The sequence below is a fragment of the Chinchilla lanigera genome, unplaced genomic scaffold, assembly GCF_000276665.1.
Source record: "Chinchilla lanigera isolate Chin_1 unplaced genomic scaffold, ChiLan1.0 scaffold00063, whole genome shotgun sequence".
Classification (NCBI taxonomy): Eukaryota; Metazoa; Chordata; class Mammalia; order Rodentia; family Chinchillidae; genus Chinchilla; species Chinchilla lanigera.
This window is the reverse complement of record NW_004955464.1, coordinates 11,495,898-11,566,223: the sequence shown is the minus strand read 5'-3', so window position 1 is coordinate 11,566,223 and position 70,326 is coordinate 11,495,898. Positions and strand designations below refer to the sequence as shown.

The following is a 70,326-nucleotide window of genomic DNA, read 5'->3' as shown; positions in this document are numbered from 1 at the left end:
ATTATATCAGCAGCCACTCCTATATTCCTTTCTTTCCTGTTCACCAGTACTTATGATTCTGAGAGATAAGAACAAGTCTGCAATCCAGATAGATATCTTGAGACTGTCATTTGAATAAAATTGTCTCTATTAGTGAATAATAGTTTTCTATATAAATAATAGACATCCTTTTGATCTATTGTTTGGAATTTATTCTGTTCCTCACATGAATCAGTTTGGGCTGATGCCAGCTTATTTCTCTTACTCCTGTAGGTTCAGCTGAGGCACAGTTAGCCTGGGCTTCTAATCTTTCCTAGTTTATATAGGTGCTCACTGGGTAGTGATAGCTGTTTAAATGACCCTTCTATAAGTATAGTTATTACTAATGTTATGTGCTTCATTTTATATCTGAACTCTTTGGATCTCAGAAATCTTTTTCTGTCTTAGCTGTATCTAGTGTCACACTGTAGGTGTATTTATACCAACATCTCTTTGTTGCTATGGATCTTACAACTTCTTCTGCATTTTAAGTCTTGCCTAATAATTGCACTCTATTTAACAGTTATCCTGTTCTAAAGAAGAGCTGACCCGCATAAGCATAAACAGAGAAGACAGGGCAAAAGAGGAGAGGCCTGGACCCTAGGCCTCAAGATACCCATGTTGTTTCGACTATGGCAAGTTTGGAAAAAATCATCAGAAGGTCTATTAAAATAGGATAACAATGTTTTGAGAAGGTGTTGTAGATTCCTTTGGCCACTGTATTTGTTGATTTCTTGAAATTTAAATGTATGAGAAAGGGGTTTAAGGAAAAACAAAAAGTTGGCATTTTATTTTTGTAAGTCTTGTGAATGGACATAGTTTGTGGTTTGGGAGTGTGGAAACTGCTGAGCGAATCTGGTGTCCTCTCAGCCTTCTCATCCTTACAGGTAAGAGCTAGAGCCTCCCCTTTAAGGGAACCTGGGGACGTGGGTTAGATGCACTCCTTGTTGCAAAGTTCAGGTAATTACTTTAGAGTCCCACTTTTATTATTTTAAATGAACCACCAAACCACTGACAGGTGAGTAAGAAATATTGTTTAGCAGGAGGCCAGGAGAGTCCTGGCAGGGCTCCACCCCAAGCTACTGTTTCTCAGGTGGCTAAGGGAGCCCTGAGGGGCTCCACCCTTCTTCCTAAGGAGGTGGTGGGCCATGGTATTGAGAGTCCAAAGACTGAGGGAGCCCCCCTGGGGAGGTTCCACTTTTCTAGGAAGGCACTGATGCCACTGCCGGAGCTTTGAGCAGAGATATCTGTTTAGTAAGTACTGGAGTATCACAAGAGATGCTTTGTGAACTCACAGGTCCAGCTCCCTCTGCAGCGAATGCCCTCTGAGGAATCCCAGACCTAATCTTCTTTCTCCATAGGCATCAAGACATACCATGGGAAACATCTTGAGCAACACCCCACAGAACCCAATGTCCTTACCTGTACGCCGTAGCCTTCAACAGTAGGAAAGCTTTGACTCTGCCAATCTGTTGCAATACATTTTGGGTTCAGTACAAACTAGGGAATCACAAGGGATGGGTAAAGGATGGCAATTGAAATTGTAATACTATTTTGCACTTAGTTCATTTCTGTGAGAAACATAGAAAGTGGAGTGAAGTCTTTTATATTCAGGCTTTTGTGACTTTTTATCTTTGCAAAAGCCCAGGAACTAGTATGTAGAGGGACCTCTAAGGAAGTTGATGTCATTGGTGATCCTGCCCTCAGATTCCCATCTGTCTCCCAGGGAAACCTGTGTGTTTCCCACATGTTTAGTGAAAACAACCACACTCGGGCGGACTATTCAATCTCCTCTTACAGTCTTCAGGCATATGCACCTAGGAACTCCACCAGAGGCTACAACCCAATATTTTCAAGAGACCCTGGTAGATTTGTGGATGGGACTTCAGAGCCCTAAGACCCAATTACTGGACATGGCCTTTCTGTGTTCAACAGTTGGGATTTAGAGGAAGGTAAAAAGAGAAAGACAGGAAAAATTAAAGGTGTTACAGTTGGCAATGCTTTTAACACACCTAAGTCATCTGAGGGAAAACCTAAGGGCAATCAAAAAATGGTCCTGCTTTAACTACAAGAAGACTGGGCACTGGGCATATGACTGTGCCCAGCCACCCCGGGGCCCTGCTCCATGTGGGAGGGGGCTAATGTGTCTAATGCATGGCACTGGAAGATTGACCATCCCGAGTCCCAGAGAGGGGCCAAACCAGCTTCTGCTTTGATGAAGCCTGAAGGGGTCTAGGGCAAACTACAGTGCACAGACTTAGGCAAGGGCTTTCCAAACAGAACCCAAATTACACAAGCAACAACACCAAGAACCAACAAATGGGATTCTATAAAAGTAAAGTTTCTGTACAGCAAAGCAAACAAGCAACAGAATGAAGAGTCAGTCTACACAATGGAAAAAGTTGTTGCCAACTATTCCTCAGACAGAGGAATAATACCTAAATGATATAAAGAACTGAAAAAAGTTAGACTCCCCCAAAGTAAAAAAAACGTAAAAAGCGGGCAACTGAAATAAATAGACACTGCTCAGAAGAAGTACAAATAGCTAATAAATAAATATGTGAAAAAATGCACACATCTCTGGCTACTAGAGAAATGCAAGTTAAAACAATGCTGAGATTCCACCATTCCAGAGAGAATGGCTGTCATCAAGAAATCAGATAATAACGAATGCTGGAGCGGCTGCATGGGAAAAGGAACCCTTCTACATCGTTGGTGGGAATGCAAACTACTACAGCCACTATGGAAATCAGTATGGAGATGCCTCAGAAATTACAAATAAAAATTCCACTTGACCCATTACAAATAGAAATTCCCATTCTCCTTCTAGATATCTTCCCAAAAGAGTTAAAGACATCATATTACAGTGATTCATGCATATCCATGTTTATAGTAGCACAACTCAAAATAGTTCAATCTTGGATGTGACCTGTATGTCTACAAATGGATGAATGGATTAAAAAAATGTGGTATTTATACACAATGGAGTACTACTCTGCCATAAAGAAGGATAAATTTGAGTCACTTGTAGAAAAATAGATTCACCTTGAGACCATAATGTTAAGTGAAATAAATCAGACACTCAAGCTTATACATATTACATGGTTTCTCTTATATGAGAAACCTAGAGTATACCTAAATGAAAGAGCAACTTAAAAGATAGATAATAGGAAATAGGGAGGTAGATCTTCTGCAAAGGGGAAGATGACAAAGAGACAGAGGGAGGGGAAATGAAGCAGAGGGGAAAGGAATGATAGAAAGAATTAAGAGGTGTTATGTTCATGTACCAATCCCCCCAATGGTGGAGGTAATCATTATGTACTGCAAACAAGTACTAACAAAAATATTTTTTTAGAAGAAAGAAAATACAAAGTGGATGGACCTGTCAGGAAACTGCTAAGTCCATGTGGAGCTCCCAAAAGAAAGGTAAGGAGATTTAATCTTCATCTTTTAAGTTTCAGGAAGCCATGGAGGGGATCTTAAGCAGACGATCAAGGGTAGTTAGTGGTGGGTTCCAGGAAGAGCCTTCCATCTTTATATGTGTGGTGACTTTAACTCTTGAGGATAGAGCCTGCTTAAGACCTAAAGAGGAGCAGGAGCAACTAACACACCAGTCCTTTTAGGCGGTGACAAACCTGGACAGGGAGGTAGCAGAAGACACAGTCCCCGTCTGTTTATGTGGAAAGGGCTTGAATCTCAACTAGAGAGAGGATGAGCAGGATACGTCACTTCTATCCTCAGAGACACTGCATACCTCCCGCTGCCAGGAACATGGCCCAGAACTAGAGGTCTATTTATTATACACACAATGCTCTCTGCTTTCTGGCTAAAGCTTAGCAGTCACCAGCACTTATAGGGCAAAAGACAGGCTGGCCCTATAGGGAGAGTTACAGACTGAGAAGCGGACAACTCCTCATTCCTATCTCACTAGCTACCCACACTCAGCCACCTCGACAGAGTGATTGTCAGAAGCTAAAATGTGCCTCTCTGAAATGTCCAATCACTGGTGTTAGTCTGGCCATCAAGGGTCAAAAAGAAGACTTCTACTGTTGAAAAAAAAAAAAGCCATGAAGATAACTTTCAATATGTTATAGGCAAAACCCCCCTTGCATCTATTGGTGGCTGCTAATCTCATCTCTAGTTACTAGCTGCCTGAGTTTTAAGTAAATGATGAAAATTTACAGCTCAAAAGAAAATCACCCTTGGAAAACCTTTATTACAACTTGCACTAGAGGCCATAGAGAAGGCAATAGGACCTGAGTGGTGCCTTTCTTGAGTGGTTTCTCTGGCCAGTAAATCTTGTAGAAAACTAGAGTGTTTGCTTAAATATCAAAACAGTACAGGACACCTAAGTTAACACAACCCTGGGAGGTGACCATCCATATGCAGTTGCAGGCATAAAACTAGTCAGAAGATTTTGAGTGATAACTGCTTGGTTTATTCTATTAGTGTGTAGACTTGGTCATGAAACTAATTGAGAGTGTTTTAATTAGTGACTTGCTTTGTACCTGCTTGTAGAAACTGAGGTATAATATAGAAAGTCATTTTAACTGTATTGGTTCTGCCTATCCAGGAAGAGGGGATAGCTGTTTTCTGATGTCCCTTTCAGATTCCTTTTTAAGAGTAGTTTTCATTGTAGAGGTCTTTCATTTTTTTTGTCTTTTTAGGACAGGGTCTTGTGCTATGCAATTCAGGCTGGCCTTGAGCTCATTTTGTACCCCAGGCTGGCCTCAAACTTGCAGTGATCCTCCTGCCTCAGCCTCCTGAGTGCTGGGATTACAGGTGTGTGTAACAACACCTAGCTCATTTCTTTTAATTCCTAAGTATTTAATTTTTCTTGATGCTACTGTGAATGGTATTGTTTTCCTCATTTCTTTCTCAGTGAGTTCTTTACTGTTCTGGGACATTACTGGTTTTTGTGTGTTGGTTTTGTATCCTCCTGCACTACAGAATTTGGTTATTCTAAGAGTCTTTGGTAGAATTTTTTGGGTCTTCTATGTAGAGGATTATTTCATCTGCAAAATGATAATTTGATTTCTTTCTTTCCTTTACATATTCTTTCTGTTTCTTCTTCTTGCCGGATTCTTCTGGCTAGTGTTTCAAGTATATGTTGAACAGGAGTGGTGACAGTGGACATCCTTGACTGGTTCCTGATTTTAAAGGGAAAACTTTCACCCTTTCCCCATTTAATATGATGTTGCCAGTAGATGTGTCATAAATGACTTTTGTCAGATTGAGAAAAGGTCCTTCAATACTTATTTTCTTTATTATGTAGGGATGTTGGACTTCATCAAAGGGTATTTGTGCATCATTTGAGATGATTATGTGATTTTCCCCTTACTTCAGTTTATGTGACGTATTACACTTACCGATGTGTGTGTATTGAACCACTCTTGCATCCCTGGGATGAAGCGTACCTGGCCATGATGAATGATGATTTGCTGCATTCTGTTTGCCAGGATCTTGTTGAGGATTTTTGCAGCTATGTTCATTAATGAGATTGGCCTGTACTTCTCTTTTTTGCTTGGGTTCTTGTCTGTTTTTGGAATAAGGGTAATGCTAGTTTCCAGGAATTACTTTAGGAGTACATCATGCCCTTTTATTTCATTAAAGAGCATTAGGGGTATTGGCATCAGGTCTTCCCTGACATTCTTGTTCCCTTCGGGTTTGCTGCTTCACAGTATCTCAGATATGTGCTTCTCTTGAAAACTATGCTCCTCACTTCCACCATAGGCAGATGATCGCTTGATCCCCCTCTTATGGAAGTTGTTCCTAAACTAATCACACCTGTATGAATACCTCTGAGAGCTCCTCTTTGAACCCACTACTTACTAGGTGAGCCCTACTTCTTAAAATATTCCAGGTTAATCCTATTTGTCATTTTTCAGGTTAATTCCACTCAGTTTCCCCAAATCTAATTCCCTAAATATGTTTCAGCCACACATCACCAAACCTTTCCTACATTTCTGGGCTTTCACTAGTGTATCATGTAGAAATCCTGTGGTTTCAGGCAGCAGGAAACTCAACTCAAGTTGGATCTAATGTTAAGGGGTTTTATTGAATCATACAATTACAAGGTTCAAAGGTAATCTGAGCTGTAGGAGGTGGTGCAGTGAGCTGTTCGTTATCATGGAAAGCTCTGAAAGATTTGCCATGACTGGTCTAGGAGTTCAAACAATACAAATAGTTGCTATAGTCTGGGTAAGGTTTAAGTGGATTCCCCACAGGCTCATGTGTTAGAAGATTGGTTCCCAGCATGGTGATGTTAAGAGGTGGTAGTGCCTTTAATAGATGGGCCCCAATGGGGAGTAATTAAGCCATTGAGGGCACTGCTTTTAAAACGAAGGAATTGGTATAGTTCTCGTGAGACCTTGATTAGTTCTTATGAGAGAGTTGTTGTAAAGGAGCAAGCCTGACTCCTGAACCTTCCTCAGGCTTCCTATCTGGCCATATAACCTCGCCCTCCAGCAGGTGCTCCTGTCAATGCAACACCATCCACCATGAGGTCTTCACCAGAGACAACCCAAAGCCAATGCCCATGAACTTCCCAAGCTGTGAACTAAACAAAGCTCTTTTATCTACAAATTATCCAGCTTCAGCTGTAGAAAATGGGCAAATACATGGGTATTCACTTTGTGTATGTATATTTCTCAGCTCTATTGTTTTGGTGTGGAGTACATTCTTGAGCAGCTCTTCTCACGCCAATAGTTCACAAGATTATATTCTTCCAGGTTCAGGTCCAACATTAAAGAGACTTTACTTCCATATAGTTTAAGTTAAGACTGGAAACTGGATTTCTTTAGGTCTGATTAGCTGACTTTTTTTCCATCCTGGAAACAATAAATTACTGTGGGAAAGGTGAGTACAGACCATCTTAATCACACTACCAAGGTGGCCAGGGGTGGGTAGCTAGCAGGATCAGGACCTGAAAGTTTTCTCCTGCCCAGCCTGTGATTTAGGTCACTTTTGCCCTAGAAATGTGGATACCAAATTATAGTCAGGTAGTAGACAGTAGGGTGTGACAAGGAGGCTCTCTTACCTAAATACAGGCCCTTTCTTGACTTGAGGGTGAGGTTAATCCTGCTGCAATATACTGAAGGCAGTAAATTCATGATGCTATTCTGGTTAAGAGGGAGAAGTAGGAAATATATGCTGGGGAGTCATTCAATCAATGTCCACTCCACCCACGTACTGACCTCTGGGCTAACCATTTTCATTTCCACAAGAAAGCTCACACACTTCTTGCTAGGAGCCACAGCTCCCTTGTGAGGTTGGAATTCCCTCAAGGTCTTTCCTAAGTACTGCCTCATCACACTGCCAGGCTGGAACCATGCTGATAAATGAATTCATTGTAAAGTATGGGACTCTGAAGAGATAGCTTATGATTTTTTTTATTTTAAAGAGTAAAAGAAGAATAACATTATTATGGGGGGGCTTACCAAATTACAGAGAAAGTGGTAGGAAATTATCAATGGTTATTGTTTTACATATTGTTATCTACAAAATAGTTTCTCAGGAAAACACATAGACAAATAATAGTGAGTTACAGACAAAAGAGGTAGGAGATTATCAATAGTTGTACTATACTTTGGTATCTTCAAAGTGGCTTCTAAAGAAAATAAATAGAGCTATACATGAGAGACCTATTGAATAATCATTAACTATTCTCAATGGTTGTTGTAGGAAACACATAATAATAGACATGCATCCATTTATGAAATAGGATAGGAACAATACAAACATTACAGAGTTATGGACAGATTAGTAGGAAAATATCAGTGGCTGCTGTAGTACATGGTGGTATCTTCAAAGTGGTTTATCAGGAAGACAGTGATATGCAAGAAGGGTCTAACAAGTAGTTACAGCCTAAGGGTTGTCAAAAATAGCATATTACCTCCTTACCAGTGACTCCTGTCGCTGAGGTGTGATGGCTGGAAGGAAGGCCAAGATTGAAACAAAGGATCGAGGGACTTGCACCTGTGTCTAGCAACAGGCTGTTTTCTTGTTCCTCCAAAGTCATGATTATCCAGGGCTCCTCCATGGAGATGACAGTCTGGCCAGAGGGAGAAGGCAGAGTATGCCCCTGAAGATAGCTTATGATATTCCCTTATGCTCTGATCTGAGTGGCTTGCATTTGAAGTGGGGCACACCATGTGTTGGTCCAGTAAAATGAAGCACAAACATGGGATTTCAGGATAGGTGACACACTGATGTAGCAGACATGTCTGGAGTTTGTTCACTGTACCCACTTCTTGCTTTCTCTGCCTGTGGGGAGGACTCTCTAACATTGGTCTCCTTCTGCTAGAAGGCAGAAAGAGGCCATGTTGACACCTTGTCATCTCTGAGTCGGCTCCTGCCACCTTAGTTCTGTGATCTGACTTTCAGTTCCATCTATGTCCTGATTTTCTCCCTGCCATACTCAGTCTTTTCTTTTCTCTCCCTGGTGAGAGGCTACCTTCCACAGACCGACTTTCCCAGCTTCCCTTCTCATGTTTTACTGATGGGAGACACCAGTAGATTAGAAGGTGGGAGAGGGAATGGTTTGGGATACTTTTTCTCTGTTCCTTCACTGTCTCAGCATCACACTTGGTGACAGATGTGTCCCCTGTAAATACATCTTTCCTCACTCTCAGAACATTATTCTTCCCCTTGATCTTCAGTCTGGGAGTGTTGATGGACTTCCTGCTGGATACCACATCTTAACTTGTTCTGTACCTTGACTCTGCCTTCCTTCTGAAAGGAGTCCTGTGTCCATGTCTCTTCACCTGAAACACCTGCTGTGAATAAGTCTTGCTGGGCCCCTGACTGATACAACCCAACACTGGAAGAGGAAACAGCAGACACTCTCCTGGAAAGGCAGGCCCCTGGCTAAGCTTGTTCTTCAACAGAACTCAGAGCTGAGGCCTTGGGGCTGGCCACTGCCTTGCTGTGCAACTCTAGCCCTTTCCTTACCTCCCTCTGGGCTAAAGTGGCTTGCACTATCCAAGAAGGATTGGATTTGATGATCTTGTATCGTCATCCTGAAGGGATCTTCTATCATCATCAAGGGAGTACATATTCTGTGTTCCGACGTGTCAAAACTGTACTATGGTTTAGGGGCACAGTTGACCCTTTTCTCACCCAGGGCCTTCTGTATGGGGCTAGAATATCATCTCTAAAAGTGACTCACAAAAAAGGACTCAAATCATCACAAATCTGGCAAAAGTTCAAGTTCCTCCCGAGGGGCCACACTGAAGGGAAGAGTGGAAATATCGTATGAGAAAGAACAAGCTAGCTGAGCCTTAGTTTCATTGTCTGGGAAATAAGTGTAAAGAGCGATCTCATTATACCTGGACTCTGGGAGGCCAAGGTCATGGGTTCAGACTCCAATACTGGAAAAAAAAAGTCCTTGACAAATACAAGGAAAAGTCAGTTGTTATTATGCCAGTGATTATCCCAGGAATTTCTGTCTCTTTGTCCCTCCAAGGAACCGGGTGAGATGACATTTCTGGTTTCTTCAAACTAACAAACTTCTCTTCAAGCAAGTTTTGGGAAGAAGTCTGGTATGCTCCCTCCTCTGTTGATTAGTTTTGAGGTTGTTGTCTCCTTCCTTTGGAACTCAGCCTGGCCTGGGCTGCTACTGGCCGCAGGGTGTGGCTGGGGGTGGGAAATGGCAGGGTGCCTGGGTCTAGAGTATAAAGGAACCTAAGGGCAGCTGGAGGCTGGGCAGAGTCAGCACTGCAACTCTAGCCATGGCACCCACCTTCCTCTCCCTGAGCTTCTCCAGCCTGAGCCTGTGGGCTTCTGGAGTGATCTTGGTAATAGGCTTCCTCAAGCTTCTTCGCCTGCTGCTGAGGAGACACAAGCTGGCCAGGGCCATGGACAACTTCCCAGGGCCCCCTACCCACTGGCTCTTTGGGCATGCTCTCGAGGTATGTGGGGAAGGGTGGAGAAAGGAGATGGCCTTCCTTCCTTCAGAGAATCAGGCCTAATCCACTGGGGGTTGTCAAGGGACACCATCAGCCTGGGCAGTGGCCCATGTCCTGGGAGCTATGGTTCCTCTCAGCTTTCTTTCTGGGACTGCTTTCTCACTCCAACCTGTTAAGCTGGTTTCAGAAGCAGTGAGCATGTCAACATGTTAGGTGCCCAAACAGGCCAGAGCCCTTCCCATCATTCTGAGGCCCAAAGTTCAGACAAGATTGTACCAAAGGTTCCATGACAGCGCAGGGGAAAACCCAAAGCCCTGGTAGTCCCATAGGACTAGGAAATCACGTTTCCTCTCTGTAGTGTAATATTTCCATTTCTCAGGCAGAAAATAAAAGGGAAGGCAGAGATAAGTGCTGTCACACAGACCTCCCAGTGCCTAAATGGCTGGTATCCCCAAAGGGGGAGGTTTCTTTTGCCATGCCCTGGGTGGCTCTGGAACCATGGCACTTTCCTGGGTTCAGATCCTGGCTTGTCTTCCTGTTAGGGACCATCTTGACATTCACTCTCAGGAATGTCTTCAGTCATGGGGACCTAGATCAGTAGTTTCTTACCACAGGGCAAGGAATTAGAGTCAACTAGGAGAAATAGATTCCTGGGCCGCCAGCACCTGGAAATTCTAATTTGTCAGAATAGGACTAGGAGCCTGAGTTTTAAAACCTCCCCACAGTTTTTAATCCAAAGCCTGGTTTGGGAACCCAGGTGTAGACCCCAGCAACTAAGGCTCACAGAGTCTTAGTTCCTTTCCTATTCCTGAATCCACTTTTCTCATTCTCAGTCTGGGGAATTGCCTCTCTTCTGTGATTGACATAGGACATGGGACTGACTTTTAGGCTTATTCTTGCTCCAAGGAATAATCCTTGGTGGATGGTGAATCTATAAGCATCCTAGGGATATTCAGGAAAAGACAGGTGAGTTGGGGAGTGAATCAAATGCTGCCTGGGCTCTCCAGAAGCTCACTGTCTGGAGGGGAAAACATATATCAGAGCCTTCCCTGCTCCCAGGCTGGATGAAGTGGCTCGAAGGATTCCACATCATCTTTACATCTCAGCACTTGTCCATCTTCTATAAGTCTGTGACCTCTGGAGGATGGAGATATGGTTTGATTCATCCCTGTGCCCTCAAGGTCCAGCATAAAGCCTGGCACAGATCACACATTGCCAAAAGAACCAACAAGGAATGCTGGAGAGTAGGGACGGTCTCCACAGAGGATAGAGTGACAGAGAAGATAAATGGAGCGGTCAGGAGGTTTGGGGAGAGTCTACCTGGTATGGTAGGAGGATTATAGCTTGATTGAAGTCTGACCCTAAGGAGCATGAGAAGCATTTGGGAGACTTTCAATTCCCTTCTTGTACCCGCTCCACTTCTACCTGCCTCAATCAGAGTTGGTTTTGCCCTCAGCCAGTGGGCTTCCCTAGGGCAGGGGTCTTGATCTCTCTACAATTCCATGCTGGAGTAGATTGCTTTCTTCCCTCCAGTGGCCCCTGCATCTCTACTTTGGAACTGTATGATGAGACTAAAACATAGCCTCACCTTGGCCTCTTGACTCCAACACAACTATCTGAAGTGCTTTTGCTTGGCACCAGGAAGGTATGCAAAACTGAGAAGGGTGGCTGCTCTTAAGCACCAGAAATATTGCCCGGGGAACCTTCACAAACAAAACATTACTGCACTCCTCCTGGGCTTGGCACTTGTACCAAAAGGTTGGGTCCACACCTGAACCTGAGAAATGGGGAGGGAAGTGTGGGGATTACTGTCATTAATATAAATATGAGGAAGTTGGGATTTAGAGAAGGCAAAGTCTTTGCTTAAATCCATACAATGATTTACTTATTTATTTATTTATTTCTGGTACCGGGAATCCAACTCACGACCTTGTGCTTGCCAGGCAGGTGCTGTACCGCTGAGCTAAATCCCCAGCCCCCATACAATGATTTAGTAATTGAGTCAAGACTGGGCCCAGAACACCTGCATTTTAATTCAGGGCACGATCGGGCCATGGTAAGCCACTACAAATTTGATTCCTAGGCCCAGTGAGGATGGGAATTGGAAGGGAAGGAGAAAGGTTGGTGGGTAAAGGTCCTCAGGGTGTGGAAGAGCTGTTCATCAGGATTATTTTCTCCCTTCTTGGTCTTCCATTAGCCTGGAAACCTTGGTAGTATCTACCTGTCATTCTACTCAGCTTGTAGAATGTGTGCCCTTGAGGAAGGGGCATGTCCTTTCTTGCAGTGTTCTCCTCCTTCCACTCTGGGGCTGAGGGAGACTGTGCACATACAAGGTGCTCAATGTTGGCCTAAGGTTGGGACAGGGAAATTTGATCTGTTTCTGTCTCTGTCCCTGTTTTTCTCTGTGTCTCTGTGTCTGTGTCTGTCTCTGTCTCTCTTTCTGTCTCTCTGTCTCTCTGTCTCTCTCTGGATCTGAGAAAGAGATGGATAACATAGCAAAGTTTACAAATTTGGGACCTAGAGAAGAGTGTCTTTAGCCTGGTAATCAGGAATAAGTTCAGGGAGATGATGCTGAAATGATCCCCAAGAGGTCAGGAAGTAGCAACCTGTAGAAGTGCAGAAGCAAAAGCAAAAGAGGCTCCCCGTGTACAGGTACAAAGGCTGGAAAGAGTACTATCTGTTTAGGACTTCAATTTGATTTTTGAGATATAGTTTATTCCTGTGTCAATTGCTCAACTCTTTCGGAATGGTAAGAGGGAGGACGGAATGGAGAAGATGAAGGTGGACGTAGATAGGGAACTTCACGTAGATCTTTCTGGTCATGCTGACAGCCTTTGCACTATTATGAGGGCAAGTATGAAAAGATTGAAACAGTGGAGCAATGAGGTCAGACTTGTGCTTGAGAAAGATAACACTGACTTGGAGTGGTGAACACATTGACAGAGGGCACACAGGAAGTGAGGTGGAAAGTAAATAGGAGCAGGGGCCCAGGGTGGAGCCAACCCAGGCAGATGTGGATTAGTCAGTGGGATGGAGAGGAATGGAGAATAGCTTAGGTTGGGTCTGTTGTGATGGTAGCATAGGTTGGGGCTGTTGTGATGGGCATAGAAGGCCTCTGCTGCAGATGTGAGGATGTCATTGAGGTTCCTTTCACTCACTAGCAAAAGGGGACAAAGATTTTCCTTGGAAATTTGTTTACCTGGGGCATCAATACAGCTAGATCAAAGCATAATTTGGCAATGCCACCTAAAAAAGAAAAGGACCCCTTGAGCCATGGGATGGGAATTGGAGGATTATAACCAAGAGGGATGGATTTCTATGTGGAAGTTCAGATGTGCTGATTTGAGGCTCAGGAGGAGGACGAGGCTGAAGCCTGTTAGAATCTTTCAATGTCTGGGTGTTGGGCACTCAATTTGTAGAGCTTCATGGTGGGAGCTTCTTTCTGGGAACTGCTACATCTGGTTTTCTTAGGTCTGCTTTGTTGATTTCAAAGTAAAAGTCCTTGGGTCTGCAGCAGGGAGAGCCGGCCTTCACAGGCACCCTCTTTTTGCTAGCTAGCATTGCGATGAATGATGGTGTTATTCCTAGGGACAGAAGGAGGCCAGATTTGGTGGGAAAATGTGATGTGTGTGAACACATGTGTGTGCATTTGAGGTTCAAAATGCTGGGTCTCAGGGGCCTGCAGGATGTCATGCCTTGATGTCTGGGGGTTTTGATGATGCTTCTGTGCCTTGGGAGAAAGATCAGCTGGGATGAGCTGTCTGGTGAGGAATCACTGGCACGCAGGTTGCAAAGGAAGCCAGAGGAGAAGAGGAAGGATGGGAGAAGGCCAGGAGCAGGACTCAGGGGAGCCTCATCCTGGAGGATGAGGTGCTAAGAGGGCCATCAGGAGAAGGGGAGGTGATCCAGGAGAGAGCAACAAAAAGAGAGTCACTTAAGGCACAGCAGCGGAGAGTCCTCCAAGCTTAACAACAGGACGGCTCAGCAGGGGTCGTGAGGAGGTGGGGGCTGGAGTGTGAGGAACACTTTGAGAAGTTAGGTGTCTTTCTTTTTCTTTCTTTCTGTCTTTTTTTTCTTTTAAAGACAGGATCTCAGCCAGGCAAGAGGGCACAAACCTGTAATCCCAGCACTACATAGTGTGGACCTTAAACTCATGATGATCCTTGTGCCTCAGCCCCCAAAGTGCTAGGACAACAGGTGTGTGACACTGTGCCTGGCTGAGAATTTAGGTTTTGAAAGGAGGAGGAAAGTAGAGTGCTAGGTGAGCTAGGAGGAAGCAGGACCAAGGGAGGTTTGTCCCCTACCCCTCGTGTCTTTTTTTTTAGTTGGGAAAGACTTGAACATGTTTAAATCTGGGTGGGGAAGAATTCAGCAAACAGAGTGAGACAGTGATGATGCAGGAGGGTGGCGGATTGGTGGAAGGAGGACTCCAAAGGGGTTGGGCTTGGATGAGCCCCCAGACACTCTCTTCCGGAACAGGCAGACAGGTGAAAAGGTTGGGTGCCGGTGAGGTGGTTTTTCAGGTTTGGTGGTTGACTTTTAGGGCTCCTATTGACGGCTTCTTTTCTCTGTGAAACAGAGAAAGACTCAGGGGAAGTGGGTGGGGGTGACAGGAGTTGTGAGAAGAGAAGTATTTTTGAGGAACAGACTCTGGTCAATGTTACCAGCCTTTCTAGAAGGTGTTTCTGCTGATCTTTGCTCAAATGACATCTCAGGGAGGTCTTCCCTGACCTACCTGACCCCCATCTGTAGTAGCAGCCCTGTCCCTTAGTTTGCTTTACTTTTCTTCCTGGAGTTATTATTACCTGAAATCCTATTATTAGTGTATTCGCTTCTTATTTGTTTCCTTTCTCCTCACTTGCTATTTACGTTTGGAGGGTAGGCGGGTCTTGTTTACCATGGTTTCCTTTGGAACTAGCAACACCTGGTGAGAGACAGAGCTCAGTAATGTGTTGGGTGAGTGAATAAATCCTTTGGCAGCCCAGCTGGTGGCAGCAAGGTCACTCATATACGCTGAGGACCAATGACTACATCTCTGCAGACTCAGTTATTTCTTGGCCTTCTTGCTTTCCTGTCTTCTTAGGTGTTTGGATGTTCTCCTGCACTCTGGTTCTGACTAGGTCTCTCCAGGGGCAGTTTACCATTGGGTCTTGATGACAGGAGAGGTGAGGGATCCAGAACACAAGCTTTGGAATTGAAAGCACTGGGCATGACGCCAATTGTATGACTTTGAGGAAGGCCTATTATTATGGCTTGTATCTAGATGTCCCCCCAAAGCCTCATGTGGTCATTGGTGGGGTCTTTCAGAGGTAGCTGAATCTAGAGTATGTGATGCTGGGATCAGTGGTGTGTGATCACCAACCTAGTCCACTGACTGGTTGTCATCATTCTGGGAGTGGATAATGGGAAGATCCTCTCTGGGTGTGAGTGCTACCCACCCTAAGGGCAGGTAGCCTAGGCAGAATATAAGGGCGAGGAAGAGGGCTACTTGAGTGGCATGTCACTTGCTGCGTTTTGCTTCCTGCCTTCCATGCCACAAATTTTTTTTCTCCTCTGTGATGCTTCTCTGCCATGTCACCCTGCCTTGGAGCCCGCCAACTATGAACTGAAACCTCTACAAACTGGGAGCTAAATAAACTTTTCCTCCTTTAACTTAGGTTGTCAGGTATTTTGTCTCAGCAATAAGAAAGGTAACTAAGACACCCTTCATCACTTCTTAGCTGAAATACTGTGGCAGGGGGAGTCACAGTGGCCCAAACTGATCTCACTCAAAGTCCTTTTGCTCCTAATGAGCTGGAGGTTCTTTCTGCAACTTGTGTATTCACATATATTCATATGTACATTTGTCTGTGAAAGGGGGAATGGAGGATGAAGTCACCTGTTTGTCACCAGAATGGGCTACAGCCACTTTTCTCGTTCTTGAGGCATTATACCTTAGAACTCCTCTGTTCTGTCTCTGCTCTACCCTATAGCTGAATTACTGATGTCTTTGTGCAAATTGAATCTCAATGGTTATTTCAGAAATGTTGCCTTTTTTGGCTTTTGGTTGATTTTTCTTGGCAGGTGCATTAGTTCTTTAGTTTTATTTAAAATCTTGACATGGACTTGAGCTCAAGCATGTGCTGAACCCTGGTGATCTTGGTGTGTGGAAGGAGCACCCTCAGCGGGAAGAAAATCGGGACTAAGGCACTCAGGATGTCCATCTTGGAGCAGAGCAGGTCCAGGCAGGTCTCTGTAGGACTTCCCTGGACAGTGGGAGCCTGAGTGACCTCAGAAGATCATGGGGAAGGCTCCAGGGAGGTGGCTTTCAGTCCAGTGACTGAGAAATCTTGTTAACAATTTGGAGAGCTCAAAGTGGCTGTTTTGAAAAGCAATACATTTCCTGTTGTTCAAGTTGTCTGAACTTGGGAGGTTGTGATTTTCATATAGTAGCAGTACTGGGCCAGACAATAACTGGTATCAGGAATCTGAGAGCGATATGATTCTCCTCCAGGGGCTTCAGTGTGTTGAGGAAGAGGAAAATCCCTGTCCTCACCCCTCTGCAAGCATTTGTTTTGCTAAATGCCTACCCCCATTTTGCAAGCAAGTTTGTTTTTGTTCTCAAGCAGCTATGAGCAGCTTGTTCCTTGGACACTGGCCAACTGAGCTTCAGGTCAGCTGGCCAGCTAGAAGAACCTCAGTCAGGACCTCTGACTCATGTGGGATAGTTCCCTTTGGTCCTTGGGTTGTACTATTCCCACTTACAAAAAGAGCTCATGATTTGTTCAGACAATGTTGATGTCTTTTTCTGATTTGATTCTTGGAGAAAATTTTAGCCTCCTGGGGAGCAGAGGAGAGGAATGACTTGTGTGTTCTCTTTCAATCCCTCTTATTTATTCCTGGAAGAGTCAACAGGGAATGCTAGTGAGAGGGCGGGGCTTGGGGCTGGAGAGCCAAGTTCAGTGAATTATCTTTATACTCTGCATCTTTTCTGCTTCTTTCCTTCTGGAGAAAAACAAGCTGGCCCAGACCGCCTAGTAAGTGTTCCAGCTAGAGCACGTGAGGCTAAGTCTGAAGCATCCTGTTATGTAGCCCATAGAAGCTGACCTACAGCCATATTATACCCTTTTGGAGGCACTGCAGCTGCAGGAGAGTGGTCAATGAATGCTGGGAGCTATTCTCACTCTCGTTAGGTCCCTGGGGCAGCCAGGAACACATAGAAGAAAATGGGACGCACAGGAGAAAGAGGCTAAGAAAGGCTTAGAAAGGTCCCAGGACACATTTGTAGAACAGTTCCCAAAGCCCTGCCTACGGCAACCTGCAAGTGTACAAAGTCAGGGTTAATGTGAAGTCAGGGTCTCCCTGGAAGGGAGGCTGCAGAAGGGCACAGCATGGCCGGTAAGGAGGGAAGTGGGACTCAGACGAGTGAGATGAGCCATAGCTTCTTTCCAACTTCAAGATTCTAGAGTCTGGCTTTTCTGGGATTTAAGCCATTGTCTACCATGGCATGTTATGCTCCACAGGGAGAGAAGGGGAGGGAGCATGGTGATCAGAAAGTTGGTAAGGAAAATCCAGGAGACAGATGGAAAAAATAGGAGAGACATAAGGGAGGGGAACATTGCCAGGGATATCAGCTAAAAAGGAGGCAGGGACATCAGAAGTTTCTCTTTACCTGTGAGTGGAGATGATTTTTATTCCTGTGTGCTCTTTCTGACATTGTGGGCTCAGGCTGATGAAAAATCTTACAACCACTTTGGGTTGAATTTTGGAGGGATGAATCTGTCTATGGGGAGATTGTTCCAAAGTGTACAAGGGGTCCAGAGAAAGAGGATCCCCCAGAGAAGGCACAACTAGTAGGTGTGCTACCAGGTTTTGGATGCTGGCCTCTCCTTCTGGAGGTGGTTCTAAGTTCTTTCTTCCCTGAGCAAAGAATTGGTTAAGACAAGCACAAATGGTAGCAAAGTTTTATTAAAGGTAGGAGAAGAAACAGGCTCTGCAGCGTGAGTTTGGGCCAAGTCAAAGAAGAAAAGAAGTGCACCCTACAGTGTGAGGGTGGCCACCATGCCAGAGTGAACACAGTGGCAAAACCTCAGTGTGGAGCATCCTTTTTGTATCATCCACTCCTCAGGCTGATGTCAGGTCTGGGCCATTGGATTGAAGTCCTCATGAGAAGTTCTCATGAGAAGTCCACGAGCAGGGCTTTGGGAACTGTTCTACAAATGTGTCCTGGGACCTTTCTCAGCCAATTTTAGCCGTGCCCTACCTTGCTGTCTCAGCTGGAGACCAAAGAAAGCCTAATCCCGAAGGCTCCTGAGGCTAGTGATCGGGGGCAGACAGGGATCCCTGGACATAAGTAATAGATGTGGGGCTGCAGAGGTCACTGTGCCAGAGATGTTTAGGAGAGCGGGTGCAGGCAGAGGGAGCGAGGGAGTCCCTGGAGCCTGTCTTGGCAGCATCCTCCTTCTCCCTGGCCAGGGACCTGGGGCCTGGCTGGGGACTCTGGGTTCCTGAAGGGTCTTGACTTTCTGATTTCAGATCCAGCAGACGGGAAGCCTGGACAAGGTGGTGTCCTGGGCCAAGCAGTTTCCTTATGCCTCCCCACTCTGGATGGGACCGTTTGTTGGCTTCCTGAACATCTATGAGCCTGACTATGCCAAAGCTGTGTACAGCCGAGGCGGTGAGATATCTCCGGGAGAGGGTGGGGCTTCCTGAGGGCAAAGGGCTCGGACATGATGTGGGGAGGACGCCTGGGCTTGTGTCCTAAGTGGGTAGGAGATGGTCAAGGGCACCACCTCATTCATCAGCGAACCACCTCTGAAAAGCCCTTATTTGACCCACTTCTTCTTCTGCAGACCCTAAGGCCGCAGATGTGTACGACTTCTTCCTCCAGTGGATTGGTGAGTGAACACCTGCTTTCCCTGCCCTTCCCTTCCCTTCCCTTCCCACCCTCAGTACAGGGTGACCAGGTCCTGGCCTGCCCAGCCACACTCAGTTGGCCCTAAGCCCCTGGCTGGCAGGGGAAGAGAAACATGGTACTATACCTTTCTTGTTGGGGCTGCCACCGTCCCTTCTTTCCAGACAAGGGTAAGGCTCAGGAGAATGTGTGGACGTGAAGAATGCTTCCTACAGGAGTTGGCCCTAGTCTTGATCCTACAGGAGATTTCAGAAAGTGGTGCTGTCTAGGGCAAGGGCCTGAGACAGCGACTGAGGCTGCAGCTGTCTGGGTGGCTGGAGGGCAGACCTCCCCTGGGAGGCGAGGCTGGGCAGGGAATGGCTGCCCTGGTTGTCAGGATGAGGCCTGTGGATTGATGTTAAGATGAGCGGGAGTCATTGAATATTCTTGAGCCAAGATCAGATGGTTTTCCAAAGCCCTTCCTTTCCTCATACTCCCCAAGAATCTTCAGCAGCTTCCTGATATCTAAGAAAGTGAAGGAAAGAGTAAGAAAACAGTCCCAAGGCTACTTCCACATGGAATAAACCAGGGAGGTCTTTTTGTGGACTTCAGTGACTCTTACTGTGTTCAGCTACCAAAGGGAGGATAATAGAAAAGACAGAAACCAACAAGGCTTAGGAAATTTGGAGGCAGTTTTGAAGAGAGGCCTGCATTTCCATGGCTGGGTGTGTGTGGAAGGAGAAGGAGGATAGACTGCTTGAGGACACAAAGGCCCGACTTGGTACATTATTCCTCAAGTCCTGAAGCTGTGGTCACAGTCTCAGCAACTTAAGAGTCAAGGCCCAGCGGGCTTCCCTTCTGCCTGACTGTCCCAGGAAGCTGTGTCTCCTCTGTCTGAGTCCAGTGTCATCCAATGCTAGTTCCTGGAGCCCAAGCTTTGTGATGCAGTCGAGGCAAAATGGAGTCGTCTTGCCCTGAAGAAGAAGCTTGCTCAGCAGAGAATGGCTGCCTGGGGTTCTGGCGGCCTGGGGGTGGAAGTGCATGGGCAATACTGAGTGTGGTGGGCAGCCCAACCCTGGAGGCCTCCAGGCTCAGGGAGGAGAGGTCCCAGCTGCTGGGGGTGGAGCAGGGCTGCCTGGACTCATGATCCTTCTTGCTTCCATCCCTTCCCAGGGAAAGGCCTGCTCGTTCTTGACGGGACCAAGTGGTTCCAGCACCGCAAGCTTCTCACACCCGGCTTCCATTATGATGTGCTAAAGCCCTACGTGGCTGTGTTTGCAAGCTCTACAAACATCATGCTGGTGAGCTGCCTGTGACAGGCTCCTGGAGCTGTGGGCTACTGGGCCAGCCCTCTGCTCCCTCATGGGAGAGGGCAGATGGCCTGGGGAGGATCCCTGCCACCCTGAGTCCATAGTCTTCCTGTAACAGCAGTGCCAAAGTGCTGCTCTGCAGCCCATTGTTGTACGCGGCTGCTGGCTAGCGCTGGAGCTCCTAGTGTGTGGGCAGTCCTCATCTTGTTTCTACCAGGGGACCTGGCCCTCTGTCTCACCACACCAAAGCACTCCAGGAAGCCTCAGTAAGGTGCCCTCTACTGCAGATGTGAGGACTATCTATATTTGAGAGCATCAGGAAAGCCCTTCACATCTAAAAAGTGGTTCTTTTTCACTACTACTAGTGTAGCCTACCACGGTGTAGCTACAACTCATTTCTAAGAGGTGTGTCAAGTCAGATTTAGAGTCTGAGGGCTGGAGAATTCCCAGAGCTACTCATGCTAGTCTTTTCCCTTGCAGGAAGCTCCTGTCCAGCATGGCTGGAGGCCTGACTTACACACACACACACACACACACACACACACACACACACACGAGTGCTGGGAGCTTATCACCTCTTAGCCCTCCTGCTTGTTTATCTAGGCTGCCTGACTAGGAGGAAGTGTCTGTGTTGGGGGAGATCTACCTCCTGGTCCTGCTGTCTGAGTCTGATGCCCAGAGGCTGGCAAAACCCACATTCCTGCAGGATGCAGGGCAGGGCAGGGGCTGGGGGTGGGTGTGGAGGCGGGTTTGCTAGTGGAGGACAGGATATGTGTCCTGGAGGGCAGGGTGGGCTGTCCACATTGCTTCCTATCTCTGGGCTCCAGGACAAGTGGGAAAAAAAAGCTCGTGAGAATAAAAGCTTTGACATCTTCTGCGATGTGGGCCACATGGCCCTGGACTCACTCATGAAGTGCACCTTTGGCAAAGGAGACATCGGCCTGGGCCACAGGTCAGGGGGTGCCTGGGGGTGACCATACTCCTTCTCCCCACATCAGCTCAGCGGGGAGAGCTGGCAGAGCTCCTGGTCCCTGGTCAGACAGGAGGCAGGGTCTTACCAGGCCTTGGTTGTGGGGAGGACATATTAGCTTTAGTGAGCGATCTTAAGGGAGGGAGGGGAAGCGCTGTGGTTGAAAGAGAGCTGCACAGGGCTCTGCCCCTGGATCACCGTCTGAACTGCCCCTCTCTACCCTGCTGTGCAGGGACAGCAGGTACTACCAGACAGTGCATGATCTCACACTGCTGATGCAGCAGCGGATTAACTCCTTCCAGTACCACAACGACTTCATCTACTGGCTTACGCCTCATGGCCGCCGCTTCCTGCGGGCCTGCCGGGCGGCTCATGACCATACAGGTGCACCTTTCTGTGGGGCCTATTGATAGGAGGCCTGGGTTCTTCCTCCTGGTCCCTCTGCATCCTGCCCACTGCAGGTTCTTAGCTCCCTTTCGGGGAGAGGATGGCTCCCAGGTAGTGACACCTGTGCTCCTGGCCTAGACCATGTCATCAGGAAGCGGAAGGCAGCCCTGCAAGACAAGAAGGAGCAGGAGAAGATCCAGCACCGCAGACATCTGGACCTACTGGACATTCTTCTGGGTGCTCGGGTGAGTACCCACTTCACCCACCCGAGGGCTGCTCCCAGAGGGGTCCTCAGAGCATCTTGCTAGGATAGGGTGTGCTGCCCTGCAGAAGGGGCTGTTGAGTACTCCTCCCTTTCCCCAGCAAATGCACCTGCTTCTTGTCCCTTGACGCAGATCATTAAAGGTACAGAGGTGCAGGGTGAGTGTGACAGGAGCTGGGGGGTCTGAGTCACATGGCTGCGACCTGAAGTCATTTTTAGACTTTTGAGATCCCCAAGAATCTTGACATTATAGAATCTTAGAGTTTCGATTTTATTTAATCATTCCTTCATTCAGTTCTTTATTCTGCCACTCCATAGACCCACTGAGCTTCTGCGCTGAGTCAGTTGCTGTGTTAGGATGGAAAAGACCTGGTCCTTGCCCTCCAGATCCTTACAGTCGAGTGGAAGGGACTTATCTCTGGTGGATGTTAGTGGATGTTGACAAGCTATCTTCCTCCACTAGGTGGCATTCTGTGTGCCAAGGGAGCAGGGATGACAGTTGGGGCTAAGGTCATAGGTCATTTGGCCAGAGGGATCAGGGAGGGCACCATGGAGAAGGAGACATCCAGGGTGGGCTTAGAAGAAAGATCTAACCCTGGGGAAGGCTTTACTCTACCGTAGTTTGTCTTCAGAAATTTGTGGAAAACACCAGAAGCAGCTGAGTACATGCTTAAGGAAAGACTTTAGAGTGAGGCAGACCTGGATTAGATCAGCCTGGCTTTTGCTAGCTGCATGATTTGGGGACGTTAATGGAGCCCTCTACATTTCATCTCTGTTCAGCTTTCGCTGTTCTTTTCAGACCTGCTTTTGACAACTACTATTCCAAGTTCTTCTTGGCACCTACTCAAAGCCTTGAGCCATGCTGGTATGCCTTTATCCAGGATGAAAGTGGCATCAGGCTGTCTGACGCAGACCTCCGGGCTGAAGTGGACACGTTCATGTTTGAAGGTCACGACACCACCACCAGCGGTATCTCCTGGTTTCTCTACTGCATGGCCCTGTACCCGGAGCACCAGCAGCGCTGCAGGGAGGAGGCCCGCGAGATCCTAGGGGACCAGGACTCCTTCCAGTGGTGAGTGATGTTGAGCAGGTGTCTGGCCTGTCCCGCTCAGCCCAAGGAGAGGCAGTGCTGTCCCGGAACTAAGGCGAGGGGGCAGCAGTTGTCCTGCTCTCTCCACTGCTGCTGCTTTTTGGAGGGCTGAACGTGGGTATGTCCTTTACCCCATCCCCTGTCAGTGGAGCCTTTTCAGTGTCACACAGAGAAAGTTAGCAAGAGGCTGACTTTTCTGAGCTGAATTCTTCTGATGGAGAACATGAATACCCTTCTGGGTTCCTGACTAGGGTAAGAAGGGCTGGGAGAGAAAAGGGAAGACATGGGGGCTGAACAGGGAGAGGAGAGTTGGGAGAGCCAAGCCCTGGCCACCTGCCTTTGGGTGGCAGCACTCCGCCGCCAGACCTCACATCTATCCCTTGGGTGAAGGAAACGCCTAAACTCCAGCACGTAAGAACTTTCAGATATTCCTCCTGTTTCTCGACTCCAGGCTGAAATCCTACGACCTTACATGATTCCAGCCTCTCTTTGCGGTGTGATGGCAGGGAAACTCTACACTCCCACCGCCGTCTCCACTGCCGTCTCCACTGCCGCCACCTCCTCCTCTCAGGTCTTCGCGTCCGGTCAGGCTCCTCCTTTCTGGTCCTTTGCACTCCCTCCAACATTCGTGCAAGACCCATAGCGAGGGTCCAGAAAATACTTGTCAATGGTGGAGTTTTAGATTCACTCGAAAGGGACCGACCTATAATTCCACACTCTGAGACTTAGAGGACAGGGTCTCCATTACTCATTTTTGTGGTCAGGTGTTGGAAACCGAGGGTATCCAACCTGGTGCCAGGTGCAATCTGGGGTGAAGGGGGAAGGGAGGAGGAGCCTAATTTCAACCCTTGGGGAGTTTTTAGAGAGGCGAACTCACATAACTGAAAAGCAAGAGAAAATCGCTGCAGGGAGGAAGACTGAGTGTCCCGGATGTTGTGAGCAGAGGGATCGGAAAGGGTAAGATTTGAACTGACTTCCAAGGAGGATGAAAACTCAGGCAAAGAGAGAACCAGGCATTCTAAGCTGAGGAACATTTCAAACACAATATGAGGAGGGAAATTAAAACATTTGTTCTCCATCTGTCTAGAGCTTGAAGCATCTTTGAGGACACTTATTTAATAAAATAGTACAACAAATGAAAAATCAGAACCAGGAGAAGATGACTTGGAATTTTGGGTCTGAGCTTCCTGGTGGCCAAAGGAAAAAGAGCAAAAAAATACAGAAGTTTATCATTATTCATCTATTGCACAATTCATACACATTGGTCGGTTCATTCAATCAACATGCATTTCCATTCTATGGCCACAGGGAAAGCTAAACAAAACTTCGATGGTCCTTAACGGGGGGTTCCGTGTGGCACTGAGAGACACAGAGGTGACCTTGTATTTGATAGCTGGGTGCACGTACACCTAGGGTCTATGCCTTCTCCTCCCAGCAGCGAAGATGAGGAAGGGACCCAGGGATGTGAAGCCAGATCGCTGGGTCTAAGTGACCACCCTCTGTCCAATCTGGCCTGAGCGCTTGTAGCCCTTGGGCCCCTCTCACTCCTGGATGTATGCTGGTGCCGGTGGGAAGGCAGCATGGTGAGGTGTGAAGTTGTGGCTGGGCCTCATCTTTCCCCAGGATCCCATCGCTCACCGTTCCTACTGTCCTGTGTTGCTGGTAGGGACGATCTGGGCAAGATGACCTACCTGACTATGTGCATCAAGGAGAGCTTCCGCCTTTACCCACCTGTGCCTCAGGTGTACCGCCAGCTCAGCAAGCCCGTCACCTTTGTGGATGGCCGCTCTCTACCTGCAGGTGGGAGGGGGTGGGCCGGGGGTGGAATCAGGGTCCCCTAGATGCTCTTTTGGCACCTCCTGCAATGTTGGCTAAAACTTTGCAAAGGGGATAAGCTTAGGCTTTGTGTTCAGAGAGTCCTGGGTTCAAATCCTACCTCCACAACACATGAGTTCATTGCTCTGCCTCTAAATCTTCATTTCCTCTTCTATAGAATGGGGGTGAGATGAATCTACCTTTCAAGGTGTTGTCAAGATGAAAGAGACACACCTCAGCAAGGCTGCCCCGTAGCACCAGGCACGTTCAGGTTGTGCCTTGGATAACTCCAGGGTGTGATTCACATAATGTGAAGTTAGTGCAGAGCTGCTTAAAACATGCAAAACTGTATGTGTTGGCTTCCTAAAGAGTGTTTAGAACTATATCTGACATGTAGTAATCACCCAATGAAATGGTAGTGACTACTATTGATAGCATAATGTTATGAATGGTAATGTCCTGCGAGTTACTTAACGGACAGCAGAAAGGCTATCATAGTTTCTGCCTGTCCTACTTTATGGTAGGGTGGATTCATCCTTCCCTTTCTTTTCTGTTTTCCTACATAGATGTGTGTGTCAGGTGCTGCACTCAGCGCTGGGGCTACAGGAACTGGACAGGATGATGATCAAAATACTTCGAGGAATTGATTATGGTCAAGAGCTTGAGGTCACTGGCAATGATCAGGCAGGGGCTAGTGCGCCAGTGAGGGAGACACTAGGACATTTAGGCCCTATATGGAGACGAGACTGTCTGCTGTAGAGCCACTTGGTCACCAAGCCTCTCTTCTGTCTACAGGCAGCCTGGTCTCTCTGCACATCTATGCTCTCCATAGGAACAGTGAAGTGTGGCCTGAGCCCGAGGTACCTCATTTCCGTGCCAAGACCTGACAGGGTGGGGCCTATGGGGACTCCCACATGCCAGGACTTGGGTGTTTAAACAAAGCCTGTCTCCTTAGGTCTTCGATCCCCAGCGTTTTTCTCCTGAGAATGTGTCTGGACGCCATCCCTTTGCCTTCCTGCCCTTCTCTGCTGGGCCCAGGTAGGGAGAAGCCCAGAACCCCCAGGGCCCCAGGACTGAGGAAGAAGGTGGGAGGAGACGTCATGAGGGAGATATTATTATGGGGTGTTCTGTGATGAGGGGACCGTGTTGGGTTTGTAGTTTTCCTAAATGCCTGGAAAACTTCAGGGATATTCTCCTTGCTACTGTATTCCCGTCCCTGGGAAGCGGGTGGACAGTAGTCATTTCAGGAGAGACCCAAAGCCAGAATCCTCATCATGCAGCTACTCAGTCCAGGCCCTCACTGAGCCCCAAGATCTCTTTCTTAAGCCCAGGTCAATCAATCTATCAGCCAGTTATGCATCCAAAAGTAATTATTGATTTTTGTTAGCATAAGAGCCCTGAAGCTCATCACTCTGGACACCTCACAGCCGCCACCTCTCTGTACTGCTCCCTGCAGGAACTGCATCGGGCAGCAGTTTGCCATGAATGAGATAAAGGTGGTCACGGCTCTCTGTTTGCTGCGCTTTGAGTTCTCCCTGGATCCCTTGCAGCCACCCATCAAGATGCCCCAGTTGGTTCTGAGCTCAAAGAATGGGATCCACCTCCACCTGAAGTTACTGGGCTCCGGGTCCGGGAAGTAGCTCTGCAGACAGTAAGGCCCCAGCCAGCCCAGGCTGCTCCTTCTCCCTGGGCACTGGCTTCCCAGATGAATGTGGAGTAGCTGTGGCTTCAGGAGGCTTATTGTCTGGGAGGGGAGTAGGCACTGGCACAGACAACCTCCCGGGAGACAGTGCCACTCAAACATGAGTGTCTACAAATTCTTGGTACCCATATGTTCAAGATCTCATCCATTCACTTACTTGGTGAGCACCTAATCATCTCAAGACACTTCATTTATCTCCTATAATGATCAGTCTTTCTAAAATGCAGGAGAAATGCACATTCCAGCCTTATGACATGGTGAACACAGGGGAAGCTTGGCCGAGGGATTCATGGTTATGACCCGGTAGCGTGGGGTTGTGGGATGGCTCAGGGGATGCCCCTCATGGAGAGGTGTTTTATGTGTAGCTGTGTGTGTGTGTGTGTGTAATATAATTAAAATGAGGAAAAATGACCTAAATCAAAACTGTACAAAATAATGAGTAATTCTAAAGCAAATTCCCATTACCAAAGTCAAAGAATATGCAGGAGGTTTTGCTGCTGTGTCTTCCGCCCCTCTTGGGATGGGTCTCTGTGACACTTTCAGCATTAGGTTCTCAGTCATACGGTGCTCTGGGAATTCATAGTTAGGCCAGGGGAGGTGGCAGAGTGGCACTGGGGGGACTTCCTGGGAGAAAGAAAGCTCCCCTAGATTCAGGTGTTGAATCATGGATGAGGTATGAAGGTACAAAGAAGAACTTTTGGGGAGAGCCTTAAGCATGGGGTCGCATGATGATTTAGAGGTCTTTCACTGGCAGCTCCTGCAGCAACTACGTGATGGTTGTGGGCACACGCACTTCTAGGGCTCAAGGTGTACGGCCACTAGGAGCCTCCAGGCCAGGAGTTAGGTAGTTACAGAAGGAAGAGGACTTGAGACTGGGGGCAGGAGAGAGGAACTCCAGCTTTGGAACTGGGCGATGCCCCTGTGATGCTTTGAGGGCACACCGTGGCAGAGAAATCCTTCATGCTATTGACTGTTTCACTCTCAGAAGGCCGCATCCCTGGCTGACCTGCCATAGGCCACCGGCGGAAGATCTAAACCTCCTTACCCAACTGATTCAGAGGACCCAGCCAGGGTGCGCCTCTTGGCTGTCTCTTCTGTACCCCATGCTATCAACGGCCTGCTCTGTTCCAGCACCTCAATAGACTGCTCTCTGTACAAGTGAAGATTAGATTGCAACCATCACCACTTTGTGCCCCTGGGTAGGAGCTAAGCCTTGAGGTCATAACCACCCTGTGCCCTGGGGTGGCCCCTGAGCACAACTGTACCCATTTCCTATATCTCTTTGGACCTTCAGCACCCATGCAGTCACCAAGTGTGGGCAGGGTCGATGCCCCCTGATGGGAGGAAGCTATGATCCCATTTCGATACTAATGGAAGGAGCCCTGAGACACTCATCTGGAAGAGCTTGAACTGAGGCCTCCTGACTCTCCTCCACAGTTAGTACGACAGTCTCCTGAGGGTGTGTGCTGCTGGGAAATAGAGCTGAGAGCTCTGGCGCCAGAGGGGAGAGAGGCTTCCTGGAGGAGGGAGGATGGGGGCTGTGAGGGGCGGGCACCACAGGTGACTTCTCCTCAGCTCCTCTAGATCTTCGCCGGAGACACAGCCTGCTGCCTCCCGTGACCCTGGGAGTGTGTGTGCATGTGCGTGTGGGCAGTGTGGAGTGTGCAAAGGGTGTATGCAGGAGAGGCTTACATGTCTCTCTTCACGTGTCTGTGGGGGATGTGCATGTGGGTGGGGTTCACCCTGGGTCTTGCCCGTTGCTTGGAGGCAGCAAGGTCAGTTCTCAGTCACACTTTCACACCCTGCGGAGCCCTGTAGTTACAGCACACGTGCATGGCTGGCCACCCAGGATTCTGAGTTCCTGTTGTCCTGTGCTCTCTGAGCATAGCCAGCACCACCTCTTGCACCACCTGATGCTGGGGCCCCTGCTGGACATCCTGTTTGTGATGTCCCCAGCTAACTCTATTACCCAACTCTCCCCTTCCCCTTGACCAAGTCCAGCCTGCCCTCTCCTGCTCCTTTTCAGAGCAACGCCAAATGAGCCCAGTGACTTAGGAGGCCAGGAGGGTGGGCCGGAGGTCTTGGCTGCAGGTTCCAACTTGGAGAGAAGATATAGACCATAACACACTGGGGACGTCAGACCACTCCAGGAAGTTCTGTCTATAGCATCTCAGAATGGTTTGTGTCAATAGGGAAGCCTGTGCTCAGACCAGCGAACAAGCAGAGTCTCGTTTAATGGAGGCTAACAGAAGCAAGAACAGGGGCTGGGGATTTAGCTCAGCGGCAAAAGCGCCTGCCTGGCGAGCGCAAGGTCATGAGTTTGGTTCCTGATACCGGAGAAAAACAAAACAAAACAGAAGCAAGAACAGCAGCCCAGGGACTCTGGTGGCAGTACAGAAAGGGCTGTGAGCAGGGAGCAGGGCCAGAGTCAGAATTACAGCAACCAGGCAGTCACCAAGTGTGGGCAGGGTTGCCCCTCATCCTTCTGGGTAGCCAGCCAGGGAGACCGCCACAGGCTCTACTGTGCCAGAGTTGCTGCTTGGGTTCTGGCATCCTCTCCCACCGGCTGAGGCTCTTCCCAGCTCTTGGCAGACGCTGTCCACTCCCCAAGCCTCCTGAGGAGCTTTGAGGTCCTATATGTGAAGCAGGCTGACAGGTAACTTGGTGACATGGCCAGGCTGGGCCCTCTTCTCACAACTCATTGTATCTGTGAAGAGCAAGGTCCTGAGCCCCTCATGCCAGATCAGATAGAAGGCTTTCCCGCCCAGCTCAAGATGGGCTATAGCTGGAACCTCCTCTGAAAAATCGAGTGCAACAAATGTTAGTCCTTGAATATAATGGAGGTTTTTGTCTCTTTCTTTGACAGATGTGAGCTTCTCTGTCAGAGGTCCCGGGGAAAAGCCCTTTGTCTAAACTCAGCTACTGGAGCCTCAGCAGCTGCAGCTGGGCTGGTGTGGGGCACAAGGGGTCACATGTGTGAGGCCACTCAAAGAGGGTGTTCTTCATAAGGCCAGCCAGAAGTCCTGGCACCACAGGTCACATGTCATGTCCTCCTTCCTCAGAAGGGACTTATCTCCTCTCCCTCTGTCTCTTTTATCCTCACTATATCCTTCTAAGAGACCAAGATCCTCCATGTGACATTAGGAACTTTTTTGAAAGGAGGAGGGAAATGGAGAGCTCGATTGAGAGACACACAGGTAGGTAGAGGCCATGTAGGAGAGATTTTGATGGAGAAGTCAAGGACAGATGGGGAGGGACAGTAGCAGGCTGAATAATGTCTTCCCAAGGATGTCCAAGACCTCAACTTTGAAGCTCATGATTATGTTACCGCATATGTCAAACAGAACTCTGACGGTTGAAAGTAAAGGACTGTGAGATGGATAAATTACCCTTTAAAGAAAGTAGAAGAAGCTGGTTCCAAGGAATGCAAGGAATGCATCTCTAGAGTGGAAAGGCACACAGAAAGGGGACGGGACAGCAGGAATGTGAGCAAATAGAAAGCAGGAGATGAGCAGACAGGCTGGGGACAAGAGCAGGTGACAGGAAGACAGGATGGTAGACCAGAGACCCTCAGAGCCTGCTGTTGTCTCACCAGGGTTAGTGCAGCTTCCTGAGATGCAGGTGGATCCCATTCTTGGATTTCAACACAAGTCGTGGTATAGGGAAGGGGACCCTGGTGGGGTCTGGCCGCAGCTCAAAGCGGAGCAGGGTCAGGGCCACAGCCAACTTCAGCTCATTCATGGCAAACTGTTTCCCAATGCAGTTCCTGGGCCAGACAGGGACAGTGAGATGAGATATGGCCTCAGGCCCTGCTCCGAGCTGGTCAGGCACTGGTGCCTGAGTCCCAGCCCGGAGCTGGGCATTCAGGATTTTCATATGCCTGGTTTGACCCCTTTCCTTACACTCATGCAAAGCTCAGCCCCGGGTCTTGGTTTACTTTCTCCTGACCTTTGATAAAGCCCTCTGGTTGTGCACGGCTACCCCTGGCCCACTTCTGCTCTCACTGGCATGGAATCTCTCTGTCCTAGGACAGGGCCAGAGGAATAGTCTGATCCCTTGAGTCATTTAAAGAGTTAATTATTGGTTAGTTCTTTCCATTTAGGGGATCCAAGAAAGCTCCTCAGGGAGGAGACAAATGTTAATGAGGAACCTCTTTTAGAGAGCATCAGTTTGGGCAGCCCCATCTGCCTCCCACTCAGTGGTCAGGCTCCTGCCTCCTTCTCCCACTGCAGGCCACCGACATCTGTATCCTAATTCCATTCCAAAAAGGTCCCTATGTGCCTTCTTCAGTGTATCTGTCCTGGACTTCTCTGGTATCCCGCCTCCCCTCCTTCCACAATGATCCTTCCATGTCCTCCATTAGGCAGGACTGTGTTCAAATACCTCAGCCGCATCCACATCCTCTGTGGCTGCCGTGTCTCCCCCCTCTTACCTATGTGGCCCATGTTCTAGCTCAGCTCATGAATGTGTTCTCCCCCCACCTCTGCCTCTACCTGCTAAAGGCCCAGGCAAATGACCACCTGGTCCTCATCCCTGCTTCACTGTCCCTATTCTTCTGGGCCCCCAGGGGGACCATTGGCGCTTTATTCAAGGACATATCACAATCCAGAGACCGAGACAGTGCCAGGAATGTGGAACATCCCACTAAGAGTGAAAGACTGGAGGAAGGAATGGTGTGTGCCTTAAGCATGGGTATTTCTGTAGAACACATTTTTGACCTTGACTTAAAGGGAGGAATGGTATCTTTCATCTGTGTTCTTATAAGTTAGTATAGGATTTGGCACACAGGTGGTGGCCTAGATCCTTTTTTATGTTTGAATTAAGTTAATTAACTTCACTAGATTTTACAAATTCAATTTAGTTGAGTTTAAAATTATGTGAGAAATTTACCTAAAAATTGAGCTATCTGGTACTCTCCTGCCCCCTAGTGGTAATAAGATTTGCAGCCAATGTAGGAGGAAGTACTCCGTCTTAGCATAAAAACCAAATCCCAGTAAGTCAAATTCCTTAAAGCCTGTTCTACGACAGCTGTGTTACCATTTGAAGAATTCATAGAAACACTGACTGAGAAAAGCCTGTTTCTACTACTTTATACAAATTAGAGTAAGTTACATCCTACTGGGCAATTCCTGCAGCCTTTGAGGGTCACGACAGCCCTTTCGGAGTGTGCTTGTCTGGCTCAGCAGCTACTTCAATTGTGTTTTACATTTTACACACCAGGAATCTGTCAAATGCTATGTGGTATATACAAAATAGTGGTTTTCTCTCACAGGCAGTTTACTGTTCCCATTTTATCACTTTTTAAAAATAAGGCCGAGCGTGGTGGCGCATGCCTGTAATCCTAGCACTCGAGAGGCTGAGGCAGGAGGATTGTTGCAAGCTCAAGGCCAACCTGGGCTACAAAGTGAGCTCAAGGCCAGCCTGAACTGCATAGTGAGACCCTGTCTCAAAAAGACGAGAAAAAATCCGAAGATGGACTATATTGGATCTAAGTGTAATTTCAAGGTATTTACACTGCACTTCACCTGTCCCATTTTGATGACTTGGAAAGTTGTAAGAAGAATATGAACAAAAATTGTGTTGGGAGAGACTTAAAATGTGCTGTAAAACTTCCTCTGAGGGTTGACTGCAAACTTTCAAAATCTGGCTGGAGAGCTGGCAGATAGCAGGCGCCCAGAAAATAAATCCAGGCAAGCTAATCACGTGCTGCAGTGATTTGAGGAAAAGTGAATAAATGGAAAGGGTGGTGGCTGCATTGTGAATGTGTGAGGAGAAGCTGCCCTTTGAGATTCTCGGCAATCAGAAAGCACGTCATCTGAAGTGAACTCACACAAGAACTTCTGATCCCTAACGTCATACTTCTAAATTGAGGAAAGCATTGGGACACCCTGCAGAGCATCACATCGACCGACACTGAGATTTAGCTGGCCCCTGGGAAGGGAATTGGGCCAGAGTTTCTGTGGTATGCTCCAAAATGTTCCCTTTCTTTTGTACACAGATACATCCTCACAAGGCTTCTCCTCCACAACACCAACAAGGAAGGGTGTATCTGAAGATGTCGTATGTGAGCGTAGGAGGTCACAAAGAGCAGAGTATGCTACAGCAGATCACCTTCATCTCCCACTACCCAGTTACCCACACGGGACACTCACCTTGATCCTCCTGAGAAGGGCAGGAATGAGTGGCTGTGTCGGGCAGAATCAGGTGCAAACCGGGAAGGGTCAAACACCTGCAGAGAGAGAACCAGGGCCAGGACAGGTAAGGGTCAAGTCCCTGCTTCCAAACCACAAGGGGACAGGAAGCCTAGAGGGAAGATAGGAGGAGGTGTTGGCCCTGCGAAATCACCCCCTTCCCTACTCTCAGAGACCTCATACCTCAGGATTTGGCCACACCTTTGCGTTGTGGTGAAGGGCATAAAAAGACAGTGTGATCGGGATACCTGGAGGGTAGGAGGAGACAGAGCAAAGACTGATTATGTACGTGGTGTAAGTTCCGGGTCCCTCAACCAGCAGGAGACAGACATGCACAAAAGGTCTGCACGCCAGAAATCATCATTTTGAGCAAGGTGATCCTGTTGAAAAAGATATGGGTGGACCTGGTAAATAAACTACGCAGGTGAGGAGCGGAAAACTCTGACTCTGAGAGAGAAGCAAGAAAGAGCTGGATGTTACTTTTTGGAATAGATCAAATGAGAACTTATGTTGATAAAGGATTTCCACTGAGGAGCATTTATTAATTCATTTATTCCTCACAACAACTCTCCAAGAAAAGCATTGTTATATCCCCATTTTTCAGATGAGGAAACTCAATCTCAGAGAGGAATTGTCAGTGATTGCACAGGTAGGATGTGGCAGGGCTGGGATGCACGCCCGGTGGGGATGTGAGCCAGCAGGTCTTTTGCGACTAAAGCAGGGTGCTTAGATCTGGCTATCAATGCTTTCTGCTTTCAGCCTGGGGGCTTCTCAGTGACTGGACCACGTCTGACCCAGGACATAGAATTCCCTGATCATTTGTCTTGCCTCAAGGCGAGAACTGCATCTCCTTAGCCCCTATCTGATTATCTTGTCATTCTGTACATTTTAGGGAATATAATTTTAGGGGCTAAAATCTAAAGACTAACTTTTTGTGTGTGTGTAAAGAAGATCCCATAGATTAAGTGTCACTACTACCAAACTGTAATTAACTGCAGCACTGTTAGACCATGGATTTTAAAGAGGAAAGAATTTTAGCTGAAGAACAAGAGAAGTGTAGGGTGGTAGGCACATAGAATATCAGAATTAGAAGGCATTTTATAGGTCATTTAGGTTCATGTCCTACATGGGAAAAGTGTACTTTGAGAGCAAGAAGCATTCATTCGTTCATTGACAATAAAGACCCAACCAGATTGAGAACTGCTGAAGTACATGTGGATTTCTAAATCTTCCTTATCCTTGAGCAGAGCTTAGGTGATTCAGGGAAGATTATACCTTTGGGTAAAGATTTTCCATCAGGGAAGGTGACAGGCTTGGTGAGCTCTCTGATAACAACGGGAACGGGTGGGTAGATCCTCAGGGCCTCCTTGATGCACATGGTGGTGTAGGGCATCTGGTCCAGGTGTTCCCTGAAATGAAGCCATCCTAAGGGCAGGAAGGGTCTGGAAAGAGTAAGGCCTCCCCTACAAAAGAGGCCGTGCTCTCCCACCTCTTGATCTCTTACTCACCAAGTGACGGAGGCTCCCTTCCCCAGGAGGCTCTGGACCTCCTCCCTGCACCTCTGTTGGTGCTTGGGGTGCATCGCAAGAGCATAGAAGGTCCAGGCGATGCCACTGGCTGTGGTATCATGGCCCTCAAACATGAAGGTGTCCACCTCCGCACGCAGATCCTCATCAGATAAGCTGCTCCCATTCTCTGTCTGAGGTGGGACACAAGCACCCCAAGAGGGTTGGTCCCTGCTCTGTGATTTTGATCAAAGCCTTAGGCCTCTCTCACACACACTCACTTTGGAAAACAGGAGGATGTCCAGGAAATCCAGGTGCCTCTTTTTTCTGACCTTATCCAGCTCTTCTTCATTTTGCAGCTGAGCCTTCCTCTGCTTTATCACTTGGTCTATTCCAGAACAAAATTTACCAGTAAAGCCCAGAGCTACAGAAACCTACAGCGACCCCTTGTGTAAGTGTGCCCCCCTGACCCAATGTGGAAGTGCTGTGGAGCTCAGGGTGAGTGTGGTGAGTGGGTCAGGAGTGGGAAGTCAGCACCATTTGATGCAGGTCAAGTTTCCCTCAGGAACACAGCTCATGGGGTGCTTCTACAGTGCTGCTCACAAATAGTTCCTGTACATCACCTGACACCTTTGCATCTCAGCTCCTTTGCACTATGGAAGTCCCAGCATGAGTGTGGCTCAGGTTCTGCAGGGGCACCGGAGGGCCTGGCTCCGCCTGAAGGGTTGACGGCCAGTTCTACTGGGCTAAGTCTGGTAAAGGAGGGGGATAGGAGGAGGAGACAGAACCTGTGTGCTCATGGGCAAGCTGGCTGGCATGTTTGGACCTTCGGCCATTTGAAGACAAACTGTAGATGATGTCATTCTGGTGAAAGGCGTTTCTTACACGGGCGAAAAACAAGTTGTTCAGGTCCCCAATGGCTTGGATGTACGAGTGAGAATTCCTGAGGGAGAAGACACAGAACAGATTGAACTGAAAGGCGGTCTGACCTGGAGGTAGAGTGGTGATTACCTCGAAACACTGAGGCCCGTGTTACTTCTACCTCACAGCCCTGTGACCCTCTGGCCTTTAGAAGATGGTGTGAGCAGCTGGGCTTCCAGGCATGCTAGGAATCAAGGATGTGTGGCTGGGGCTGGGTTGGGTCTACACTGGAATTACAGTTGGTCTGGAGCTAGAACAGGAAACTTTCTTTGTAGTAGGGATTGTGCAAAGCAAATATGGTTGGATGCACTAGGTGAGCTGCCCCACATGCCTCTCAGGTGAGTCCACATCAATAGCAAGAATAAGGACCTTTCAACAAAAGGCTGTCACTGACCCGTCCAGCTGGACACTGCCCTGGTAGCTGAAGGCACACTTCATGATTGAGTCGAGTGTCATTAAGGAGATGTGTTGAAAGATCTCCAGAGGGGAGTCTTGATTGATGAGCTTCTCCCATTTGTCCTGTGGTGGGAGGGTAACATTCACCTTCTTGTTTTCTCTAGAACTTCTGGGTTAAATACACTAGGCTTTTCCCCCATATATTTCCAGATTCTCACAAATTATTTAAATATTAAGCATAGCATTCTACAAGACCTGAAATAACTTTGGAATTTTGGCAACCAGCTAGGTTTTTCTTTTCTTTTCTTTTTGACCAGCAAAATATATTTTCAGGGGATAAAGGGGAAGAAGATTCTTCAGTGTTCTGAGAGTCGAGCTTGACCTGAGGGACTAGTAGGACTCCAATTTTAGGAGACAAATGTGTCAAAGCAAAAGAAAACCTAAGTTTCCACTCTGGGCACTTCTAATGGGGGCCATCAGGGGCTTTGACTCTTGTTTACTCATTAAAAAGCTTGCTGAGAACAGCTGGGTCAGAATCAAAATCTTGTTGAGACATGATGGGATGGCAGGTTGGCTGTGAGTTGGCCCCATTTCACTGAACGTGTTACTCAAAAGCTACTCAGAAACCGTGTACTCCAAGAAATTAAGTAATATTCTGTGAGGTTCACTGGGCCACTGGAGCTACTGTTGTAATCCAGGGCAGCCAGGGGCAAGTAGTCCTGCTGTTTGGCAGGACTGGCTCCTCCTCCTGAAGACCTGGAAGTGGAAGGTGGGCCCTGTATCCACCGTGACACTCTGCCACGGACGATGAGCACAGTGTGGCTTGACCCTGATGCTTGGGCTCTCTCTGTCTTATTTACTGTCACAGGGATAACTGAAGAGTGTTATTCCATACGACTGTCTGAGGACACATGTGTTTGAGACCAGCATCTGAGTGCATGGTGTGAGTGTGTGTACATTGGTGAGAGACAGACTTACCAGCATCACTCGAACACAGTCGGCTGTGATTTCCACATAGGGCTTCAGGATGTCATAGTGGAAGGCTGGGGTCAACATTCGCCGGTGCTGGAACCACGTCTGGCCATTCAGCAGGAGCAAACCATACCCTGGGCCAGAGATAGATGCGTGAACTCTGTGTGTGTGTGTGTGTGTGTGTGTGTGTGTGTGAGAGAGAGAGAGACAGAGAGAGAGAGACAGAGACAGAGACAGAGACAGAGACAGACACAGAGAGAGACAGAGAGAGGGAGAGAATCAGATTCCTGGGATAATTTGGGAGGAAAGTGTCTGTGGAACTGTGATGTGGAACTGGGGAAGACAACCTGCATGAAGGTGGAATTTCTTGGACAAAGGCAGGAAGGACACTCCAGGAATGTGGATTTTCCACTGGAGCTGGTCCATCTGCTGTGATTATGAAAACTCATAGATAAAGGTTAAAATAAGTGTTGGGGTTAGGTCAAGGAGGGGCATGAATAAATGGCAGGTAGGAACGTTTGAAGACGTATGCCAGAAGCTGATCTTCAGGAGGGCTCATTTCAGCGTTAGGAAGGGATAAGTGTCTGATGAGAAGAAGAAAGGTGAGGGTTGATTTAGGAATGGTTCATGACAGCGGTGGCTGGGTACCTGTAGTTCTCTGTAAGCCAGAGAAGTGGCACACAGGAAACTTAATTGGGCAATAACTGTACTCCTAATTTAGATATACATACCAATCCAGGGTGCCAGGAGTCTGTAGGAAGAATTGGCCTTTGGGTCTGAAAGATAAGCAAAGACTTAAAAGGAAACGAAGGACCAAATAATGTGGTCCTGAGGAAACTGTTGTTCAAACTGTGTGACGTCAGGATTCTCGATGACTGTCAGGTGGCAATTTGTGCCATGTCACCTCCCCTTGCTTCCCAACCCTTCTAAATCTGTCCTGACCGTCAGTCTGTCTCAGGAAGGTAGGCTCCCTGCACTAAAAGCCGAATACTCCCAGGACTGTGATGAGGAACTTGGGAGAAACAGTGGCTACAACCTCAAGGCCAAAAAATAAAACAGAGCTTATTGGTTTTCTAGCATGGATACTGGCTCAGTCATCTCATGACATACCACAGGTGACAACTGAAGGTTTCAGACCCAAGTTGATGTAGATACAAATTTTTTTTTTCAGATTTAGTTCAATTTATTCAACAGAACTCCTTCATTTGATTTAAAAAAGAAAGAAAGGTTAAAAAAAAAAAAAAAGAAAATTGGCCCCACATAGTTGTTTTAAAACTTCAGTACTATAAGTAAGTAAGTAAGAAGAAAACTTCAGTACTGTAAGTAGAAATTGTTGGCCATGTGTTGAGCTGTGGCCTGGGTGAATGGTGGGTAGTGTTTAGGGTTGATGGCTGAAGTGTCACTCTGGTCTGGAATTTGATGAGTCAGGGTATATGCTAAGGAGCAAGGAGTTCTCTTGCTGGAATGAGGTGAAGCCTCATTCCAGGTGAAGCTGGAATGAGAGTGAACTCTCACCTGATCTCCCCAGAATCACTTTCATGTAGTCAGGGTCGTAGATCACCAGGTGAGCTTTACTCCCCCAGAACCAGCGAGGAAAGGCGCTTGGGAATTCCTCTACCCATTTCAGCAGCTGCTGCAGGTCCTGATCTGGCTGGACCTGTCACCAAGGGAAAGACACTTCAGTAAGTACTTTTGTTTGGTTGTAGTCCTTGCATTGAAGAGAAGGGTAGGACTATCACAGGGACGTAGTTGCGGATCATATAGAAAAAGTTAGAAATTTGGAGCTGGTTGCATAACCTGTCTAGGCTGTCATCCAGACTTTACTGTCTCCCAGGACTTTCCCTAAGACAGATTCTGTGCCCTACTAGAGGAAGCTGTGTGCATGAGAGAAGCGATAGGCATCAGAGACCCCATCTGAGCTCCATATCCTTTATCTCTCCTTAAGTGTAATCACCACACAATCCCTTACGGAGCTCCTCTCCCTGCAGTCCCATATCTAGCCAAGCGGTGGCACTGCTCGCAGTCATTAATGTCTCGCCTAGGCTGTTTCTCTCTTTCCTGGGGGACTCCACAGACCTGTTCCAGCTCCAGTGCGTTCACAGCATAGGGAGAGTGGAGGCTGAGCTGGTGGCTAAACAGACTGTTTAATGAGTGGCTCTAATGTCAGCTCCCTTCATCAGCAGGAATTGTGCTGGGCAGTCCATGTGCTCATGACTTTCAGTATAGTAACCTCCAGTATGACCCATGTTGGAGATCCCCTCAGTCTTGGGCAAATCTAGCTAGTTTTTCCCTGCACCTGATGTCATATACCCTCCCTGTTAAAGTTTGCCTGTGGCCTGATGCATCGTGAGATTCATGTTTATCATGAGCCCCACAGGGCAGGGATGCCATCACACTGATATCTGCATCCCCAGACAAGCTCAGGCCCAGCCACAGAGGTTGGCATCAAGTCACCGGAGCAGGGTAGAAACCTGAGCCAGAGGTACTTAGAAGCCAGGCTGGTTCCAGTGCTCTGGAATCCTAAGGCAGGACGTGCAAGTTTGAGTCCAGCCTGGGCAATACAGAGACTAAGTAAGGCCCTGTCTCAAAATAGAAAATAAACAAGGTCTGGTTTGCTGAAAACAGCTGAGGGAGCTAGAGGTGCTCAGCTTGGAAGAGATGAAACTCAGGAAGGGCCACCACAGCCCCTCCAGTGCTGGGCCGCTAGGTCGGGTGACAGAGCTGCATAAGGAAGGAGCGAGTGGTAGAACTGGTCACAGCTCGACCAGCTTCTTGTGAAGGAGTGAACTCTGGGAGGCTGAGATGAGCCCAGGCTGAGAGAGAAGCTGGGTATTCCCTGAGGACCACATGCTTGCTGCATGGTAGCTCTGTCCTGCAGATTGCCGGCCAGGTTCTGGGAGCCCTAGCTTCCCTGCTGTCCCCCTTCCTGCTGCTTCTTACCTTGTGCCCGAAGAGCCAGTGTGAGGGTGGACACGGGAACTGCTGGAGAGCTCTGAGCAGCCATTGTCTGTGCAGGTAGAACTGGGCTGCCTTGAACAGCAGCAGAAGCAGGCCGAGCAGGGAGGCCACGTGGAGGAGCCCAGAGACGCTGCCCGGGAATCTGAAGAGGCTGAGTGCAGAGTCGCTCATTGTGCAGTGGCTTCTGGAGCACTGATTCTCCCTCACTGCCACTGAATGCTCCAGTCTGCCCTGTCTAAATCGTAAGAGCATTGCCCTGCCTACTAGTGGGAGGGAGAAACAAGAGGGCAAACTTTAACTTCAGAATTCAAAGTTAACTGAATGATCCACATGGAGGGGAAGGAGGAAGAAGAAGAAATGGAGAGAAAGTGGAGGGTCAGTCTGGAAGTAGAAACTGAATTAATAAGGACAGGACGGGTGCCATGGAAAGAAGGAGTGTGGGGAAAGGGAGAGGGTAGAGAAAGTGTGAGTACACACAATCAGTGCAGGTAGGTTGGAAGAAGAGCAGGTGGGCAGATAGCAAGATGTGAGCAGGATGTGGTGGGGGTGAAAAGAGGTGTAAAAGATTTAAGATACATTATGTACATGTCCCAGTGATCCTCAGTGAGTGTTGTCTCACATGTCACAAACATAAACTAAATACTATGAGGAAAGAGAATCTAGAGACAGGGAGAGATGTGAAGAGGGAGGGGAAAGGAATAAAAAGAATCAAGATATGTTCAGTACATGTTCTTGCTGGTACTTTCCACATCTTTCCCCTCTTCCCTGTCTCTCTGTAGAATCATCTCTCTTTTCCCTCCCTCTATCATCTCTTGCTCCTTCTTCCTTTTCTAAAAAAAAATTTACTAGTACACATTAGTTGTATAGAATTGCAAGTTTCACTTGGCATACTTGTCCATGCATATAATATGATTGTATAGCCACCTACTCCTTGTAATAAGGCAAAAAAGCCAGGAAGTTGACACTTCCAGAGTTGATGGGGGGGGGGTCATGAAAAAGCAGTCTCCTCAACAGCTCCCCCTTCAGGTGGGGTACCTGCTATGCACATTGCATCTCTCAGATTCTGCAATGAGATCGAGTGCCATTTGCTCTCAATGTCACCTGCTTGGTAAGAGTTTTTATCAATTTTCTTCCCTCTTTCATATTCTCCCCCAAATAAGCAGCTTGCGCTCATCCTTGTCTCCCTCCCATGTCCATCTCAAAAGTAAAAGCCGCTTCCTCCCCTCTTTGTCTCTCAGAAGGCCTCTCACTTCCCTTCTTTCTATCTCTAACCGTCTCTAGGAGGTTTCTCTCTTCTGTGACTCTCCCTAGCACTGTCCCTTCTGGGGAAGAAGGAGAAGGATGCAGAACACAGAGGTCTCCCCCATCATCTCTTGTAGACCAGATCTTAGCTCAGTATCCTACCAGCCCTTCACCAGCCAAGCATAGTCCTGGAGCGGGAGGTACAGGCCCTCACAGCTTAGGTCAAGAGTGATGCTGTTTCTTGCCGATCTATTTGGGTGTACATTCATGAAATATAAGCAGATGTTTGGGAGATATTCACCCTTGTTCCCTTCAACCAACATATCAGAGTGCAGAAGTGATGCAAGAGGGGAGGGAGGGAGGAAACCTTCTGAGCTATCAGAAGTGCCCGACACTCTCACTTCCCCCTGCCAAGTGGAGGGGGATGTGGATTAGCCAGTAGCGGTCTGCCTCTCCCCTTTGCTCCTCTTTGCTTTTTCTCACACCCCAGTGGACTACGGACTGGGACAGTTTGGTGTCCTCCCTGGCTGTCAAACGCATTTTCCACTCCAGCAGGAGTGCAGCCAGGCTGTGTGGAGCCCCTGTCCCATCCAAGCCACTTCAGTTAATACTGATGCATATTTAAAAACAGAAAGGGCATCTGAGAGTTGCTAAGATCAGGAAAGGAGGAATCTGAGCCCCTTATTTGTGTAACGAGCATTGGCAGCAAGCCTTCCAAAAGATTCCCTGGCTTCAGCCCTCACCCCCACTGAAACAGGTCTATAAGCTGCTGCATAAGTAGCACTTTCCTTGGGTTTTAGTCTAGGAGGCTGTTTGTACGCTAGCACCCCTCCCCAGTGCTGCATCACAGGCCCTGTTAAAATAAGACTCGCTTTGGTGTTCCTGTAGACCTGCACATGATTTATTTCTCAGGTAGTGTGGGCAGCAGAAGTCCTATAAATCTACTCAGTAGTAGTGGGGACAAAATAAATAATCAGGGCTGTTAACACTGAAGAGCTCCAGAGAACAGCAGCCAACCATGAACAACTGCTAACAAAGACCAGAGTGTCCAGCACAAGCTGGCATCAGAAGGTGACAGCTGCCTGTGTCAACTGTAGTCATCTGGTGACTTCAAGAGTACCAGCAGAGCTGCACTTGGCTGATTCATTATTTCTATCTGAATTGAGCAGAGGAACCCTCAACTGATTGACAATACTTTCAGCAGCAAAGAACAGCCAAAGGAGACCCCAGCCACAATGCCAGCAGCCAAGACACCTGGGAAGCCTGGACAAGCTACGAGCATCTGTGTCTATCAGAATGAGAAGGGTTTGGGCTGGGATGACTGAAGCAGGGTACATAGTCTGCTCTTGGACACTTGAGAGCATCTCAAATGCTTTTTCCACCAAAACTGTATGTTTGCCAAGTATTCTTCAGCACAGGACTTTTCTCATTGTCAAAGCTGATGTGTGAGACTGAACCCATGCTCCACTGAGGCTACATGGATGTGCCAGAGAAAGTGTTTCCAGGTGAACCAGACAGTCTTTGTATCCTTTTTTTAGTGTATTTTTCAAATTTTAAATTGTTTAATTGACAGAGGTCGTATTTATTCTAATTGTACAGTATGATGATTTGATAGACACATATATTGTGCAGTAATTATCCCAATCTAATTAATCAACACATCCATCATCATGCAAGCTGAACCAGATCTTATTAATATCTTTTTTAAATTTCCAAAAGTTTGTGTTTTTTTTATCACAATAGAAAGAATGGCATGATGAACTAAATATTGTCAGTATTAATTTCAAATCTTTCCAGTAATATTTTTAAATCAGCCAATACCCAAGAGTTCTGAGTTCTACACACATATCCATTCACATACAAAGACTTGCCAGTCTTTACATTTTGCTTCTTCAGTAGACTCTGAGATGAATCACTAGCGAATAATTATGAGATTACTTGGATTTTTATAAGTTGGTCTATTGAGCTAAAAAATTCATGAGAGGAATTAGATATTTGCTCTTGTTTCTCAACAAGTGAAAAAATATTTAAGCCAATTCTGCTCAAACTATTCCAAAGTATTAAAATGCAGAGAACCTTTCTAAACTCATTATATGAGGCCAGCATTGCGTTGATACTAAAACCAAACAAGGACAAAATAAAAAAGAAAAAGACCAGACCAAATCTGTGATGAAAATAGATATAAGAATTCTCTCAACAAAATACTAGCAAACAGATAGATCAGCACCTTAAAAAGACATCTTGATCAAGTGACATTTACCTAAACATGCAAGGGCAGTTCAACATGTACAAATTAATAGATGTATATATAACATCAACAAAATAAAGGGCAAAAGCAATGTGATCATCTAAATAGATGCAACAAATGATTCAATACAATTTAACAGGCCTTTATAGGAAACACCATAACAAAGTAGGTATAGAAAGAATGTATCTTAATATAATACAGGCTGTATATGACTGTTACAATTTGTGCCTAGATGTCCTCCCCAAAGCCTCATGCAGTCATAGGTGGAGCTTTCTCAAAGGTGGCTGGATCTAGAGTGTGTGATGCTGGGATTAAGGGTATATAATGCTGGGATCAAGGATCTGAGCTAGGATTAAAGGTAAAATATAAGAGACAGGAAGAGGACAGCTCCGTTAGTTGCTTGTCACTTGCTTGCTGCTTGCTGCTTTATGTCTGCCCTGCTTTGCCATGAACTGTTTCTCCTCTGTGATTCTCCTCTGCCACAGCACCCTGCCTTGGAGTCAGCTGCCTATGGACTGAAACCTCTACAAACTGTGAACTAAATAAACCTTTCCTCCTTTAACTTTGGGTATCAGGTATTTTGTTTAGGCAACAATAACAGTAACTAAGGCAATTACAAACAGCTGATATACTCCATGGGGAAAAAAATAAAACTGTTCCCTTCAAGATCAGGAACAAGACAAGGATATCTACAAAGTGTTATTCAATATAGTATTGAAAGTCTCACAAAAAGACAGTAAGGAAAAGGAAAACAATGACACTCAAGTAGTAAAAAAAAAAGTCAAATTATTCTTGTTTGTAATTGACATGATTTTATATCTAGAAAAACCTCAAAAACTATTAGAATTGATGGATGAATTTAGTAATGGCAAAACTCCAAGTCAACATGAAAAAAATACAGATTTTTATACAGCAATTACAAACTTCCAAAGAGACAAATAAAAAAGCAACCCCATTTATAATAACTACAAAAAATAAAACACATTTGAATAACTTGAACCAAGAAAGTGAATGATCTGTATAAAATTACAAAGCACTGATGAAAAAACTAGAAGAAACCAAAGAATGCAAACATGCCTCATGTTTGGAGATTGGAAGAATTGATAGTGTTATAATGTCTATACTACTTACGGCAAACCACAAATTCAATACAATTCCTATCAAAATACCAAAAACAATCTTCATAGACATAGAAGAAAAACACTCCTAAATTCTGTATGGGACCAGGAAAGAGTCTAAATAGCTAAAGTCAATTCTAAGCAAATATCTGAGTTCAAAACATGCTATGAATCTACAGTAACCAAAACAGAAAAAATAAAATGTCATAAAAAACAGACATATACACGAATGAAACAGAGGAGGGAACCCAGAAGCAAATTCACATATTTATTTTCAATTTATTTTTGACAAAGGCAACAGGAACACACATTAGAGATAATGTGTTATCATGGATGTGGTAGAAAAACTGAATACAGACATATAGAAGAAGGGTCCAGGAGATAGCTCAGTGGCACAGCACTTACCTGGCAAGTGCAAGGTCTTGAGTTCAATTCCTGTACCTAAATATATAAATAAAATAAATACCAGACATAGAGAAGAATGAAATTCGATTTCTATCTCTCACCATATACACAAATCAAAGACTTTTTTATTTTTTATTTATTTTTGTTCTGTTTTGTTTTGTTTTTTTGAGACAAGGTCTCGTTATATAGTTCAGGCTGGCCTTGAACTCACTATGTAGCCCAGGCTGGTCTTGAACTCACAGAAATCCTCCTACCTCAGACCCTTGCATGCTGAGATTACAGGCACGTGCCACCACACCTGGCGAAAATCAAAGACTTCAGTATATAAGAGAGTCTTTTCAGGACATTGGGCTGGGAAAAAAGCATTTTGGATATGACCCCACTAGCACAGGTAACAAAAGCAAAAATAGACATACAAGAACATCAATTAAAAAGGTGCTGTACAGCAAAGGAACAATCAACAGAAATCACAGACAACCTACAAAATGGGAGAAAATGTTAGCCAGCTATTCATTTGATAAAGAATTAATTTCCAGACCATGTAAAGAACATGACTGGACATTTAAAGAGCAAATAATCTGATTTCAAAAAGAGTAAATGACATCTTGCCCATTTAAGACAATACTAATGATAACAATTTTGTTTGAGAGTAAGCAAGTAAGTCATCTGTTAAATTGAGTACATCCTCAGAATTATTATTCTTTTTTGTTCAAATAATTATTAAACAGAGCTTTATAAAATTATAAACAAGATGTACCATGATAGATTTCTTGTAAATAATACCAATATTGTCATTTGAGAAGTAACTGGAACAAAGAATACACCTTTACAGATACTTGTATTTTCATTATGTTTTACAATCGTTTTCAGCTAGTTCAGATTAATCCATAATGTAATAATGAAAACAGAAATTTCAAAACAGAATGTGAAGCTGTTTTAGTCCCAGTACTTGGAAGGCTCAGACAAAAGGACTTCCCTGAGCTTAAGGCCAGCCTGGGCTACAGGGTGAATTCCAGGCCAGCCTGAACTATATAGCAAGACCCTGCCTCAGAAAAGCAAAATAATAATAATAATAAAAAATAATAATAATGATGATGATGTAAAGGTCTTTGTTCTGGCATGCATCATACAATTACTTACAGATTAATAGGGAAATGTTGCTATATCCTTTAAAATCATTAAAATGATTAAAATGCTACAACAAACGAGCTCTACTATATTCTTATCATTTATTAAATGTGAGAACTTTTACATATAGATCAGAAATGAATTTGAAAAATATTTCTCCTTAAACAATGGGCAAATGATTTGAATAGACATTTCTCAAAAAATGAGATATAAATGGCCAACAAATATGTACAGAAGGGTGGGATGAAGAGAGGGCAGTCCATGGTACAGAGTGTAGTTTGGTAAAGGGAATATAACTTCTGAGGTTCTGTAGCACAGTAGGGTGACTATGGGTAGACAACAACTGGTTATTTTAAAAGAACTAGTAGAGAGGATTTTGAATATTCCAAACACAAAGAAATTTTAGGTGTCTGGAGTGACAAACATGCTGGTTATCCTAATCCTATCATTATACATTGTATACATGTATTGAAATGTACCCCCAAAATGTATATAACTATTTTAAAAATAAAAATATTTTTAAGCTGCTAGTCATAAATAATTTGTGAATGTTATATTAACTATACTTAGGTAGCATCACTTAATCCATATTTGAACATTTAGATAATTCTTAATTTTGAGTGTTTATATTATAATGAATCAGGCATGATGTTGCACACCTGTAATCCTTATAAGCTGGGAGGCTGAAACAAGAAGATCGCAAGTTTGAGCATAACCTGGGCAATTTAGCTTTTAGCAAGACATTGCCTCAAAATTTAAAAAAGAAAAAAATATTTTTAAGAGGGAACTGAGGATGTAACTCAGTGCAAAGGCCTTGGGTTCAAACTCCAGTACTACCAAAAAATAAATATAATGATGATTACATTTTAGAAAGGTGTATACATTTCTTATGTATGTCCTTACAGGTAGAAGGATGAGATCGTTTGGAAAGACAAGAAAATGGGATAGCATGTAATGCATGACTCTGTCAGCTTTCAGTGCTTGAATATTTCTGCATTTTCAGTGAGGTAATTAACACATCTGCCACTTATGTATCCCTGCCCTGCTCCCTAATGATATATACATATTCGGCTGGGGATTTAGCTCAGCGGCACAGTGCCTGCCTGGCAAGCACGAGGTCATGAGTTCAATTCCCGGTACTGGGGGTTGGGGGGGGAACAAAAAAAATATATATATATATACATATTCTCAGGAATCTTGCTAGTGATGACTCTGCCTATAGCTTTTTTTTCTGTTTTGAAACCACTTCAGATTGAAACAAATATCCTTTGAGAAAATATAAAAATTATATTAAAATTTTGTAAAACAATAACAAGAAAAAGTACCAGATTTTTTGTCTGTGTTTTCTCAGGGGTAAGGAGAAGGGTGTTAATTTTTTTTTTATTTGTATAACAGTAATATATTTTTCATGACTTCCATTTTTGTAAAAACTGTAGAAGGGTGTTAATTTTAATGAACTTAACAAGTCATTGTCTTTCTCATTAAAGGTGTATGCATAATAATAATTTTTACATATTTGTGTTTATATACTATAATATCAGACATCTGAAAGGTTTTCTAAAGTAGAAGAAAATGTTTTGTTATTGAATTTAATTTATAATCTAAAGTTTAAGTACATTAGCATGTACTAATTATAGAAAACACAAAAGTTTCCAGTGATTAATTTCAGATTTTAGTTCAGTTTATATTGAAAACTGCACTGCTGATAGTCATTACTTAAATTCAATGTTTATAGTGAAATATATAAGCAGTGTTTACTTTAACCCAATAATTATAAATGAACAGATTTAACAAACCTTTAATGACAGTACAGTACAGTAGTTTACCTTTCTCCAGGAAAGATACATTCCAAGATGCCTAGGGGGTGCACCAAACCCTACTATATTATAATATGTTTTGTCTTGTAATATACATTTATAATTAAGCTTAATTTATAAATTAGGCATAGTAAGATATTAAGAAAAGCTAATAATAAAAATAAAAGACCATTATAACAATATACTGGATGAAAGTGCATTGAGGCCATTATTAAATAAAATGAGGGCAAATTTTTAAAAGTACTGATATTGTGACAGTCCACTTTATTACTGAGATGACTACTAAGTGACAAATAAGAGCATAGCTTATACAGCATGGATACACTGGCAATGGAATGATTCATATCTGGTGTAGGGTGGAGCATGACATAAGAATTCATTGCACTACTCCAATCTTATGAGTTGCGTATTTCTGGAATTTTCCATGTAATATATTTGGACTGAAGTTGACTGTGAACACGAGAAACTACAAAAAGGTAAACTGAGGAAAGAGAAAATCGTAATGCACTCTTGAACCAGAAAAAGCAGCTGCATTATTCAATCTATCTAAAAATATGATTGCTTAGTTTTCAGCAAAGAGACAAAATACCAGACTCAAAATTAAAGAAGGAAAGGTTTATTAGTTCACAGTTCACAGAGGTTTCAGTCCATAGTCAGCTGGCTCCAAGGCAGGGTAGCACATGGCAGAGGGGCAATTGTTAATGGTTTTCAGAAGTGGCTGTGGGAAAACTAGCAATTGTTAATGATTTTCAGAAGTGGCCCTGGGAAAGGGCTGGAGGTGTGGCGCTCCTTCTCTTTTCTTTCTTTTTTCTTTCTCCTTCCCTCTATCCCCTCCTTCCCTTCTCTCCTCCCCTCCCCCGCCTGTCTCTCTTTCTTCTCCCAGGACCATTTCTTCCTCTACTTAGAAAAGCAAGTAAAGGATAAAATGCAGTCTGGGTCTGGAAGTGACGATTGTATTGCCTAGCGTCCGTTCCCTGTGGCTGTGGGACGCGACACGGAAAGCCCAGGGCCCTTTTATCTTCCGTGAGGTTCTCTGCAGAAGCGATTCCGTGACATCCGGCTGGGAAAAATGGGCGTTTTTCCACAGAAGGAAAAATAAAGCAGTTATGCCAGCAAAGAAAAGAAGCAGAAGTGTCTTAGTCACTTTCTTCCAATGCTGAGACAAGACCCCAACACCCGCACTTAAAGCAGGAGAGGTTTATGTTGGTTCATGGTTATAGTCCATGGTCAGCTAGCTCCAAACCAGGAACAGGATGGCAGAGGATCGTAGCAGAGGAAAAGCTATTTCCCACTTCACGGCAGCCAAGAAACAAGAGAAAGAAGCGAGGTGCTCAGAAAGGAGATGTGCCCATCCAGGTCATGCCTTCTGAGACCCTACTTCCTAACCACAAGCCAGCTCTAATTGCCCCAAGAAGCACCGCCTATGAGCACATGAGGGCTTTGGGGGACATTTTCTATCTAAACTATAACAAAAAGCTAGTGATTATTGAACAAATTTTTCCCCCAAAAAAGAACAAATAATGATTGGGCGTTAACATAAATTTCATTCTTATGCTTTATCCTCCAAAGCTGTTGAAGTGTTAACTCCTTTGTAGCAGTTACAGAGAATTGGCATATGTGATAGAGATCTCAACTTTTTTCCTTGACATCAAGTGCAAGTGCCACCTTGTGATCCTTGAGCACACCTTTTTTGGGTAACATCCTGAAATAACTCAGAAGTTATAGTAAGTTTGATCTTTAAGCACATACTTTTATTTGAGCACTACATATTTTGTAGTTATAGGTTTCTCAATTTAGGTCAAATGTAATTAAACACTTGAAATTTATTTGTGACTCTTTTAAGAATTACAGTATTGTGAATTTTTCAACAATTATATTATTTTTATTCCTATGTATTAATTGTACCTATTAATGTAGTTCAGGGTAAGATTTCTACACATGGGTGCAGCTTTCACTAGTCAAATTGAACCTCCCTTTATTTGAACAGAACGCCAGTTGCACAAGAAATAACATCAAGAATCAACAAATGAGATCATATCAAATTAGAAAGCTTCCACACAGCAAAGGAAACAACCAACAGAATGAAGAGATAACCTACAACATGGGGGAAAATCCAACAGTCCCTGATAGGAAAAGATAGATGAGATAATATACCTCATCCTAAGCATATCACAGAATTATTCAATATTTCAGTCCTTTGTTCAACAAATATTTAAAGATGGAAAGTAACCACAGAACAGGATAAAGGTAAGAAGAATAGGGTATAAATATGTGCATAGCCCTCTTCCCCTGTGTTTTTACAGAACTCAGGATTCAGAGGGGAAGAAAGAAGCCATGCCCCATGCATTATGTCATGAGTCACTTGTCATAAGGCAACAAAAAGAAGAAGGATGTTGGGAAAAACTGTTTGGATGGATGAGGAACCATGTTAAGAGCAAACTCACAGCCCCTGGGAAAGTCTAGTTTCCAAGAGATTCTTCCAGAAATAACTTTTGTGTTCTACTCTCTGCATTCTACACATTGAATTTCACTTTAGGAGAAAAACATTATAAAAAATTGAGTGGCCCCACCCACTACATGTGATGTGTGTTAGTTACATTTCTCTCCTTGCTGGGACAAAATACCAGACACTCAAAATTAAAGAAGGAAAGGTTTATTTAGTTCACAATTTGCAGAGGTTTCAGTCCATAGTCAGCTGGCTCCAAGGCAGGGTAGCACATGGCAGAGGGGCAATTCCTAATGGTGGCAAAAGCAACAAGAGCAAAAAGTGCAAAGGGAGGAGCAAACCTCTTTCTCTCCCTTATATTCTATGCAGGCTACCCACTCTAGGGTGGGTGTAGCATTCACACCACTAATCCCAGCAATAGATAATGAACCAGTCACAAATTCTAGATTCAGCCGCTTCGAAAAAGCCCACCCCCATGACTGCATGAGGCTTTAAGGGGACATCTAGACACAAACCATAACACCAATACAGAGGATGATCCTGCCTACCACAGGCATCAAACTGCCACCTCCTTGCTAGCTCTGCATCTTGGCTACCCTCAGCACAAGGCCAGAGAAGGGGCTGGTTAAGAGATAGCCATTGGAGACTGATGGGAGGAGGGTGAGAGCTATGCATATTTCCCCTGAGATGTTAAAACCTGGGCCAGGAAGGACAAGCGCCCTCCATTCTGTGGTGAGAATCCAGGCTTAGCAGGTGTGGTATTCACAGGTGGCTGGACCTGAAGGTCAGGACACTGAGTCAAGCATTTTATTTAAGCCCTAACTTCACGTCGTACATTCAGCAGAGTCCAGTGCTCTACTTTCCCACGTACCAACATGAGTGTGGAAATATCTTGACTTGGACAGTTGGCATGGTGTTGGGTTTACAGATGGGGGGACCTCTTAAGCAAAGGGGTCACCCCACAAGCCCACAGACTATAAAACAGGGCAGAGAGAACTGTGCCTTGCTCATTTCCAAAGACTTTCCTGGAAGTAAATCACTCATTTGGAAATACATAGGAAACGTTTTTCTTTTGACCAAAGTTTTTCTTCTCCATTTTTTGAAGTTTTATCTCTTAATTTCTTTTTTCCTTTTAAAAATTTATTATCTTTATTTGATTTAGCCCTCTGTTTTTCTCTTTCTTTTCTTGCTCCTTTTAATTTGTTTCCTTAATATTTTTCTTTTTCTTTTAATTTACTCTATTTTTTTAACTTTTTCTTTGTTATTTTTTTCTGTTACTTTTCTGTACTACTAAATTCCTTCTATTTCTTAATAGGATCCTTCATTTCACTTTTATCACCTTTTCTCATCTTGCATCACTTAATTTTTCAAATTCAATTTCTTCTTGCTCCCCTTCCCTGCAATATTTATCCTTACTAGAACAGCCATCAAGCTTTATGAATCTGTAAATAGTTAACTCTATCTAGCTATGGTTGAACACTGTTGTGTTGTAGGTGGAGGCAAAGCTGTTACTTGTAGTACATATTTATTCAATACCTGCTTTGTCTTATAGTATTTACACTATAATCATAAATTTCTTTAATGTGATTAGGTATTATTGGTTCTTGGCATTTGCCAATATCTAGTTTGTACTTTATGCTATTGTTGTTGATTTTTACTATGATAGCCAAGGGGATATAGTCGTTGCTCTCAATTGACTTTCTCTGCATGCTACCCTCTGGATTCCCTGAGGGTCAAAAGTTATTCTGCAGCTTATACCCACCCAAAGAACTGAGTACTGAGGCAAATAAACAGCAACCTTCCCTCCCAAATAAATGGAGGTGGTGATTGGAGCCTGAGACAGACGCAAAGGCCAATATTTAGCCATGCCCTAAGGATACCTCTGAAAAGTAGACATTAACCAAAGAGGTTTCCATACTAGCTACAAAGCTACCCACTATAATCACTCCACAAGCCTTAGCAGAGTAAACAAAACAAAACAAAAAATAGAAATATGAGGAAACAAGGCAATAAAATGTCTCCAGAAATTCCAACTCCCCCAAAGTTAATTCAGGGGACAGCAAGGGGGAGGAAATCAAAAGCCACTCAGCTAAAATATCTGAAAGTACAACAGTGGAGGTAACAAAACAGATCAATAAGGCGCTTAGAGGGGCTGGGGATTTAGCTCAGCGGCAAAAGCGCCTGACTGGCAAGCGCAAGGTCGTGAGTTCGGTTCCCGGTACCGGAGAAAAAACAAAAAACAAAACAAACAAAAAAAAATAAGGCGCTTAGTGAATTCAAAGAAGTTATAACTAAATAGATAATGATACTAATGAAGCAATCACCACCTCAATAGAAGATACTAATAAAAACAAAAACTAGCAGAACTAAAGAAAGAGTTCCAAAACATGAATGCCCAGCCTAGAAAAGAATTGGTGTTCATAAAAAAGTTCCAAACAGAAATCCAGAAGACTAAAAATTCTATTGAAAGTATGGGCAGCAGAAGCAACCTATGTGAAGACAGAGTGTCAGATCTAGTAAACAGGGCTGTGGTTGGTGACAAATTAATGAAAGACGGCTTAAAAACAAGAGGACATGAAAAATGTATCTAGCAGCTGCTAGATGATGCAAAGAAGACTAACCTAAGATTAACTGGAGTTAGCAAAAAGTTAGAAGATAGCACAAAGGCCATATAAAACCTGTTTTAAAAAGTAATAGCAACGGACCTGGAATATAGCTCAGCAGCATGGTGCCTGCCTGGCAAGTGCAAGGTCCTGAGTTTGATTCCTGGTACCAAAAAAGAGTAATAGCAGAAAACTTTCCAAACTAGGAAAGTTAATTTAACATACAGATAAGTGAGATATATAGAACCTAAATAACCATGATCAGAAAAGAACCACCCCATGACACATCAAAATACCAGAAATACAACAAGGAACAGAACCTTAAAAGCTGTTAGAAAAAAGCAATTAATCACTTATAAAGGAAAACCAATGAAAATTATAGCAGACTTACAAACCATAAAGGCCAGAAGAGCTTAGATTGAACTGTTTCAAGCTCCACCTCCAAATACAACTTCCAACGCAGCGTGCTCTACCTAGCAAAATTATCTTTCAAAACTGATAGAGAAATAAGATATTTACATGATAAAGACTACATCAAGTAATTCATGACACCAAACCAGCACCTCCCAAAATTCTCAAAGATATGCCGGAAAGAGATAATGAAGCTAACAATGCCAAAATAGCCAATAAAATGAATATGCCACAGTGACCAGTTAGGTAGAAGGAAAAGAAAGTGAATCAGCAGCAGAAAAATAACACGATGACAGGAATAAGTCAATATTTGTCAGTGATAATTATCTATAGAATGATTGCAATTTAACAGTCAAATGACACAGATTAGCAGAATGGATCAAGAAATAAAATCTAACAGTATGCTGTATAAAGGAAACACATTTAACCCAAAAAGAAATTCATAGACTGAAAGTCAAAAGATGCAAAACAATATTCCATGCAATGGGAACCCAAAAGCAAGAATCAGAAGCTATCCTATTTTCAGGCAAAGTGGAATTGAAGCCAAGACTGATCAGAAGAAATAAAAGAGGATACTATCGGTTAAGAGAGTTATTCAACAAGAAGAGATAACAATTACAAACATATATACACCAAACAACAGCACACCCAACTTCATAAAACAAACACTACTGGAAATGAAATATCAGGTAAACATCAAAACCAAATTATAATGTGAGACTTCAATACCCCACTATCACAAATGGACATATCAACAAAACAAAACAAAAAAAAAAAGGAAAAGAAATATCAGGGTTGAACCAAACTTTTTCAACAAATGGACTTAGTAGATATATACAGTTACAGGAATGGTCACTAGCAAAGTAATGAGAGGAAAGATTGAAAAAAATATCCATCTTCAAGGCCCTCACCCTCAAATTCTTTAGTACATGTTTATAGTATGATGACTACATTTATTATGGGAAGTTTGTATGTGTACATAATACATCTTAATTCTTATATTTATGCCAAAATGGGGGAGTAACTCATTGTTATACATTCATGCTACTTGGAAACAATGGAAGAAACAAAGCAAACATAAAGTGCCTCTTGGAAAGCTTGGGGCTACCATCTGAACTGGAGGCTCAACCTAGTCAGCATCTCTTTTACAAAAATAGTCAACAGTGAAATCTCCGGAGCCAAACTGCATAGTTTAGAACCCCAGCTGAATATGAGGCCAATTTTGCATCTATAATATGAGATTTTTTAAAAAAAAAATCCTGTATGAACATTGTGAGAAAAAGTATATAAAGTACTTTGCTCATTGTCCTGAACATACTAACTGCTCATTATATTGTAGTGATTACCACATTATGAGCCCAACTACAAAGAAGAACTCAGGATTTCAGGGGGAAAGAAACAGAATTCAAAACCATCATTGAAAACCAGATTCTCTGACTTCATCTATTTTTTCCATACTGTTCATTATGCTTTGCATGAAAAGATGGTGCTGAGCCAGGTAAGGCAAGAGTCAAGGTCCAAGAGTCCATAAGAGGTGAGGGTGAATCCCTTTCCTAAATACCTCGTAGAACTGTTCATTTTATCACTCATTCTTTCTTTCTTTTTACAAATATTTGAAGATGGAAAGTAACCACAGAACAGGGGCAAAGTTTAGAATGGGGTCTGAATAGTTGCATTCCCTTTGACCCTGGAGTCTGACAAGGATCATAATTTAGGGAACAGAGAACTGTAGCCCCCCGGTTGAGTAATGAATCACCTATGGTGAGGTAAAGTAAAGCAGGAAAGGGTTCGGGAAAAGTGTTTGAATGGTTGAGGGATCGATTAGGAGTAAGTAAACTCACAGCCTCTGGGAGAACTGGCTTCCAAGAGATCCTTTCTGATATATACTTTCTTTTTAAGCTCTCTGCATTCTGTACATTGGATTTGTCCTTGGAGGAGATAATCATGAAAAAAGTGAAGATGAAGAAGTTGAACATGAAAGTGTTCAGGCAGGAGGATCATGAGTTCAGGCCCAACCCTGGCACCTTAGCAAATAAATTTTAAGTGCTGAGGCTATAGCTCAGTGAAAAGGTGTGGACTTAATCCCCATACAGGGAAAAACGTGTTCCCCATCACTTGCTCTCCATGACTTTGTTTTGGTGACCATTCCTCTAGCTAACACCCTCATCCTGGTGAACTCCTATTTATCCTTCAAGACCCTATTCTTCTAATTTAGTCTTCTCAATCCTTAGTGGACATTTCATTCTTCCAGTGCAGCGTTGTTATATTTTATTGTACTAGTTCCCTTTTCTGCCCTTTTCCACTAGATTGTGTGATTAAAAAAGTTAAAGCAGCAAATTATCGAAAGAATGAGCTGCCTTATGGAGCATTTGAGAAAGGATTATCACATCTTACAAAATAATACAAGGAGCTCAGAGTGAATAGCTGGCAACATGGATAATGAAGCTGACCTGGGTCTTGAGCCTCCTAAGCCCAAGTCCAGTGCACCAGCCACCAATGCAGTAATCCTAAGTCATAACTGGAGAGATCTGACAAGCCCCAGAGAATATTACAGAGGTAGCTAGGAAGACAGTTTTGGAGTCCAGTAGAGAATATTTCTAATGTGAGCTTAGACTATCAATGGCTGTTTTCCCTTGAACACTTAACTTACATGTAATTATTTTCTTATCACTAAAATTGGGATAATTGTACAACTAACCACACCTAATGAGCATTTGATAGACAATGAATTCTTTGAAATCCAATTTATATCTGTATTACTGGGTCTGAACAACGAGTATCCTGCCTGTACATAGTAGGAGTTCACTAAATATCTGTGAGTGACATGGAACAATGCTGTCAGCTGATGAACCTTTTCTCTCAGTATTTCCCAAGGCAGATCTTTCAGACTGATCACTTCTGGAACCTGAGACATAAACTCTGCTCTCATTCCTCAGATCTTCAACCTTGGAAGGGGAAAGAAAGGACCCGCTGGACATGCCATTGTTGGCAAAGATTTTTGCTTACAGCCATTCTGTAGGCTGTCTCTTCATTCTATAACTTGTTCGTTGTTGCTGAATTTTGAATAGCCACCCTAGTGTGTATGAAAAGGTATCTGCTTATGGTTTGATTTGTTTCCCAGTGACTGATGATGCTGAATATTGAGATAGGGCTGCTCCTTTGAGAGCTGTCCTTGGCAGAGTTACTTACAGTCCTCTACCTCTGCCCCTTATCAAGGCTGTCTTCCCTCATTTCCTTTTGATGTCCACTTCCATTTGCCCAGAATTCTAAATTCTAAAGAGAAAGCCCATCTAAATGGCTAAGATGTTAACTGTTAAATAAAATTTATTTAAATTTACAAAAAATTCAATATCTTTAACAAGCAGGAAAATGCAAATCAAAACTATATTGAGATTCCATTTAAAGACAAGCCCCAGGAAACATTTCAGGGAGTGTGCAGGCAGCTGTGGAGGCCAATAGAAAATATTCCTAACTTGATCTTGGGCTACCAATGGCTGTCAGAGTGGTTATCTTGAAAAAATATTTTTTAAAAATACTAATGAGAATGCAAGAGGAAGGAAGCCTTCTACACTGTTGGGAGGAATGTAAATTACAGCAGCCAGTATGGAAGCCAGTGTGGAGTTTCCTCAAATAACTAAAAAATAGGGAAATCATTTGACCCACCAATAGCATGAAAAAATTAAAGTCAACATATTATTGAGATAACTGCATATCCATGTTTATTGTGCAAAAATTTACATAGCTAAGCTATGGAAACAGTCTAAGTGCCTGTTAATGGATTAACGGACAAAGAAAAGATAATAGAAGAGACAGAGAGAGAGGGAGGGAGACAGAGAGAGGGAGACAGAGAGAGAGAGAGAGAGAGAGAGAGAGGATTATTTTGCCATAAAAAAGAATGAAATCACATCATTTCTGGAAAATGTATAGAATTAGAGATCATCATGTTAAGCAAAAAAAAAAAAAAAAAAGGCTCAGAAAGACAAAGATCACATTTCCTCTCATCTGTAGAACCTATGGAGGGTCATAAAATTAAAAGAGAGACCATTAGAGAAGAAGAAGAAGGGAAAATAAGGGCAAAAGGGATGATGGGATGTGGAAATTATCCAAGTATGTTAAATGCATGTATCAATATGTCAAAATGAAACCCACTATTCTTATAACTAATGCACAATAATAAAACATTAAAAACAATGAGATGCCCCTTAGGGTGATTACAATCATTTAAATGGAAAATAAAACATGCCAGAATGTGGAGAAATCAGAATTCTTATTCATTCTAGGTAAATGTAAACTGGCCTAGCCAACTTGGAAGTCAGTTTTGTGGTTCTTCAAAAAGCTAAAACTACAGCTCTCCTATAAACCAGCAGTTTCACTACTAGGTATTTACCCAAAGGAATTGAAAGCAGGGACTTGAACAGATGCTTGTAAGCCAATATTCCTTACAGCATCATTCACAATAGACATAAGACAAAACATACACTATTAGGAGCAGGCCAGTCTCCTAATTTTATGGACAAGTGTACAGTGAAGGATAAAAGACAATAGACAAAGTAATATGGTACACAGGGGTCTGGGAATGGCAGAGCTCTTGTGGCTAAGACAAAGATTTCTCTGAATTGCCCACTATTTATTAGGAATTTCATCAGGAGGCATGCATCGAAGTGCATGGAATAGCAGAGGTAAAAAGGGCAAAAGTGAGCAAGGCCTTGGGAAAATAGAACAAAGACCTTCCAAGCAGTACATCTTTGCCTAGTGACACAACAGTTTCATCTCTAAGGTCGACACTTATTGCCCTGGAGATCTGAGGGAGAGTCAATATCCTCAGCTGCAGTGTTCTCTTGCCTTCAGAGACATCAGTGTCAAGAGCCACTACAGCCCTCTACTGTGACTGCTGGCCTGGAGAGCTCTGTTTCTGCATGCCGGCTGCTGGCTCATCAGACAAGTTGCTTAGGCCTTAGGCAGACTCATAAACCAATATAGAAAGCCAATTGATTGATCCTGCTCAGTGCCGCCTCTGTGTGGTCTCTGTCAATAAAGCATTCATGAACAGATAAATGAGTATACAAAATGTTGTATAGTCACAGAATGGAATATTCACTTATGCAAAGGAATGAGGTCTGATTAATGCTACAGGATGAATAGCCTTGATAGCAATATGGTGAGGGAAATAAGCCAGGCGTAAGAGGCCAAATACTGTATGATTCCAGTAAAGGTAGTAGAACAGGTATTGGTACACAAGTAGACTATGGAAAGTAGAAATCAGCAGAAATCAGTGTGGAGATTCCTCCAAAACTAGAGATTCCATTTGACCCAGCTAGTCCCCTTCTTAGTATCTTCCCAAAAGAATTAAAAGCATCATAGCACAGTGATCTACGCACACCCATATTTATAGCAGCACAGTTTGTAATAGCTAAATCTTGGAAGCAACCCCAAAACCTCAATGGATGAACGAATAAAGATGCAGCTTTTTTATACAATAGAGTACTACTCTGCTGTAAGGAAGGATAAATTTGAAACATTTCTAGCTAAATGGATGCACTTAGAGACCATATTCTTAAATGAAATAAATCAGACACTCATGTTCAAATATGGCATGGTCACTCCCTGCCTCATAGGCCCCTGGAAGGAGGGCTTCCAGCGCACAGGGAGCCACGGGCGGGGAGTGCCAGTCTTCCAGCTGGCTAGCTTCCTGCCTCGTAGGCCCCCGGAGGGAGGGCCCCCGGCGCATGGGGAGCCATGCAGTGGCGAGCGCTGTTGTGTGCTGGCCCTTAGGCCGGCCACTGCCGCTCAATTGAGATCTATCATGACACAGAGAAACAATGACACAATTGGCCCACCATGCACTGGCTGCAGATGCCCACCCACGGACGTGTGTGAATCATTCAAACTTTGAACAACCCCTGGGAATACATGCCATACAATGGGCCACTCTTGCTCCTGCCATTGAGAACCAGAAAGGTCCAGAGCCAGCGGAGGAGCCGCTGCTGTACAATGACTCAGAGAACATGAGAATGCAGACTAAGCCCACAGAGTCAGAGGTCCTGTGGACTGGGGTCACGAGAGCCGCTCTGAAGCTGTAAACCAGGAGGACCTTGCAAAATACCTGCAGAGACTCATTGGAAGCCTTTCTTCCCCTGACAGTACAGGCTGTGGTGGAGCTCTGGAGAAGTCTACAGCAGGATTCCTTCTTCCTGTGCTGACAGTTGGGGAGAGGACACTAACTGGTTGTGGGGTCCCAATGCAATGGGAGGCTGGAGAGAAAACGCTACAAAAAATGGCTTTGGCCCCAGATGGCTCACTTGATTTTTGACAACCCTTAGGCTGTAACTACTTGTTAGATCTTTCTTGTGTATCTCTGTCTTCCTGAGAAACCACTTTGAAGATACCACCATGTATTACAGCAGTCATTGATATTTTCTTACTAATCTATCCATAACTCTGTAATGTTTGTATTGTTCCTATCCTATTTCATAAATGGATCCATGTTTTTTATTATTATGTGTTTCCTACAACAACCACTGAGAATTATTGAATGATTATTCAGTAGGTCACTCATGTATAGTTCTATTTATATTCTTTAGAGGCCACTTTGAAGATACCTAAGTAGAGTACAACAGCTATTGATAATTTCCCACCTCTTTCATCTGTAACTCACTATTATTTGTCTATTTGTTTTCCTGAGAAACTGTCTTGTAGATAACAGTATGTAAAACAATAATCATTGACAATTTCCTACCACTTTCTCTGTAATTTGGTAAGCCCCCCCTTATTATGTTATCCTTCTTTTACTCTTTAAAATAAAAAAATTAAAAACAAAAAACCAAAAAAAATATGGCATGGTTTCTTTAGTGTGAGAAATCAAAAGTGTGAATAAGGAGCAAAATGTATAATAGATATTGTGAAATAGGAAGAAAATATTCAAATGAGAAGGGGAACAAAGAAGAGGGGAGGGAGAAAGGAAAAAAGGACAAGAAAAAATAAAAAGAAAAAATGGAAACAAAGCTTTTGTAGATAAGGAGGGAGTGGTGGGGTTAAAGGCAGGGGAAGGGAATGGGAAAAAAGGAACAAGATATATTATGTACAGGTACAAATTCCCTATATTGAATGTTATTATTACATCGAATTGTACCAATAAAATAAAAATTTTAAAAATAAAAATTAATACCTACCAGAACCATTAAATCATAAATGGGTAAATTTTATCCCATGTATATATTATACTGAAATAAAGCTGTTCATACATATAACAACCACTGTTAATCCCTGTTATTTTGTTCTGAAACCCTGTATCATTCTTATTGTTTTTGCTTTGTTTTGTTTTTGTCTATGTTGTTGGCATTTTGCTATTGTTCTTTTTTAATTCTCTTCAAAATAAAAGATAAAAAGCTGTTTATACAACAGTCCTTTTCCTGAGACTCAGCCTTATTAAAGGAGTAAAAGTAAACAACATAGGTCAAATTGCATCAGCATTAAATTTGCTTTAAAGAAAACCAGAAAGCTAGTGGATACTGGGAGGATCTACTCATAGGAGTACCTGCTTCGAATTACTACAACAGGTTCCACAGCCTCTACTCTGCTTTTCTTTGCTTATACTTTGAACCATGAAACTCCCAGAAAGAAACACCAACTTCATTTTTAAAACTATGGCATCCAAAACTGAACACAGCCTGTTCAAAATGGAAAACCAATAACTCCAAAGTCTTGTTCCCTCCACCTGTCACTCACTTCCCACACCAGTATTTACTAAGCCTCTGCTCCAACCTTTGAGAAGCCTAAGGGGATGCAATGCCTATTTACAACTTCCCAGGAGTCTTTGGTTGAGGTATCTGGATACTAAATACATAGGAATTGTCTACTTGTCAATCTTTTTTTTTTTTGGTTTTTTCTCCGGTACCGGGAACTGAACTCACAACCTTGCGCTTGCCAGGCAGGCGCTTTTGCCGCTGAGCTAAATCCCCAGCCCCTACTTGTCAATCTTAATGATGCCAAATTTTTCTAAAAGTTAAGCTCATCCTATATGCTACATATTGTTCACTACCATTTTTATCACTTTCTTTTAAGTTTTACTCATACCCTGAAAAATTCTCTACTGACACCATTTTCAGTGATTATGTATATTTAGTCACATAGTTTTTCTATATACTTTTGCACAGTTTTGATTGGCTTCCAGTTACACACATACATGCTCTGGGTAATCCATCATATCATCATGCTACTTGGAAATGACTGACAAATTATAGAGACCATGAAGAACCCCTAGAAATGTTGGGGATTATCGTACTGACTGGAGGCTCAACATAATCATCTGTCCTTTACATTAATGGTCAACAGCAAAATCTGTGGAGCTTGCCAGCCTGGGTTATTTATCTTGACTACACTATTTATTGGCTGGGTGATCCCATTCAGGCAACTAATCTCTTTCCAACTTTTATTTCATGTTTATAATATGAGAGTTTTTTAAAAAAATATTATGTTTGGCTGTTTGGTTGTTTTGACAGGAAGCATGTAAAGCATTTGGTTCCGTGCCCTGAATACCCTAACTGCTCACTAAACATTATCACTTTGTGTTGGTTTGGTGCTTATTTTGCAAGGGGAACAACATAATACAGGACACATACTTCATGTGATTATTTATAAGTCACCCAAAGAACAGTATACAAAAGAGTGCAGGAAATCTGTCCACACACTAAGACCAAGGAATCCAGCTGAGGGCCTGGATCCCACAACAATGTCCTACACGAGTTGAGTTGAATACCCAGAGCTCATAACAATGCCTCCATGAATCCAACTGGAGGCCCAGAACCCATGACAATGTCTCATGGGGACCTGTTTCATGGATCTGCTGGAAAAGCCCAAAGGTCAGTGGTGGAATCTAAAAGTCTGTGCCAGCAGGAAGAAGGATTTGTGCTAGCAGGCTGAGGGATCTGCACTGGAGCCAGGAAGTGATGCTCAGAAGAACCAGGGCTCCCCCAAAAGGTGCCACAGCCATCCTCGACAACAGTGAGGTCCCGAGCTCCTCCGAAGATCAGGATGGCTGAGTTCCCATCAGGGAAGCCAACGCAGCAAGCTTTTCCAGGAGGCCGGCAGTGCACCATCTTCCCCTCCGGAACCAGGCAGCTATGCTCAAAGTGAGGACCAGAGCTCCCCAAAGTGAACTGAAGCCATTCTCAGTGCCAGTGAGGTACCGAGCTCCTCAGAGGATGAAAACAGCCAAGTTCATCAGAAAGCCAGGTCCCCACGGTCTCTCTCAGCTCCCAACAGCCTCTCTCAGCTCCCAATAGCCTGCCTCTTCTTCTCCAGGTCTGCCTCTTATGCTGCTGGCAACAGTCCTCAGGTGGGCCTCCCACACCCAGCACCACTCACTCAGTTCAGCTGGGGGTTATAAGTTGACCACCAGTTATCAATCCACTACACACTTCATGAGGCCAACTACAAGAACTCACAGTTCAGAGAGGGAAAGAAATAGTCGCAACCATAATTCAAAGCCAGGTCCTGACTCCAAAGGTTTTGCCACCACTGTCCCTTATGCTGTGGCTGGAAGCAGGAGCTGAGTTAGGTAGGGTAAGAGCAAAGGTCTAAGAGCCTCAAGTAGGTGGGGAGGAGCAGAATGTAGGGCTAGAAGGTAACCACAGAACTAGGGGAAAGTTCAGTAGAATGAGGTGCAAAGAGATGCATTCCCCTTTACCCTGGATTTTGAAAGAGCTTGGAAAATATTACACCAGGAAAAGAGCTTCAGATCCCTGGCTTATGTAACGAATTATTTGTTATTAGGAGAGGCAAAGGTGAAGGCCATTGGGAGCATTTCAGAAGCTCTTGGGGGGAACAATTTTGTAGTTCAGCACAGAATTCTAATCCGGCCATGGACTTTCAAAGTTGTTTTCCTCTATAAAAATGTCATTGTGCCTCTGTGTCACCAATTTCTTCTCAGTGAACTAAGGGAATACTAGAAGTCCCATCCACTGAATATTTGGTAAAGTAGAAAGAATTCTCTTAAGGTTCATGTCTGCTTTCTTTGCTGTTGTGCCCACTACCTACCGTCCTGCCTGGAATATAGTATTTGCTCATTGAATGAGCAAGATGGCTAACTAGCAGTACCTGGAAAGCTTCCCTCCCCAAACAAGGGACAAAACAAAGAAAATATAAGTACTATTCCACTGGATTATTTGAGGTAGCACAACAGAGTCCAGGATAGCTTTGTAAAGAAGGAAATCGAGAATACAGCATCTACCATCACATCTCTTCAAACAAGATGAAACCCACACTCCACAAAATAGGGATTGAGTAAGCAGGAAACCCTCAGACATCGCCACAGACACCTAGAGAATTTGCCACTGGAGAAACCTGCAGCCCTCACAAGTCCTGAGTCCAGTTTCCGGAGCTATCAGGCATCTACCCGAGAGAAAGAGCCTAACCCATGTGCCCTGAACTACCCAAACTTGTGCTACAGAGCACCATCTTGAGGCCTGTCCACCTGTAGTACCATAATGCAGCCAGTCAGCTACATCCAACTTCCCAAGGCAGCACAAAGTGGTCAGACAACTGGGTGGTTCAGATCAGCAAGGCCACAAGAAGCAGCTGAACGGCCCTGCCCATCTACCAGCTCCTCTGGGAAGTAACTGGGAAGCCCACTCTGAGCAAGGTAATGGGCTGAGTCCCCATGAAGGTACCTAGCAGCCTTTGAGCATTAACTGGCACCCCAGCTGAAGCCATCAGTGTATCTCAGTGCCTGCATGTCACTTAAGCACAGAGGAGTGCGCACCTATGCTGCTGACGGTGCAATACCCCACAGGTTTAGACCTGACAGAGAACCACCCTGTCCTTTATGCGGCCTTTAGACACTGACAGATGCCTCACCTTTACTATTAGGCACCAAAATGGTACCTCTTTGAGCCCAATAGGGCAAACTGGCTTCCTCAAGGGCTCATAAATTGACCAGTACACCCCCTCCATGGCCATCCCTGCCACACCTTACCTTCCTGAGCCCAAAGATCAGTTCTACATGATGCAGCCTGTGGAAACCAACCAGTGCACCCATATGCAGAAACACGTATTATGCCCAAAGCAGCCACCTGTCCTCCTAAGAAAACTATATCCAGGTATCAGATAAATCCCAAGAGCTAGGCCACTAAGACATCTGAAGTCAACAGCAATGTTGATAACAGCTGAAGAAATGTGTACATGGAGACTACACTACTACACTCACCTAGAACCAAAGCCAGTGTGGTCTACCCAACTGACACACTAGGACGTACCTCCACAGGAAAGTTTTAAAAGCTATGGAGGGAGAAGGGAGGGAAGGGAGGGAAAGGGGATGAAAATGGGAACTAAGATGTATGTACTATTGTATACCACAAACACGTACTAATAAAAAATTGAAAAAAATTTAAAAGTTACCTTGCAAAAGTGGGAGAAACAACTGATTCACCAGATGCACAAATATCAACATAGAGACACAGGTATGAAAGAGCAAATTAATAACATGGCCCCTCCAAAGGAACAAAATCTATCTAACAAGAGTCCCAAATAAAAGTGAATTGATGAACTGAATGGAAAATAATTCAAAATAATTCATGGAAGATTCCTCTGGTCACAGCACTGGGAACTTTTCCTCCACTGGTTCCAACACACCTAGTGACACCAAGACAAAAGGTGGAAGAGTGATCAAGTCCCCATACTTTAAGTATGAGAAGAAAACAATCAAAATATCTCCTGAAGCAGAAAGGTTAAAAAACAGTGAGACGATGCCTAAAAGTTGAAGGAAACCCATCCTGCTCCAGCAAAACAAAGGTAGCAGTGGGGTCAGAAAGGGAAATGTGCAGTCCATGTCGCCAGAAGGGTGGGGCATGGGCCCACATGAGCTGAATCTCTCTGAAGCGCAGTCAGGAAGCCTTCACAGTCAGAAAAGATAATGTCAAGGAAACCCAAGTCCACGTCACTTACTGCCTTGCAAAAAGAGCCCAGATTTATCTGAAGGGATGGAAATGACTGAATCCCAAACATTACTGGCTGACCCCGCTAACCACAAAGAAGGAGAACAGCCTCACTCATTCCAAAGAAAAGACAGAAAAGAATTTATTAATGATGTGCAAAGGAAAGGAGAAGCTACAGGGAAAATCTTATGAGCTGAAGTGAAAACTTCTGTCTAAGGAATCAGGAGCTAGCGCACACGTTCAACGCCCACAGGGCAATGCGGAGCCCCCATCAGGAATGACTGAATGCTTTAAGGAGCAATACAGGACTTCCCCGCCAGCCTGGGCACCAAACGGCACCAGCTGCCTATGAGACGGATCCGTCTGTCTCTCCTGGAGGGAGACCGGCGTCAGCGCTTAGGCGTCTCAACTGACAATCATGTACCATTACTGGGAGAACACGGCATTGACAATTCAGAGGAAAATGTGCAGGTTTCAGATTTATTGAGGGAACTTAAGGAACTCTGCACTGCGGTGAATAAAGTGGTAGCCTTAATAAGCATGTGGGAAGAGGCCCAGAGCCTGGGACCCTCCCTTGAGACACTGCCTTGGCACTATAGCTATTTTTTGTGATAATCATGTTTGATATTTAAAACACACAACTTTTGCAATAGTAAAAAAGAAAGAAATGATAAATGTTTAAAGATGGGAAAGTGAGAATTACCCTGATTTGATCATAACATGCTGTATCAAAATATCACACTGTGCCTCTCATATATGTACAAATAAAAATAATAATATGGCATTCAATTTTAAAAGGAAAAGGAAAATAAATAAACAGAGAAATGAATAAATAAATATTTGTGCATGATATGGAGTGTGGGCTTGATGATTACCACAGTCAGCTGACAAAGCATTTTCTGTCTCCCAAGGCAGATTGTCTAAGTAAATAAACTGCTAATAAAGCCTTGCCCTCACGCTGCTCCCTCCTGCGAGTGGGCGGGCAATCCTCCACAAAACAGACCAGGTGGAGGGAGAATCAGTGCTCCAGAAGCCACTGCACCATGAGCATCTCCGCGCTCAGCCTCATCAGATTCCCAGGCAGCGTCTCTGGGCTCCTCCAAGTGGCCTCCCTACTCGGCCTGCTTCTGCTGCTGTTCAAGGCAGCCCAGTTCTACCTACACAGACAATGGCTGCTCAGAGCTCTCCAGCAGTTCCCGTGTCCACCCTCACACTGGTTCTTCGGGCACAAACAGCAGGTAGGAAGGAGACGGACAAGGTGGTGGGAAAGAGGGAAGGATGAGATTCTAAGATACTGGTAAGCAAATTCAGTGCTTCACATGCAATGCAAGTACTCTACCCACTGAGCTACACCCTCAGCCCTACAGGACAAAGCCTCTATATGATGATCATAGTCTTCCAGGAACACCCAGTATAACTCTCAGGCTGGGATCATCAAAATGAAGAAGAGTCCCTTCACAAGAAACCTGTTCTGCTATTACTCAGCTCTGTTGTGTACTCCTTTCTTACGCAGATATGTTGCATACCCCGTCAGCCTTGTACTTAGAGGACTGTGTTTGGTTCTTCTTGGGTGTCCTCTTACCCAGGGTGAGCGTCTCCAGCAGCCTCAGCTGTTCTCAAAAAACAAGACTTCTAGATGCTTTCTTGCATGTATCATTCAATTCATTCTTTGTACCTGTCCCTGAGCTGACCTAGGAACAGACATCAGTTTGTTAGAATCCTTGCCCAGGTGGGCAACAATAGACAAATCTCAGAAGGTATCAGATCACAGGCAAATCTCAGAGGGTGTCTGCTGGGATGGGTAGATGATTTCAGTTGGAAAGGCCACTCACTGCATTTGCCTGAGAGTAAGGAATTTTCCGGAATGGGTGATTTTAGGGAGGTGTAATACTCACAGTGGTAGACGCACATAAGGTACAGAGCTGCATGATGTCCTGAGGGTGCAGGGGACAGATATTTGAGCTGCCTGATTAAACAGGAAGTGTTTACTTAATTTTCTTATTTACGTACAACTGTGCACACTTTGCAGGTCAGCACACTCTGCCCTTTCTATACCAGAGGAGGAAGAGCCTGGTATAGTTGTGCGGGCTCAACAAGGAAGTAGGGTAAGAAGGAAACTGAGCTCTGAGTATGGATTATGCTGATCCCCTGTACTGGCCAGCCCGGAGGGGAGAGGGGGAAAATGTACCACCCTTTTCTACAATAAGTGAAGTGAGTAGCAGCAAAGGGAAACCAAGTATGGAAACTATTACAACTAGCTAGACAGAAATATCTAAACTCTGATAGCCAATGTTTGATCATATCAATTTTAGTATTAATGACTTCCAGATTATTTGCTGATTTTTAAGGCACTGTCTTCCATCCAAGTACTAACTAGGCCCGACCCTGCTTAGTTTCCAAGATCGGACGAGATCATGTGCGTTCAGGGTGGTATGGCCACAGACAATTTTAAGGCATTGTGACTTTTGTTTCATGTAACTGTCACAAGCTGAACGATGCTCTTGAGTGGCCTAAATTATTTATAGTGTCAACTTCTCTTTACATAAATAATATTACTCACGGTGCTGAATTACCTCTCAACTAGCAATTTCAGCCAAATATAATACTGAGACTTTTATTTATTCACTACCTCTGTTAATGGCTGACCAAGGGACAAGAGTGCCACATGTAATTAGGCTGAACCAGTGGCAGTGTCCAGGAGCAGGATTTGTAGGTAGCAGACTTAGAAAGGGCACCAAGCACTTAGAAGGGAGTGTTGAACAAGGTCTCCCAAGTCCCTTCAGGGCCAACATGAGAGGATATGGGTGACAAAACCTCATAGCTAGGGGTCAAAGATTCCCATGGGTCAGTCCCTGCAGTGGATCAAAAGACAATGAAGTGTCTACAAAGAACATATCCAGGGACTATGCAGCAGCCTTTTCAAGGAATGTAAGCAAGACAATTCTCAGTTCAAGTCATCACTCACTGCCCTTCACACATTGCATTAGAATATAAGCTCCATGATAGGACGAATTGTATTTGTTCACTGATTACTCAGAAAACAATTGACACAAAGTGCGTAATAAGTAAGAGCGAATCTCTCCACCCTTCTACTCATTCATATATTTACTCAGTGATTGTTACAGAAATACTTTCACACCTCTTCCTAGCTTTCTCTTCTTTCAGGCTTCTACTTCCTAAACAGGTTAACTCTAAAGCCCTTTGCAATCCCAGCCACAGGGGACCAGACTAGACAGACATCACGACTGGTGCAATCAGATTCTCAGAACAGAATTCAGCATGCCATGCAGACACAGTGAGCTATCGGTGGACAAAGGCAAAAGAATTCCAGGTCACCATGTGAACCTGAGCTGCAGGAGGTCAGGGAGTGTTTCTATTGACTCATGGTTGTCCCGCCGCTTTTTTTTTTATTTATTTTTTATTTTTTATTTTTGGTTTTTCTCCGGTACCGGGAACCGAACTCACGACCTTGCGCTTGCCAGGCAGGCGCTTTTGCCGCTGAGCTAAATCCCCAGCCCCCTGTCCCGCCGCTTTTGACACGTAAGGCCTCAGTAACTATTTGCTAGATGAATGAACAAGCATGGATGTGCAAAAGAGAGGAGACCTTGTACTCCCTGGTTCTGTCCCCTCTGCACTTGCTAACTCCCTGTCCTTGGGCTTTAAGGGATGCTGCCATGCCCCAAGCCTTCTTTCATTATTTTTTTTTAATTTTATTTTTTACCTTGGTCCAAGATTTTATCTGTTCCTTGCAATAGAAATTTTAATGAAGACTCACTCATCCACTTTCCCACATGCTATCATTGGTTCCTTCATTTTTTTTTTTAAATAAGGCACGATTCATACAAGCCATGCTGTATGTGGGGCTCTAAGAATACAGAGGTGACAGATATCAAAGGTGAATTTGCCAAAACAGGTTAAGGATTAGAACACTGAGTAAAAATATGATAATAGACACCCAGGAGCACATGGAAAGGACACTGTGGGGTAAGCAGGGTTGAGTTTAATGTAATCACATGGCAAATGAACATTGGTTTCCTCATTCTTCAGTGAAACAGGTAAACTAATAATCCATCCTTGACCACAGAATGGCCTTGAGCATTACATAATTATATCACTTTGCTGGGTCTACTGTAATAAAGTCACAGACTGAGGGTAAAGCAACAGAAATGTACTGACAAGGCTGGTTCCTTCTGTGGGCTCTGGAGGAGCACCTGCTGCATACCTGTCTCTTTGGCTTATAAATGACCCTTGTCTCCTATCCCTTCACACTGGCTTCTCCCCATCCATCACTGTGTCCAAAATTCCTCTTTATAAAGACACCATTACACTGGATTAGAGCCCACCCTAATGCTCTCCTTTTATACTGGTTATCCATACAAAGATGGTATGTCCAAATAACTTCACATGATATATTGTGTTAGCATTTTGACTTGCAAATTAATGAAGAACATAAATGATCTATAACTCTAATGTAAGTCTTTGAAAAATTTTCGTGCACTATGGAGTTCATTCCTGAACACAGATCGAGCACTTGCTATGTGTAAGGTTCTAAGGACAGTTGTAAGGGACACCCATTGGTGGCACAATAGGAGGCAGAACCTGAGCTTAGGTCAAGCCCAAGTAATAGTCTGGATCAGGACCCATGGTCTCAAAAAACAGTCCGAGTCTCTGATCCCTGTGGGTAGGTCCAGTACTACAGCCCCATGGTCATTTAAGCATTCATCCCTGCTCCAAGAAATGAATTTTTTAAAATGGCATTATTAAATTTCTTTCCCTCCATGACAGTTCCAAAAGGACCGAGAGCTGGAACGACTGTTAAAATGGGTAAAAGAATTCCCAAGTGCCTGTCCTCGCTGGCTCTGGGGGAGTAAGGTTACTGTCCTGCTCTATGACCCTGACTACATGAAGGTGATCCTGGGGAGATCAGGTGAGAGTGAAGTCCCATCCTGATACTTGCACTCTTCACTCTTTGGTCCATGCCCTAGACTCTGTAAAATTCCAGGAGACAGTGGCAGTTCAAATGTCAACATCTGCATTTTCTGCCTACTTCCCTTTCCTCCCAGCCCACAGCCCAGCCTAAGGCCAATAATATTTTCTCAACACTGAATGCTTAAAACAGCTCTGTGTGTCTGAACTTATTTTCTTCCTTCTTTAAATGAGGTGATCTGTTAGCATGTTGTCCATATATTAAAAAGTAACTTCATACTCAATGGGATGTTGGTATAAAAGCTCTAATTTTCTCCTTTCTTCAGTAACAAAACCATCATCCATTGTATTTTTTTTTTTTTTTTTTTTTTTTTTTTTTTTGGTTTTTCTCCGGTACCGGGAACCGAACTCACGATCTTGCGCTTGCCAGGCAGGCGCTTTTGCCGCTGAGCTAAATCCCCAGCCCCCATCATCCATTGTAGAAAAACCACAAGACTGTCTTAGTCTTGGGCACTGAATACATGGCTTGTGTTTTTCGTCAGCTTTCCATCTACGCTATTGGGGTGTTCAGGTGCTGGTACTCAGAAGTGTCATTTCTGAGTCCAACTGACTGTTAGGACAGAGATAGAAGATGAGGAGACATGGGACAAATTAGCAACCGACAGTCATCAAGAACTCATGGAAGCCCATTCCCTCAACTTTATCTCTCTTGAGTCTATATTCTTTGGTCAACGTCAATTTCCTATGAAGCTCTTGGTTTTTTTTTTCAGACCCC

At 44.5% G+C, this 70,326-nt stretch overlaps 3 protein-coding genes and 1 pseudogene across 6 annotated transcripts in view; 3 read left to right on the top strand and 1 right to left on the bottom strand.

Moving 5' to 3' along the window:
- Nucleotides 1-9,704: 9,704 nt before the first annotated feature.
- On the top strand, nt 9,705-26,757 carry LOC102012414 (cytochrome P450 4B1). Of its 2 annotated transcripts, none has more exons than XM_005398649.2 (12): nt 9,705-9,929; nt 18,441-18,582; nt 18,758-18,802; nt 19,972-20,099; nt 20,936-21,060; nt 21,311-21,462; nt 21,604-21,710; nt 22,609-22,799; nt 24,484-24,617; nt 25,428-25,492; nt 25,588-25,670; nt 26,089-26,757. In XM_005398649.2, exons 1-12 carry the CDS (start codon nt 9,750-9,752, stop codon nt 26,270-26,272), a joined length of 1,536 nt encoding a protein of 511 aa, XP_005398706.1. In that variant the 5' UTR covers nt 9,705-9,749; the 3' UTR covers nt 26,273-26,757. The 2 variants fall into 2 exon arrangements, with proteins under 2 accessions (XP_005398706.1, XP_005398707.1); XM_005398650.2 differs by lacking the exon at nt 9,705-9,929 and adding an exon at nt 11,506-11,571.
- Nucleotides 26,758-28,663: 1,906 nt separating this feature from the next.
- Nucleotides 28,664-39,923, bottom strand: LOC102012075 (cytochrome P450 4A6-like). Of its 2 annotated transcripts, none has more exons than XM_013521715.1 (13): nt 39,260-39,923; nt 37,835-37,976; nt 37,051-37,095; nt 36,326-36,453; nt 35,346-35,470; nt 34,819-34,973; nt 34,312-34,418; nt 34,034-34,224; nt 33,801-33,934; nt 32,709-32,773; nt 32,487-32,563; nt 29,927-30,100; nt 28,664-29,041 (listed from the first exon to the last, which is right to left on the bottom strand). In XM_013521715.1, the coding sequence occupies exons 1-12, from the start codon at nt 39,527-39,529 to the stop codon at nt 29,932-29,934; spliced, it is 1,608 nt and encodes a 535-aa protein (XP_013377169.1). In that variant the 5' UTR covers nt 39,530-39,923; the 3' UTR covers nt 28,664-29,041; nt 29,927-29,931. The 2 variants fall into 2 exon arrangements, with proteins under 2 accessions (XP_013377169.1, XP_005398705.1); XM_005398648.2 differs by having other exon boundaries at nt 28,664-29,131; nt 39,260-39,922.
- Nucleotides 39,924-64,265: 24,342 nt separating this feature from the next.
- On the top strand, nt 64,266-65,237 carry LOC102003102 (annotated as a pseudogene).
- A 370-nt stretch (nt 65,238-65,607) lies between these two features.
- The window catches only part of LOC102011291 (cytochrome P450 4A11-like), a 12,666-nt gene continuing 7,947 nt past the window's right edge, over nt 65,608-70,326 (top strand). For both annotated transcript variants that reach the window (XM_005398645.1, XM_005398647.2), the window contains exons 1-3: nt 65,608-65,863; nt 69,411-69,552; nt 70,322-70,326. The exon at nt 70,322-70,326 is cut by the window's right edge and continues 40 nt beyond it. In XM_005398645.1, the coding sequence (XP_005398702.1) occupies nt 65,669-65,863; nt 69,411-69,552; nt 70,322-70,326 (342 nt within the window). In that variant the 5' untranslated portion in view covers nt 65,608-65,668. The remainder of the gene's footprint in view (nt 65,864-69,410; nt 69,553-70,321) is intronic.

Excerpts from the sequence above, each read along its gene's own strand:
- LOC102012414 (XM_005398649.2), top strand. The coding sequence starts at position 9,750 with ATGGCACCCACCTTCCTCTCCCTGAGCTTCTCCAGCCTGAGCCTGTGG. Across the intron at positions 21,711-22,608 it reads ACATTCTTCTGGGTGCTCGG|GATGAAAGTGGCATCAGGCT; the intron begins GTGAGTACCCAC and ends GCCTTTATCCAG. Across the intron at positions 25,671-26,088 it reads CCCTTCTCTGCTGGGCCCAG|GAACTGCATCGGGCAGCAGT; the intron begins GTAGGGAGAAGC and ends TGCTCCCTGCAG.
- LOC102012075 (XM_013521715.1), bottom strand. The coding sequence starts at position 39,529 with ATGCTCTTACGATTTAGACAGGGCAGACTGGAGCATTCAGTGGCAGTG. Across the intron at positions 37,096-37,834 it reads AGTGATTCTGGGGAGATCAG|ACCCAAAGGCCAATTCTTCC; the intron begins GTGAGAGTTCAC and ends CTTATCTTTCAG. Across the intron at positions 35,471-36,325 it reads ACTGTGTTCGAGTGATGCTG|GACAAATGGGAGAAGCTCAT; the intron begins GTAAGTCTGTCT and ends CTCCCACCACAG.